The sequence below is a fragment of the Pogona vitticeps genome, chromosome 2 (assembly GCF_051106095.1).
Source record: "Pogona vitticeps strain Pit_001003342236 chromosome 2, PviZW2.1, whole genome shotgun sequence".
In the NCBI taxonomy this organism is placed as follows: Eukaryota; Metazoa; Chordata; class Lepidosauria; order Squamata; family Agamidae; genus Pogona; species Pogona vitticeps.
In genome coordinates this window covers 113977271-114049359 of record NC_135784.1, presented here as the reverse complement: position 1 = coordinate 114049359, position 72089 = coordinate 113977271, and the positions used below count along the sequence as shown (strand labels likewise).

The window sequence follows — 72089 nt, the reverse complement described above, 5'->3', positions numbered from 1 at the left end:
TGGACTTGAGGAATTTGATACACTCATTTCTGTAAAAATTACACTCAAAAAGGACATGCTTCAGTTTCAATGTCTCTATCCTTACAAGAACACAATCTTTTTTCACAAGGGGTGCCAGAATATCACCCATCTAAAATTGCAGATTGGAGACAGTTAAATTGGGCTCTTGAGAAGACGTGCCTGTATTTTGGGATAATCAGGTTTTCCAAATACCTAGCACTTTTGGAGAAATTATAGTTTAGGTCAAGGTGCAAGATGGAGCATGTTTTGCGAGCCTTTGAAATAGAATATTGAAAGTCAATATCCCTAATCCACTTTTCTAGGATAGAGTTGGTTGCCTTGGGTTCCTGGGCATAAAGAAAGTCTGTAGAGAGCCCTAATAGATGCAGTTTGGCTGGAAAAGCTTTAAGCCATGAACTATTATGGACATCTTTCTGTAATAAGGTTAAGATATTCCATGGAAGGATCAGCATGTATTACCTTATTCCAATATCTAAAAGCAAAGAGCCAAGCACTACATTCTAGTGATGTTAGACCAGTCTCTAATCATAAGGATGTCCCAGCGCTGCTCCTTGCCCAGTTATTCTCAATTCCTTTCAGCCTGTGACGCCAGATTTGGTGGACAAGGTGCTTGATCGCTGTCGGGCCTCCACCTCTTCTCTCGACCGTTGCCCGGCCTGGCTAATCAAAGCAGCCAGGTCTGTAACAACTGAATGGGCCACCGCAATAATTAATGGGTCTCTCCAGGACACACTCATTAGGCCCATTAGGAAGAAACCAAATTTGGCAACGGACGACATTGGAAATTATAGGCCCATCGCCAATGTTTCTTTCCTCAGCAAGGTGGTAGAGAGGGTGATGGCAGATCAGCTCCAGGCGCTCTTGGACGAAACCAATGCTCTGGACCCATTCCAGTCGGGCTTCAGGCCGTGCTATGGTACGGAAACGGCACTGGTCACACTGATGGATGACCTGTTGAGGGAGGCCGATGGGGGCAATATGTCCTTGTTGGTCCTCCTTGACATCTCAGCAGCCTTTGATAGTGGCTTAGCACTTGCTTGGCTCCGTTCCTTCTTGGAGGACCGGCCCCAGAGAGTACAGCTTGGAGAGAGGGTCTCGACCCTGTGGAGCCTCAATTGTGGGGTCCCACAGGGGTCGATCATCTCTCCAATGCTGTTTAACATCTACATGAGGCTGCTGGGAGGGGTCATCAGGGGGTGTGGAGCTTCGTGTCACCAGTACGCTGACGACACGCAGTTCTACATTTCCTTTTCATCTACCTCAGTGGATACTGTTCCGTCCCTTCAGCACTTCCAGGGGGCTGTAATGGAATGGATGCAGTCGAATGGGTTGAGGCTGAACCCGGACAAGACGAAGGTCTTGAGGGTGGGTGGTCCTCCCGTCAGCAGTATAGGCAACTCCCTTTCTTTTGGGGGGACGACCCTTACCACAAAGAATGAGGTCCGCAGCTTGGGGGTACATCTGGACCCAGCGCTTACCATGGAAACCCAGGTGGCGTCCGTGGTCCACTCTGCCTATTTCCATCTATGGCGGATTGCCCAGCTGCGTCCATATCTTGATCGGGATGCCCTCACTACTCTAGTACATACACTCGTAATCTCGAGATTAGACCATTGTAACGCACTCTACGTGGGGCTGCCTTTGATGCTGATGCGGAAACTTCAGGTGGTCCAGAATGCGGCAGCCAGGTTACTTAGTGGGGTGAGAAAACACCAACATATCTCCCCCACTCTGGCTGTACTACACTGGTTGCCCATCCATTTCCATGTCAACTTCAAAGTGCTAATGATCACTTATAAAGCCCTAAACCATCTGGGGCCTCAATATCTGGCAGACCGTCTTCTCCCACCCAGATCTACCCAAATCACCCGTCATTGCCAGCAGGGACAGCTGAGGGGTCTGATGCCGAGAGAGGCTCGGAAGGAAAAAGCTGGAAACCGGGCCTTCTCAGCGGTGGCCCCTCGGCTGTGGAACACCCTTCCAGCAGAAATTCAGCTGGCACCCTAGCTGGGTGTTTTTAAAAAACAGTTTAAAACTTGGCTATTTAAGCAGGCCTTCCCTCCAGTCAGCTAACTTTTTTTTATTTTCTTTCTCTCACTTCATTCCATTCTGCTAATTTTAATCTAATTGTATTAACTAATAAAGTATATTAATTGTATTTTATTATTAGTTATATTTTACATTGTCTTATTTTATGTTGTAAGCCGCCCCAAGTAGACATGGTTTAGAGGGCCGGGGTAAAAATTAAATAAATAAATAAATAAATAAATAAATAAATAAATAAATAAATAAATAAATAAATAAATAAATAAATAAATAAATAAGGCAGCTGCAGGATGCATCTTGGCATTCCCAGAATGGATCTTAGAAAAGTTGAAAGAACACTTGTGTGAAATCCTAGAATCCAAATTGGTATGCCATATAACAGTTGGGGCAGAATCTTGAGCTTAAAAACTTGGGTAGCAGCTGGTATAAATTGCCCTCCCCCTTAGTAAAGAAAAAATTGCAAGATAGCTTTCTGCATGTTCTGGGCTGCTTGGATTATGGACCATCTATGGGCAGCCCAGGAAAGTTTATGGTGGAATATAATACCTAGATTCTTTAGCTGTTTACTTGCTCAATGTATGGTAGAGGTGATTGCTGTTTGATGTGTATTTGTCAAAGCTTCACCAGTACCTAACTTTTCAGAGTTTCTTTTAAGTCTAGAAGATTTTTCCTCTTTATTTGAGTTCATCTCAAGATGTTTAAATAGGTTGTGGTAGTTCATTTTTGGAATAGTTTTCTTGATTTATTTGTGTTCTTAATATTCTTGGGCTTTTTAATTAATGATGATGTGATCTTATTTTTTACTAATTTTATTCTTTTTTTTTTTTACTTGTACGTCCATACAGAGACCCTTCTTGTGCCCTATTCCTGGTTTCCTGTTTGGAATTTTCCCCCTCTTTGGAAGAAACATCCTGTAGTAATGCAATATCTTGGTCAGTTTGTTTGCTGTTGTTCTTAGGTACCTTTTAAAACTCAGTTAGTTTGGTTAGAGTAGTTAAATAGCTCATAAGATTTGTAGAGGAATAATTCAATTAACTTCATCTCCTCTAGAATGATTTTTACCCATTGGAATAGTGTATTAGTGTCATACTCTCTTCTTGCCTTAACTGACTTTGGAAGGGGCTCTTTTTCTGTTTGGATGCATCCTTGTACCAATTCATCTATTTGTTTTAACATAAGATCATCTACCTCCTGTTTCCCCTTCTTTTCCACCCTGCTGGAGTCCAAAGCATTTTCTGCAACTGCAGTTGCTAACTCTGTCACCAGATCAGGAGAATAATCTTCCTTATTTGTTTCTATTGCTGAACAACGTAATAGAAATTGACCACTCAGTTGACCGGTCTAGGTTGGGAGCAGGTGATGGTATTGTTGTAATTTCATTGGTACAGTAGTGCCTCGTTTGACGATAACCTCATCAGATGAGGAAATCACTTGACAATTAGTTTTTGTGCTCACTATTGTGATCGCTAAAAGATGACTGAATGGGCTTTTTTCGCTTAATGTTGATCGGTTCCCTGCTTCGGGAACCGATTTTTCACTTAACAACGATCAAAAACAGCTGATTGTCGGGTTTCAAAATGGCTGCCCGCTGTGCAAAATGGCTCCCCACTGTGATTTAGGATGGGTTCCTCGCATTACAGGCCCTGGAAAATGGCCACCCTATGGAGGATCTTCGCTGGACACTGAGGTATTTCACCCATTGGAATGCATTGAACCTGTTTCAAACCAGAACAATTCAGGGCGGCAGGTCAGTAGTTCAGCTGTTTCTTCTCTCCCTTTCCTTGTCGTGATGGTAAAAACAGCAGGAGATTCCAGAGGTTGTTTTGGCTCCCTAAATGCTTGGCTTCAAAAGCTCCTTCGAAAACTATTTAGAGGGAGTTAAGCATAGTTTTAAAAGAAGACTATGTATATATAAAAATTAAAAGGGTGGAATAAAAGCAAAAGAACAGAAAAGCGAGGGAGAGAACGCTGCTGCCACACCCAGCCGGAACCGGAACTGTCTGATCTGTTTTTTTTTTTCTCTTTGTGAGACAGAGATCTATGTAGTTACATAGCTAGCAAGCTTGTGTGGTTTGTACTTAACTAGCATGCTCGACAAAAATTTCAAGGAAATGATTCTCTTCTCTTGCTTGGTGAGGAAAAGAGATTCACACTTGTCATGACTCATAAAGAGCGTCCAACTTACTTCCTGGTTTATTATGAAGCTTAAAGTTTTCAACAGCTGGGGAAAAAAATCTGGAGGAAGATTCCCTGTCCTTCCCCATCCCCTACACTTGGTGGAAATGTCTCCAGTTATGCTGTCTGGAGGAGGAGGAAGTTCCATACGACAGCCATACTTGCAGCAGAAAAAGAAAAGTTGAGCCCACAGCTCGATGACTCATATTTCTTTCTGCAGGCTTCATCTTCATTATCAGCTGTTGCCATAAATAGATAAAGTTGCACCACCACTTTGCATCTCTTGTCCTAAGGTGAGTAACTGTTGCTGCTGAATAAAGAAAGACAAGTAACATTTAACAAACCTGGTGCATTCCTCTCTATAAGTGTGAACTCGCAGGAAGGCCAAAAAAAATGGGGGGGGGAATACCCCCAGGGTGCTTCTTCTTCCTGGATAAGCAGCAGATATTTGTGATGTTTGAGACTAGTTTAGGAGAGGGAAGGTAACCTATAACATTCAACCACATACATAAACTGGCCAAAAGAATAGGTTTGAGGAAACAAAACGGAATTTAAGAGATCAACAAATCTCAGTTTATTTATTTATTTATTTATTTATTTATTTATTTATTTATTTATTTATTTATTTATTTATTTATTTATTTATTTATACCTCACCCATCTAGTCAAAAAATCTTGAAAGATGATGCTGTTAAGGTGCTACATTCAATATGCCAGCAAGTTTGGAAAACTCAACAGTGGCCAGAGGATTGGAAAAGATCAGTCTACATCCCAATCCCAAAGAAAGGCAGTGCCAAAGAATGCTCCAACTACCGTACAATTGCACTCATTTCGCACGCTAGCAAGGTTATGCTCAAAATCCTACAAGGTAGGCTTCAGCAGTATGTGGACCGAGAACTCCCAGAAGTACAAGCTGGATTCCGAAGAGGCAGAGGAACTCGAGACCAAATTGCTAACTTGCGCTGGATTATGGAGAAAGCCAGAGAGTTCCAGAAAAATATCTACTTCTGCTTCATTGACTATGCGAAAGCCTTTGACTGTGTGGACCACAGCAAACTATGGCAAGTTCTTAAAGAAATGGGAGTGCCTGACCACTTTATCTGTCTCCTGAGAAACCTATATGTGGGACAGGAAGCAACAGTTAGAACTGGTCATGGAACAACTGAGTGGTTCAAAATTGGGAAAGGAGTACGGCAAGGCTGTATATTGTCCCCCAGCTTATTTAACTTATATGCAGAATACATCATGCGGAAGGCTGGACTGGAAGAAACCCAAGCCGGAATTAAGATTGCCGGAAGAAATATCAACAACCTCCGATATGCAGATGATACCACTCTGATGGCAGAAAGTGAGGAGGAATTAAAGAACCTTGTAATGAGAGTGAAAGAGGAGAGTGCAAAAAACGGTCTGAAACTCAACATCAAAAAACTAAGATCATGGCCACTGGTCCCATCACCTCCTGGGAAATAGAAGGGGAAGATATGGAGGCAGTGTCAAATTTTATCTTCCTGGGCTCCATGATTACTTCAGATGGAGACAGCAGCCCTGAAATTAAAAGGCGCCTTCTTCTTGGGAGGAAAGCGATGACAAATCTGGACAGCATCTTGAAAAGCAGAGACATCACCTTGCCAACAAAAGTCCGAATAGTCAAAGCTATGGTTTTTCCTGTCGTGATGTATGGAAGTGAGAGCTGGACCATAAAGAAAGCAGACCGCCGAAGAATTGATGCCTTTGAATTGTGGTGCTGGAGGAGGCTCTTGAGAATCCCCTGGACTGCAAGGAGAACAAACCTATCAGTTCTAAAGGAAATCAACCCTGAGTGCTCACTGGAAGGACAGATCCTGAAGCTGAGGCTCCAGTACTTTGGCCATCTAATGAGAAGAAAAGACTCCCTGGAAAAGACCCTGATTTTGGGAAAGTGTGACGGCAAGAGGAGAAGGGGACGACCGAGGATGAGATGGCTGGACAGTGTCTGCGAAGCAACCAACATGAACCTGACACAACTCCGGGAGGCAGTAGAAGACAGGAGGGCCTGGCGTGCTCTGGTCCATGGGGTCACGAAGAGTCGGAGACGACTAAACGACTAAACACACACATCTAGTCAAACAACCACTCTAGGTGTGGTCGTTGAACATGTGTCGTGCTACAGAGAGAGAAGGAAGCCTTATCCACTACCTTTCTGAGAGGTCCCTTCCTGTAACTACTATTTTTATAAGGCTACTGGGGAAGGGGAGGTTGTAGATCTCATGAAGATACATTTCCCCTCAAAATTCAAGCACTGCACTGGAAGAAAAAAAGTGATTTATGTGGGTTTTCTGTCACTTCAAAATATCTCATAATGATAGATATCTGTGGGCATCAGGCTGAAATCCTGTTGCTATTTTACCCACATAGAAGAGAAACATAGCAATTAACAAGTCAGCACTGAAATTCTTGACATACTGCTGGTTTGGTGCACATTTGAGAGTCCCAGCAAGGATTCATAAATTGCCAGCTAGAAGGAAATAAATGTTACACCATTTTCCTTTTGCATGTGTGAAATAGCAACAAGATTTCACCCTATGAGAGCTAAATACAAAGGGGGGACAGGTAGTCTCCCACTCAGGCAAGGCTAAAGAGACTTGATTCTTATTTGTTTACTGCACTTAACATATCAAGACATCCAATTTTTAAAAAAACTGTCAACCTCCTCAAGATTGTTTGCACCTGCACAAAAGTGAGAAGACCAGGGTTTGTTGTCTTGTTGTTTTTGTTCTTTTGGTCAATAGCTGCATTAGGAAAACAAACAAAACATCATTTTGTCAAAAAAATCTTGTATTTTGCAGAAAAAGATTTTTTCCTGTAAAATATTGTTTTGCACAACATCACTTCTCTATTTTTTAAAAGAAATCCTGAAATATGGAAAAAATACACAAACATAGAGCATAATCACATGAATCATTTGAATAGTTTCTTTTTCTTCCTACTTAATATCAATATATGTGACTATACATACAAATATATTTGTATGTATAGTCACATAATATTTACACTGCTGGGCCTATTCACATGGCTATCAGTTGAGTTGGTACATTTCTTGCTATTTCTACCAGTTTTGTAGGCTACACATACCATCTCATATAAATTTATTCATTTTTGGTCCTGTTTCTGTCCTGTTTCTGAGTCCCTGCTGCCTTAAATTTTTTTCTTCTAGTTAAATTGTAAGTACATGTCACTAAAGCCACATATACAAGTTATATTCTTGTCATTTTCAAATGTTAGTCAATGTATCACCTGGTAGGATAGGTCACTAAATAAATGTAGGGCAGCATGAAAAAGAAATTGCTTTTGAAAAGCTGGAATGTGTGTGGGGGAATTGCACAAGTCACACAAAAGGAAGGATGATGATAACAATATGGAAGACATTGGCTAAGTGATACACCACTAAACTGTTGTTTAGAAAAAATATAAAAGAAAAATTAAGCAATTTATCCCTAAGTATTAAAAAAAACTTAAGGGTACAAGCACGGTGGCCATGTAATGGCTATGGTGCCCCCAAACACAATCTGTTTATGAAGTAAAAAAAATGATAGCAATGCTCACACATGCCAAATCAATCAGGATTGAAGTGTTACAGGGGATTGGATCATTTTTAAAAGGCCATGTCGGCAAGGTTGGGAAAAAGCCATTTGGTTGGTAAAAATGAATCAATGTAACCTGTGCGTTCTTTAAATTGATTTAAATAAGGATCAATATAACTGGGATCCTTTTGGCACATGTGAGTGCACTTTTATTTTCCTAGTGTGCAATAAGATATCCCAGCTTCATATTCTTAGCAACAATTTGCCACTGTGATTTAGGCTGTCTGGCTTAATACTGGTGGGCTCAAGTAATTGGACTCAGGCTACTCATTTTTGATTTTGACCTTGCAAACCATTCTGATGATTTCTCCCAGCTACACACTGCTCCCCTGCAAATCACATTGGAAAGCCTTGGCAGTATGTTTATTTATTTGTAGCTAACTATCTAACTATTCTTACATGACATCTCACCTTTCATCTGTTTCAAGGTGGCTTATTAAAAAGTGTTGAAGTTGTTTGGTATAAAACGAAAGAAACTACAAAATAAAATAAAAAGCATACGAAACAGTCTTATCTTTCAGGAAGGAAAAGTGCATCACTACTGCCACCACAAAACATTTTGCTGCCTGAAGAGGAGCCTGAAATAGTCCAGCCAATGCTTTACGACCAATACTTTAAACACGTTTTGCTATACCTTTCAAACAGCAACTCTTGCCAAGACTTCTTTCCCCTCATGGTACACCTAAGGTTCAATGTCAGCTTCCTGGCACGGTTGGTGTCGAGTATCATGCACTACAGTACTACAGAAGTGCACAGGAATGCAGGGGGAAAGTGAATAGCAATGAGTTGAAGGGGTCCCTTCATTGGCAAAAGGCAGCAGGGAAATGAACGAACGAACGAACGAACGAACGAACGAACGAACGAACGAACGAACGAACGAACGAATGAAAGCCATTTAATTTAAAAGGTTGGAAAACAGTATGGATTTCATCTGGCCGACACCTACAAGTTTGAACATCCCACAGTTTCTATTCTGTATTTGTCAGGATCTTGTACAGACACCTTAAGCTATCTGATGATGTCTTAAACACTTGTGTGCACTGTTTCTTTGTCAAACGAAACAGCACAATCCAGCTGGGATTTGTGCTGTTCCACAAATTGTGTCTGTTTCCTCTACAGACACAACACACACAAAAATGTCTGTAGAGGAACCAATCTCTGCTCCTCACCACAGTCCTTCTTGGTTCACCACAGAACACTCTCTTTCTCCGCACCTCACAGCTCTTTGTGTCACCTGAAACTCTCTTCTGGGCAGTTTCCCAGCCCTCCAGAACAGATTCTCAGATGGTGTGTTGGGGGTGGCACAGGAGGAGGAATCCCCTCTTTTTGGATACAGTGATAGTTTTTTTTCCCCATCAGCCTATTTATACAGAAATGAAATTGTGGCCTACCTTTACTTTTATTATTAATTTATTGGATTTACATACCACCTGTCTAGCCAGTTGCTACTCTGGGAGGTGTATGACAAAAAAGATATAAAATATAAATTATATGATTGCTACAAACCTATACTTCATATATACTACATACTTATATTACATACTACACAAAATAGGTAGTATAAGTACTACATTCTTTTGAAACATAGAGAGTGGGTATCCATGCAGCATTTTGTCAGAGTTTTGGTTACCTCAGGATTGCTGACCCTTACTACTCATTTTCTGTGTCACTCACAAGGTAACATGTTCTACTGCTATTTTTTTATTATGAGATCTATTTTGTAACATTTTGTTACATTTGAAGCTTGATTATGAGTTTTCACACACACCCAACATACACATACAAAACAACCCCCCCCCCAATTGCACTGGGTGGAGGATTTGTAGAGGTGTAGTCCAAAAAAGTAATGCTTCCAAATTCTGCTTTGAACAGATATATAAAAACAACTTTGTAAGACCACCAAACAGGTACCAAGTGTTGTGCCTTATGCAACAGCTTTTCTCATACAATAGATATTTAATTTTTAAAACAGTTTTGCATAGGTGTTTTTACATTATCCTTCCTTCTTAGCCAGAAAATTCCACTTGCAATCTTTTGAGTAAATTTATTAAGATACTTAACTCCAGGAAAGATAAGATAATTTCCCAGTGGGCACATGAATGATTATTTCCTAGTAGTAAAAGGACATAACCAACAAACATTCCTGATAGTGAGAGAGTGATGTAACAAACTTTGCCTGTTTTGCAAAACAATTCTTAGTGCTGCTGAAAGTCCTTTGACTCAATTTGCCAGTGTCATAGGGAAACAAGACTGAATAAATACTTAATCCACTATACTCTTAAATTTCCCCATACAATATGACATCACAATGGAAAACTGGGCTGTCATATGAAAGATTTAATAACAATTAGGCTTTCAAATGTACAAAAAAAATTCCATAGTAATGATCACAATACATTTTCTAAGAATTTGGGAAGCTCCATTCTCATACAAACATTTGTATTTCCTCATTGTAGCTGTGAATATTTGATTAAAAATTATTCTCAACACACAAGTATGAATATTATGTTTATATGTTCTAATGAGCATCACAATACATAATGAATATTTGGATATTTGAAGAGTTTGCCTAAGCCTTGTTTCTTGAGGGTTTATTCAAAATTCCACAGTCCTTCAGGGTAGGACAAGAGGAGAGAATTGCAAGCTAGGGAGAATTAGAAGCTAAAATTTATAACCATGGCAAACAGAATACTGACCATTACAAAAACTTGTTGAAACAAATTTGGAGCCACATTAGTTATGAAAGAGGTTATCCGGGAAATCTGTGAGCACTGTAACACATGAATATTAAGTTAAGATTTGAAGGATGATAAAATGGTAGATTTACACGTTTCAAAAATGGTAGACTTACAAGTTTACAAGTTTCACCAATTTTCAAAAGCATAGACATTTGGAACAAAACTAGGCAGTTTTTTAAAAAAAAAAAACACACAATATGATAGCTCGTAACTTGTTACTTTATAAACAACACATTATTAATGCTCAGGTTTTTAAGCTGGCTGGATAGCTTAGTGAGAAGTTGGGAGTCTGACACCACAATGTGCATCCCAGAAAGAGAGCCAGCCTATGTAACCATGGGCAAGCAGCACAGTCTGAGGGTGACCTCAGAAGAAGGGTAGGATAAACCACTTCTGAGTACTCTGAACCCAGAAAATCCTAGCTAGGGTTGATGTAAGTCAGAGCCAACTTGATGGCATGCAGTTGTAAAAATTATTTGTTCATTTTTAAAAAAAAATGTGAAAAGATAAAAAGATACCTCCTACAAAAACATTTTCCATAATAATGTTGAAATAATAAGTAACTATTCATTATATCAGAAAATTTACTATTTGTTTGCATTATATCCAATTACAGTATTACCAGTAATGCCTACTTATAATGCGGTGGCCAAAATCCTGTTGGTGTACATTTAAGCAGTGGAAGGTGGTATCACTGGCTTCTGCCTCTAACATTTAATTTTCATTAATTAAAAGGTCCCCATGCCCTGTTTTAGATCCTTAGGGTCCCTCGGTTTCTCCTTCATCTCGGGGAAGTCTTTGGCAGTCTCAGGAAGGGGGATCTTTTAATTGTCAAAAATAGCAAATGGGTTGCCACAGATGGGATTGGGACCAGAGTAACAATTCAGCGATGAATTTTGGCAATTAAAATCTCTCTTCTTCCCTTTCAAGACTCCCAAAGTCTTCCCCAGAAAGAAAGGAAGCCCTCAGGAGCCTTGGAACCTAAAACAGGGGCATGAGAACCTATTAATTAATTGAAGTTAAATTCCAGCTGCAGAATGTGACAATGTCATCATCGCCTGATCAAATTTTGGTCAATATGTCATTATATGTATTCATTTTCATGTTTTATGGCTAGTCACTGCTTCCAATCTGCATTTCTCTTTAGATTGTATATCTGCTCCTTCACAGAGGCAAACTTAGATTTAGTTAGGCATCCTTCAGTCTCAAGAGACTATGGCAATGTGCTCTGAATAGAGTACTTGTAACAGCATCTAGTGTGGCTGAGAAGGCCAATTCGAGAGTGACAATCCCTTCCACACTGAAGACAAATACAATCTGTCCCCTGTCCAGCTCCCTGATTTTGCTGCTTTTGCCTCAGCCTGCTGGATAAGGATCTCTTCAAATTGGGAGAGGCCATGAAGCACCGCCTGCCTCCAGGCTGAACACTCAGATGTCAAGTTTTCCATCTGTTGAGGTCCATTCCTAAGACCGTCAGATCCCACTTGTAGATATCCTTGTATTGCAGCTGTGGTCTCCCTCTGGGGCGATTTCCCTGCACTAGTTCGCCATACAGGATATCTTTTGGAATCTGACCATCAGCCATTCTCACAACATGCCCAAGCCAAAGTAGACGTCGTTATTTCAGTAATGTATACATGCTAAAAATTCCAGCTCATTCTAATACTACTCTATTTGGAACTTTGTCCTGTCAGGTAATACCAAAAATGCATCAGAGACAACGCATATGGAACAGGTTCAGCTTCCTCTCCTGCCATGCACAAAGGGTCCAGGACTCACTGCAATACAGGAATGTACTCAGGACACAGGCTCTATAGACCTAGATCTGCCATCAGCTTCTTATTAAGCCATACTCTCTTTGTGAGTCTAGAGTACATGGTAGCTACTTTGCCAATGTGTTTATCCAGCTCAACATCTGGGGAGAGAGTGTCAGAGACTGTTGAGCCAAGGTACACAAAGTCATGAACAACCTCCAATTCTTGTGTGGAGATGGTAATAGAGGGAGGTGAGTCCACGTTCTGGCCCATGACTTGTGTTTTCTTCAGGCTGATTGTTAATCCAAAGTCTTCACAGGCCTTGCTAAAGCGATTCATGAGTTGTCTAAGGTCTTCAGCAGAATGGGCAAAAACAGGTGCATCATCTGCAAAGAGGAAGTCCCGCATGGTTTTAAGGTGGACTTTGGTCTTTGCTCTCAATCTAGAGAGATTAAAGAGCGTTCCGTCTGATCTAGTCCGGAGATAGACACCTTCTGTTGCAGTTCCAAAGGCATGCTTCAGCATGACAGCAAAAAAGATCCCAAACAGGGTCAGTGTGAGGACACAGCCCTGTTTCACCCCGCTTCAGATGTCAAAGGGATCTGATGTTGAGCCATCAAAAACTATAGTGTCCTTCATTTCCTCATGAAAGGACTTGATAATGTTAAGTAGTCGAAGTGGACATCCAGTCTTGTGAAGTATTTTAAAATGGCCATTCCTGCTAACCAAATCAAAGGCCTTTGTAAGATCAGTGAAGGCCACAATGATACAGTGGACCCTTGACTTACAGATGGCTTGACTTACAGACTTTTTGAGTTACAGACTTCTCTGGCCGCAAAATTTAGGTTTGACTTGCAGACTGAGATTTGACTTACAGACCAGAAAAAACCCAAAATGGAACAAAAACGGCCTGTTACGGGATTAATCGGTTTTCAATGCACTGTAGGTCAATGGAGACTTGACTTACAGACTTTTTGACTTGAGAACCGCCTTCCAATACGGATTAAGTTCTCAAGTCAAGACCCCACTGTATTCATTGAGGAAAGGAGCACTATATGGTTTACAGTTGCTCTCAAAAGGTTTGCTAATAAGATGGCTTAATAAAAGCAAATCCTTTAAAGAAATCCTTCACGTTATAATTCTTTGCTGTCAAACTCTTTGTTATTAAAACTGTTTGGAAAAAAAAACACCTTTTCTGATTAGACTAGCCATAATGCCATTTTTAGATTTATGTAATGGAACAGAATTGGCTGGACAGGATGGTGACTTTAGTATCTGGCTGATGTGTCAGAGGTTGGGAGTCTGATTCCCCACTGAAACTACTGTGAGAAGAGCCAGCCAACATAGCTATGGGCAAGCTTCACAGTCCTAAGGTAGTCAAAGAAGAAGGGAATGGTGAACCACTTCTGTGCGTTCTCCACCTAGAAAATGATGAAAAGAGTCACCGTGATTCTGAATTGACTTGAGGGCAGGCAATCATTAATAATAATAATAATAAATAGAGTAGTTATAATTACTTTTTATGTCCTATGGCAGGGAGAATATTTTCATATGGTACTTTCATTTTTGGGTTGTTGTTTTTTTTGAAGACTTTAGGAGATTTATTTTATTTTGTTTTTATTTTTTATGTGGCTTTCCTTATTCAGTCAATCTATCTCATATTGGTTCCTCTCTTCTCTTCTCTTTACTTTAAAGGCTGAACCTCAGTAAAATACAGTACTGCAGCCAAGACTCCTCACAACCTGCGTTCTAACCCAATAGTCTCAAGTAGCTGGCTCAAGGTTATCTTAGCCATCCTTCTAAGGTCAGTAAACTGAGTACCCAACTTGCTGGTGGGGGGCAAGGTATAGCCTGAATAATTAAATTATAAACCACCCAGAGAGAGCTTTGAGCACTATATGGCAGTATATAAGCAGCACACTTTGCTTTCTCTTCTCTCCTCGCCTTCATTTTCCCCAGAACTTTTGCCTTTGACAGCAAGTCTTGCCTTCTCATGATATGTCCGAAACATGATAGTCACCACTTAGTAACTTTTGCTTCTAGTGAGACTTCATATTTTATCTGGTTTGGAATCTATTTAGTTATCTTTCCAGTGGTCCGTGATATCCATAAGGTCTCCTCCAACACCACTTGTAGCTGTAGTAGTAGTATTGATGATGGCACAAGACTACTTCCATTATCATTAAAAGAACTAGATGAGAAGGTATCAGAAACCCAGTGATGCCCCTTTCTCTATTAATTCATATTGCACCTGCAATCAGGAATTTGAAGTTTATCTCCCCTACAAAGCAGTGTTGCTCTGAGTGTTTAACGTATCATCAAACTAGCAATCCAGGATCAAAGGCAAAACCATGGCCCCCTGAAGTGGGAAGTCATTCTTGTTACTCTTTCAGAAATCAGGACACACACGCATGGGTGTGCGAGCACACGCACACACACAAACACACACGCACACGCACACAAACTAAATTTGTCACCACAGTGTCATAGATGCCATGTAATGTATCTCATGTTGCAGCAACATGTATTTTCAAAGTAATTACTATTGTTGATTTGTGCTATATTTCCTTTTAACTGCATCATGAATCAGAACAAAGCTTTCTACCTATTGTGAAGTAATAGCTCCTGTATTTTCCATTGGTCTTATTCATAATATATTCTGGATTCCCAGTGAGGTCACCTTTGCATTTTATGTGCTCATGTTGTTGTGTGCCTGCAAGAAAATGAAGCAGGAAAGGAAATTCCCACCACACAGCAAAAGTGGCTATCAAATAATCCAAATTCCTCTTTAGAGATTAGTTGGGACTCCCAAACTCTTGCCCAGTGGCATTTAAAACTTAATTGCTTGTAAAAAGGGGAAGTTACTCCTTGCATTGTAATTTTGTGGCTCTGTGGTTAGACCAAGTATCTCTTGAGTTTCAGAAATCAAGCATATATAAGATACACAATTGCTACTCTCAGCAGCATTTATAGATCCCATCTCATAGAAGAGACACCAACACAAGCAGCGGCCAACCGCCATTGAAAAGGTAAGACTGGCTTCCATTTTCATTCCATTCCATGGCTTTTCATTCAAAGGACACAGGAAGTTGCCTTGTACAGAGTCAGGCTGACAGTCCACTTAGTTTATTAGTTTGACACTGACTGGCCGCAACTCCCCATAGTTGTTGGCAAAAGTCTTTCTAGTCCTATCTAGAGAGACAGATTGAACCTGAGACTTTTGAATATAAAACATGTACCCTACCACTGATATAATATGATCACTCCTCTAGTTAGTAATAAGTAACGCCAGCAATATAAAATGCTGCAACATGAAGGGGGCAATATTATTACTACATTGATGAGACAAACATTGGTTGACAACAATGATCAATCAATTCAATATCTGAAATATCTGAAACAATGAACTGTTTTGAATGTTCTAAACAGAACAAAATAAAATTCTTCAATCCTTGAGGTGTATAGGGTATAAACAGTTGCCAGACGTATCTAGTGAAACACAGCTTTTATTTGGAGGCGAAATCTAAGTGGATTAACAAATTCCAGGGAAACGGGCATCTTATCTTTCTCTGGCAGCTAGAGTAAAATGAACAAAATTCAGGAGTACAGTATTTGCTTTAGCTGCAAAATGGTAATAGGTTTGAGTATTTCTGTGATGTATTAATGTCATTTAATCGCTGACCAGATATTTAGTACTATACTAATTTCTATTTTGTATCCATTTGTATTTAAGAAACATTTTCTTCCAGAAAGTGCAGTTAGGTCTCATGGCTCAAGATATCATGGCTTTCATGGGCATTATAGATGTCCCCAAGTGGTGAACAGCCTCACACATTCTTGAAATCAGCTCTTTGATCTGATGATTGACATTAACCATATTAATGATGGCCTGGTTTTAGGTAGTGCGGATATATTGCCTTCCCCATGAATAGATTAACACGTGATACAAACATAAATCTTAAGGTAAACTTATTAAAACAAAGCTTCATGTCTATTGGAAACCTTAAATTAGTTGGAGGTGGGGGGGGAAGCTTTTATTCTTTACCATCACTGTATTGGTAAAAGGCCAAAAATTTATGCGATCCGAAGAGAAACCAGAGTATCCACCACTGTATTGGTGAGCTGCAACCCAGTCTTGTCAATTTAGTTGGTGAATAGCTTGTTATATTCTTTGGTGACAAAATTTACTCACAGCCAAAGGAAGATCATTTGCTGCCTGTAGCATAAAATTGTTAGGGATGACTGATGTGTCTGCTTTGCAAGTACTTCAGGTAGCATCAGCTATAGCATCACATGTTTCTACCTGAGTGAATGCCTGCTGAGTGGTTTTTTAAAAAATAGATTGATGTATCTTAATGCATTGAATGAGTTCCGCTCTTGCTTATATTTTGAAGGGGGGATTATATTCATTGATCCTTTTAGTGCTGTATAATTGTTACTAACTAAAGTACTATCTTTTAATTGTAAGCCGCCTTGGGTCCTTTTTAAAGAAAAAGGCAGGTTAGAAATATTTTATAGAAATAAATAAATAATGCCCCAATATGATTATTGGCAAACCAGAGCTTGGAAAGTTATTTTTAAAAATAATTAAGAGGCTCCAACAGTAGTTTGTTAGCACGACGGTAACTATTTTTTAGAAGTAACTCTTTGTTTTGCCTCTTCTCAAAAATAGATGAAATAATTACTTTAATGTCTGACTGCTACGTATAAGCCACTGGTGCTGGCCCACTTTCTTCCTGTCTGTCTCATCACTGCCTCAAAACACATAAAGACTATGTGGCACAGCACAAACCAACTCCTAAACCATCTAATGTTACTCCTCCACTATTTAGTGAGGCCACATGCATGTAACTATAAAAGTACACGAGGACCCCTATATCCGGGGGATTGGTACCTATGGTCCCATTTATCTGCAGTCTGAAAAATATTTAAAATATTGAAGGAAAAATCCCAGGAATATGTATTTCCATGATGTTGTTACCGGAGCTGTATAGGGTTTATTATTATCCTGCCTGTTGTTATCTCAATGGGGAGAGTGGTTATCTAAAGAGGAAAGTTTCTGCTACTCATGGAGTTTCTTCTTGCACTTGGGGATCATAAAAAAAAATCAAGGGTCCTGATTACATGGAGAGACTCCAAGCGTAGCAGAAGCTTCCCTATACAGATGCTCTCTTTCTCTCTCTTTCTCTGTAGCAACAGGGAGGAGACACATCTGTATTTCTTGTATTACATTGGCCCAAATCTAGCAGTAAATCACAGCTAGATCAGCCCCACTGAATCATTCCATGTTAGGCAACAGAAAGGTAGCAATTTTAAGAAATAACAGTATAAAAATATTATATAGTGCTTCAGTGTACTTTTCCCAAAGCAAACTAAGAGTAGACAAAATGGCACCCTCTCAATAATTTGAATTATGTTTCCAATACATGTTGATTATTGGCCAGTTCTGCTCATTTCAGGCCTGTGGAATCGGTTAAAGTAATGAATTTTCAGGACACACTTAGGCATTTCACTGTGGGAGTGGAACTGGTAAAGGCGCTCCTTAAATATCTCACTTACCTTGAAAACGCTATAATGGTTGTCACAGTTAAAAGCTGGTTCCAACTTGATGGCACAGAACAAAAATGAGTGAGCATCTTAAACTGGTCTATGGACACATGCAGTCAGATCATCCATTACTCTTCTGCCTTTTGTTTGAAGAACCTTCAGTGTTTATTTCTTTCACAGATGGCATGCTTATTGCTCTTCCTACTTTCCTCACTGGCCTTGGGTATTCATTCAGAAATAAAACAGGAAGTAGCAGAGACTGGTAAGTCATCTATTTTTAGCAACATCCTGATGTAGCAAGTTGAAAATGCATGGCCATAATATGCCAGGATCTAAGCCACCACAGCTGCTGTTCTGCACAGGAACTGAGGACTTTTCACCTGCGATCTCCCAAAAGTGATGAGCCATTAAAAACATGACTGCTTGTGGAAAGATAAATCAGTTCATACAACTCTCTGCATGATGATCACGCATGGTTATTTTTTGAGTAACAGCATGCCTTATGTTTACAAAACTCTTAAATGAAAATGGTGGCAAGGCAGGTTTGACTCTGACTGAAGGGCTCACATTTATTTGCCGTATTACTGAATGTATACTGCATAGATTCACAGAGGTGAATAGCTACAAATTCCACAGAGTCCACCCCTTTCTCATTAATTGGCATTTTAATTTTCAATTATTCACTCTGAGACATTTGTAGGAGCAAAAAAATTAAAAAGGCTTCTTATTTACAGTTACTCAAAATTGCAGACTTGTGTATACTGTGTATCTTTTTACTAGCAGCCAGCCAAACAGAGTAACAGGAACAAACAATTCCCACCAACTGATGAAAAGAGTGGTTGAATGAAATAAATTGGGAGCTGGGTTGGGGTTTTTGAATTTGATTTAAAGTTATGTGGCAATCATGTCGAGTTTTTTGTGTTGTGTATGCATCCTCTTGGAAAACTTTAAATCTCTTTTAAAGCTGTTTTGTTTATCAGTTTAGGGAGCTACAAGGGCTTTTAGAATTGTATTTGAGGCTGCACTTGGGCTGGTTACCTCTCACAACCACTAGCAGCTGTCGCTATGGTATTATTTTTACTAATTTTAAAATACTTGTATTTGGTATAGTGACAGAACAGAATAAGAGACAGAAAAAAAATTAAAACAGATACAGTATTTCCTTGCAGCCCAACACACATTGATGGAAACAGACAAACACACACACATAGAGGGAAAGAAGGGGATGAAAAAGATGCACATCTGAGGGTGAAACTGACATTTTGATTAGAGGCTTGTGAACCAAGGAAACAGGGAGAGTTGTTTGCAGATGCAAGAATTTTTTTTAAAATGGACTTTGTCATGAGATTTCTCTAACTTAGTTGCCTTGTCTTCACTGATTTAGTATGGTGGATGTTTAAAAGTAATCATCCTATGCTACTTTTGTTTTAAGTTCCATTTGAAATATGTCACCCATTGTATTCATTTCAAGTTTTAAAATAAGTTAATTGCAGTTTTCATGTATATTCACATTTGTACTGGGCTGCAGGCTCAACCTTTTACCTGGGCAAGGCTCATGGCTAATTTTCATTCCTTATTCCTTTTTCTTTCTTTCACTTGTTGCAACATTTAGTCCACTTTGTGGAGTCAAACTGGTCTGCAGATGATACTGTGCCACCTGAGAAGTTGGTCCTCATCTGCAACATATCTCAGGAAGAGGCTGATTCTGTATATTGGACGAAAAACCAGAAATGGCAAGGAAATGGCAAACACCTGCAGATCACAGTCCAGGAGCCTCCAGATGCTGGCAACTATTTCTGTTGGAGCAATACCACACATGAGCTTTTAACAAACGCTACTGTATACCTCACGAAGATATATCCTAGTGGGGAAATAGCTAACCCAATTCTGAGACGTCTTCCAGGTAGGCTCATGAGCAATATAGTCTCATTACACAAATATTATCCATGCTGTTCATGCAAATGGCGAAAACACAATTTGCACAAAAATGTCACTTTTAAATAAAATTAAAAGGCGATTTTGCACAAGAATTTTGGTTTTGTTTCATCTGAGATGCTAACACATCAAAATCTTATCTAAGAAAGACTAAAATGCTATTACACACTTACTTTGCAGTAACTCTGACTGAATTCAGGATTTTGAATGTACAACATTGCATGTCTTGAGGCACTTCTTTCTTGTCATTTTGAAACCCTTTCCTGCTAAGAGATGCTGACTTTACTCAGAAACATTCATATCCCGTCTTCACAATTTTTCTTAAACATTTGCTCTTCAAGTTCTGTGTAACTTGAAAGCTCCTATACTGCATGGTAAAGTCTGGTTGGGCTGATTAACTTACAGCCAGATATGTCTTCTTTCCATGCCTAGTATTTTGCTCTCACTCCACTTAGTGTATGTTTTAGGATACGTCCTCAATCCACTTTTTATATTTACATGATACATCCATAGTATATTTATGCATCTTTATGCTTTAGTTCTACATGGAAATTTTCAATCTATATACAGTGGTGCCCCGCATAGCGATGATAATCCGTTCCAGAAAAATCGTCGCTATCCGGATTCGTTGCTATGCGAAATAAAAAAGCCCATAGGAATTCATTAAAACCCATTTAATGCGTTCCTATGGGCAAAAACTCACCTTTAAGCGAAAATCCTCCATACGGCCACCATTTTCACTGCCCGGTAAGCGAGGAATGGGCGCAAAAACACAGTGGGTGGCCATTTTTTTCTGGCTGCCATTTTGAAACCGCCGATCAGCTGTTTTTAAAACATCGCTATGCAAAAATCGGTAAGCGAAACAGCTTACCGATTATCACAAAGTGATTTTTTGCCATTAAAAAGATTGCAATGCAATCGTGATCGCAAAAAAGAAATTGCTATGAGGATTCGTCGTTAAACGGGGCGCTCGTTAAGCGAGGCACCACTTTATCATATTTTAACCTCCCTTGTGCTCTAAAACTTGGTTTTTTTGCTATGACTGTCAAACTGGATTAGTCTGTAAAAGTGTGTACCTTTTTGTTTTATAAAGAAAGCAAGATCTACTTCAAATGTACAGCAAACAATTACTCCGGGATATTCACATGCATTTGGATTTCAGCTATCAAGGAAACAGAGCTGATGTTTAAGATTGGAAGTCATATGAAGTGAGTCTTTTTTACATTTCCCCCCTCTTCAAATAGTTTTTAAGAATATTGTTAGAGAATAGTACCACATCATATAAACCAGTGTTATGAGGAGGCCAAGATAAATACAATATTTGTGGAATTCAGTATCGGGAATTTGGGCTGTTTAATTGCTTCAGGTAGAAAATAGATGAAAATAATAGCAAGAGTACATTTGTGGCATCAGGCAGTCATGGGAAGGTCATATGAAGTGACATGTGGGTCATGATTGGATCAAACATAGTCTGGCATTCTGGTTCCATAGACACCAAATGAATACCAAGGAAAACCAGACAACTGAGGCATTAGCGCTGACTACTCTTATTTAAATTACAAATTAAAAGGGATTATTTTCAGCAGCAAGGGAACTCATCTGAATGTACATCATTATATTGGGAGACAATAAATTTTGTGTTGGTGATAGAAAAGTGAGGACAAATTAAAAAAAGAAGGTATAGACTTAAAAAAATCAGGAGGATTAGGACTTCCTGATATAAAGTATTATTATATAGCCAATAAAATGAGATCTCATTATATCACAACTTGATATTATGGGCAAAGTTAGAATTTTGAGAAGTATCAGGCAGTTTTGAAAATATTATGTTTAAACAAAATATGACCCATAGAAATATACGCATATATATATTTATATTTATTTATTTATATTTTATGACCCAATTTTATATATAATAAAAAGAAAATTATTATAAGTTAGCTTAGAAATTATATTTAACACTGGTAAAATGGAGTTGTATGGATAGAAAATGTTTGAATTTATGCTGGATATGTGATTATTATTTTCCTTTGTGGTAGCAATGTAAGAATGAATTGAAATTTTGGAGGCTGTTTTTTTTAAAAAATAATAATGAAACATTACAGTTAAATGTAAAGTCATAGAATATCATTGTTATCTATATCCGATACAAAACAATGGAACTGGACAGTACAAGAAATGGTAACAAGTTTACTATAAGTAGCACAAATAATCATAGCACAGAAAAATTAAAGCATGAATTTCAATTACATGAGTGTTATAAAGAAGAATGGACTATAGCTATTAATAATAAGTTAACTTGTGATTGTTAAAAGGGGTCTGACAAATAAGAATATTTGTAGAGATATTTGGGGAATTTTCATTGAGGATGTATTAATTAAAGGGAAGAGGCATATGCCTTCAAAATAATTAATGAAGTTTTAAAAGGGAAATGGGGCATCATAATTGAAAGAGATTTCTTCAGATGTTTTCAGATGGTCTTGCTGGAAGGGGCCACAGATGTATACTTGAATAGTTTAAGACATTTTGTGTATTTATGCATTGTTTATTTATCTGTTAGTTTTGTATTTATTATATTTTTATATGAATTCAGAAATGATATAAAAGAAAAATACTGAGGATAGAAAATTCACATTAGCAAGCTATTATTAATTTATATACTGTCCTCTAGTGTTCCCCTCAGTAATTTCTAAAAGTTACCATTTCTAATGTCATACATGCATCCATTTATTCCTTTTGGTAGAGACCAGTTTCCATAGGGAACTGTTGCCATATGGAAGTTGTGTCCTTTTGGCTACAATAATATATGGCGATCTCTCAGAAAGTGTGGTCTTGAAAGCCTGGATTTAATCCTTCCATGTGTTCTTGCTTGCTTGCCAAGGCTGAAGGAAAAATAGGAAGACTGTACTGTATTTTCTGTCTCTCTCCCTCCCCCCAATTTTGTATTCAGGTCTCAAGGAAATGCTTCAGAAGAGATAGTTTGTGATGAACCTGTGAATGATTCCAGTGAAAGAAATCTAAAAAGGTACTCAGCTTCCTGCAGAAAACAAAATAGTACTTGTCCTTCCACTGAAGAGTACCAACCGATTGAGATGGTTCTACAGGTTTTTCATGGATTTGTATATGAAGACCACAGACACACCTTCTTCATCAAAGACATCTGTGAGTTATGGTTTTTTTTCTCAGTTTATTGAGATTAATATAAAAAAGGGAGGAATTGAAATGTTGCCGAACAAATTGTCTCGTCCTTTCATCTTCTTTATATGGTATAGGCACCAGGGGGCATCATCATTTCCCCATAAGCAGCTCCGCTCCTGGAAAGCAAAAGCAAAATGTGTGCTGCTTATATACTGCCCCATAATGCTTAAAACACTCTCGTGTTAGTATACAATTTTATCATGCAGGCTACACATTGTGCCCCCCCCCACCTGCAGTAAGCCAGGTACTCAATTTACTGACCTCAGTAAACCTCCACCTGGCTACCTGGATTTGTACCTAGGTAGTGAGCATAGTTTTGGCTGCAGGGCTTCAGTTTAAATACTGCACCCCAAGGATGATCATTTTCCAAAACAGATTTTCATAAAATCCGGATAATGGTGTTTGAAAATCAAAATAATGCAGTGTAAATAATGGAACAAGAAAAATGCTGAAGTTACTAAATTAGTGGTGCCTATCTTGTAAGAAGTTGGCTGGATAGCTCTGTGGTTTTAGTATCTGGCTGTGAAGACAAGAGGCTGGGAGTCTGAGTCCCCACTGAGCCTCCTGTGAGAAGAGCCAGCCTGTGTAGCCATGGGCCAGCTGCACAGCCCCAGGTTGTCCTGTGTATTCTGTATCTGGAAAACTCTGAAAAAGGATTGCCATAAGTCAAAATTGGCTTGATGGCACATAATTATTATATTATCTTGTCAGAAATGTCTTGGAACTTTATTTGAATAGTCTTTTGTGTCCCTGGAATGGCCCGTTTGGGGTGTTTTATAAAAGTGCTTTGTTATGTGCATACTAGAAGGTCCCTTATAGTGCGACACAGATATCAGCGTTTAAATCTTTTCTTCTAAATTTCCCTTTCAGTGGTGCTAGCTAAATAAGAGAGACCAGTTTGGGGGTCTACTTTCCAGCTTTGATTTTCTTCTGGATGTTATAAATGGAGAAGAACATAGTGAAGTCTGAGAACCCAGTGGGCCCTTTTTGAAACATACACAGCCAAGCGCTGGCCAGAATCTTATTAGGTTTGCACAACATAAACTCCAGATTGCACACCCAGAGTGCTTGATTGTTCTGTTTGGCTGTCATGCACGGAGACTTACTCAAATCACACCTCAGTTGTATACCTGGTTACACACCTCACAGTATTGTCATGTTCCAAAGGAGCATCCACATTCAGAGGGCTAGCCACCACTTCACCTGTCTAGCCTAGAAATAAATAGAAAAGCTTTTCTATTTGATAGAAAATTTGTTGGCTGAAGGGACAGAAATAGATAATAGCTCTCTTGGATAAAAAGTCTGTCTGCTAGATGTTGCAGGCGATCTTACAGTCAGCTACAGTGATCAGCGTCATTTTAGAACCTGTTTCACAATGTTATAAAGCGTTTCGCTTGTCTTTAAAGAGCTGTTAGCTAAAATCCTGTTGTGTAGTGTGGCAAGTTGCAAACGGAGTAAGTCCACTGAATCAATGAAATTCACATAGAAGTTGACTAACCAAATCCCCACTGATTCAAGGAGCCTACGCTAAGTCACAGGATTTCAGCCAATGAGTAAACGTGAACATGTGCAGATACACACACACACACACACACACACACACACACACACACACAGAGAGAGAGAGAGAGAGAGAGAGAGAGAGAGAGAGAGAGAGAGAGAGAGAGAGAGAGAGAGAGCTTCCTTTGAGGTAGAATAGACTGATTACACATGTATCTATGTCTGGATCACAAAAGCTTTTTAATAAATATCAGTAATTATTGATATCATTGTTGCTGTTTGTTCAATGTATAAAGCAGGCAGTTCATTGTGTATACAGTGTAAAATGAAGTTTATTTAATTTTCACTTGCAGTAAAGCCTGACATATCTGAATGCTACAATAACAAGGGCTTATTGACATGGACACCGCCCCAGACTTGGAGCACTCCAGTTTCTTATTATGGGCTGACGTACCAGATAAAAATGCATGGACAGGTAACCACTGAACAATGGTATTCCTTTCCAAGTGGAGGGGGCTTTGTGTGTTTCCCAAACCTCCACAATTCCTACTCTTCAAATAAATAAATAAATAAATTCACAAAGCGCAGATTGCACATCAGTCATCTTCTGGGGAATGCTATTTGCCCGGTACACATATCTTTGTATACCGTACAAAGACTGTTCTAGGCTTCAAGATGCATTTAAAAAAAAAAAAAGGAAACTGATTGATGGCCCTTTCTTGTTTCTTGAACTGGCTTTTTAAAGTCTAAGAGAGATCACAGATGGAGCAAAATTCAGAGCATAGAACAAATCACATACACCAAGAGACCTATGTGGTGTTGCACTTGGGGGGGGGGGAGCTCAAATCAATTCGGGAGTGCTGGAGGGAGTGCCTCCAAGGTCTGGCAAGCATTTTTTTCCTGACTGACTGGCTGCCTGAGTGGGTTTTTTTAATGGATTGTTGTACCTTACTGCTTTGAAAGTGGTTTTGGTGTTGCTTATGTTTTTGCACAGTATTTGTTTGATCTTTTTTAGTATTTGTATATTCACTGTTGTTAGCTTTAATATTGTCTTTTAATGATGTAAGCCACATTGAGTCCTTTTATGGAGAAAAGTGGGATAAAAATATTGTAAATAAATAAATAAAAATAAAATCTTCCTGAAGTGGAACAGACAACAATCTTGTTCTGTAAGTAAATTGGCCTCTCTTACTGTCTACCAACGATCTAATGAGCTCTGAGCCAAATTAAGAAATAGCCTTTTCCTACAGTATGGCAGTGTCTACTGAAAATATGAGAGGCAGGATCCTGATGGCAGGTCCCATCCACATTCAGTAAACTAGCCTCCAGTAGATCCTAAGTCGTACTACAGGCTGATCTAGAATGCTTTGTCATTCACTAAAATGGTTTCTGCTTTTATTTTTAGATCTGTGAGGTTTCTAGTGCTACGATACTTCAAAATGAAAATACATTAAGTTGCTACAATCGAAGATGTTCAAAAGGGGCATGTATTATTCGATCCAGGGATCGCTATAACATAAATTCTGCTTGGAGTAACTGGTCTTCGTGCAAGTACGATCAAATATATTCTTGATTGCAGTATTTCAGTATTTTGGTGCTTGAAGGGCCTTATCCTTGAAAACTTTAGTGTTCTGCCTGCTAGCAATGTCCATTGGATTCAGACAAATCTGTTATCCTAAAATGAATTGTGCTGATTCAGGCATATTCAGGAGATAGCTGAATGTGAAGTGAGATGCAGTCTCCTTTTCAAGAAATGGACAGGAAGTTTCGCAGTTTCTGAGAAGTAGAGAAATGCCATCCCCCTTTCATTAAAAGGGTTGAAATTTTGCCCATTCGCTGAACAATGGGGGTAACCGTACCAAGTAGATTTATGCCATGAAATTACCAGGTTTTTTCCCCACAGAATTGACAGTTCTGCTTAAATTATATTGGCACTAAATGACCTAATGATCTATTTTTTTATGTATTTTTTTGCTTAGATATTTTTCTATTGCAAGCTGCCTGGAGTTCTTTTCTGATGTACTCTAAAATAAATGTTAAAATAATATAATTAATAGAATTATTCTTTTAAAAAATTATTAATAATAATAATAAGCAGATATTAAATTATTAAATAACAACTTATGAGAAGATTTCTCTTTAGGAAATTATTTACATCCTCACCAGTAGTACTTCTATATAATTATTTTCAATAAAAGCCAAGAAGAAGTAAGGAGTTGTTCAAAAAGATAACATGATAGTAGAAAAAAAAAACTTGGTTCATGTTATTGGTGATAAGAGGGCTTGTGTTAGATCATCAAATATGTATCCAATGGTAATTCAACATTTTATGTTCCTCCTCCACCAACAATGTTTCTTTTTCTTTTTCAGTAATGGAATGAATGACATGCCATCTCATCACAGGCATGAAGACAAAGCTAAAATCGAGCCATGCAAATGTCAGAAGAATTAAAACTGACAAGAAAAATAGTAACAGTTACTGTTATTGGCCAGATTTGACTTGATGGCACACAGCATAGGCATTTGCTGTTGCATGATGAGTCAAACTAACATTTTATACTGAGATTATTATCTCATGATGATAGATATGAGTATTCATAATTTATTGTTGTTATTTGTAGCAATAGTAGGAATATTTTATATTGCACTTCTTTGTTCTCAGAGCTGCTAGTGTTTGGGATTATTATTATTATTATTATTATTATTATTATTATTATTATTATTATTATTATTATTATTATTATTATTATTATTATTATTATGGTGGTGGTGGTGGTGGTGGTGGAGGAGGAGGAGGAGGAGAAGGAGGAGCTGGTATTGGTGTCAGGGGAATTTTTATTATTGTCATTATTTTAATGTGTGTCATTTGGAAAAAGTTTTTATGATGCTTCACTTGGAGATGAGATCTAAAGTATTTATCTCCAAGATATTGGAGATAAGATCTAAACTATGAATTTTCTATCATTTTGTCCAGAATAACATTTTTCTTCTCTGTTTATATTTATAGCTTTTAATTATGGACCATTAATTTGTATGTTATATTTACATGTGCCCTTACAAATTTTTAAGAGATGTCTATCTTCTATTAAACAGAGAATTTGAATGTAAAAGATTGGTCTCTTGAAGTATTTCTTTTCAAGGCATATCCAAATCCAGCCTCCAAGTTGGAATGGGATAAAGGCATTCCTAACAGGGAATGCCTGCATCTCATAAATGAGCTTCCTTGGGTATTAAGACTTTCCGTGGAGATTTTTCTCTTGATCCCACTGCTGTCACAGGCGTGTTTGGTGAGGACATGGAAGTGGGCTTTTTCTGTGGTGGCTCTCAGTCTGTAGAATTCTCTTCTTCAGAAGGCTATAGTAAGTTGCTCCCATCTTTTTGTTCTTTTAAACATATATTTAAACATATATTACTATGTGTTGCATGTTAATATTAGAACTTAGTGCTTTTTAAATTTTATCTGCTTTTCAATCATTTTGACACTTCCTGGGGTCCCTGCATTGAGGGCAAGGTGTAATAAAAAGGAAATAAATGATATATAAATAAATAAGTACCTTCCTGTAATCAAATACATGCTTAACTATCATACTTAAAGGCTTAGTCCTCAGAGTGCTGATCCACATGTGCTTGCTAAAAAGCTTCAGCTCAATTCCTCTGCCCCACAACCACACAAAAATGACTTCACATTGATATAAATGTCTATTTGTATGCAAATCCATTGTTTATTATGTCTCGAAAATAGTGAGACTAAGCCCCTGTTCCCCTCCCCCCATGTGTTTACCAGGACCAGCGCCCCCCCCCCCCAAAAAAAGAAAATCCATGCTGTAGTCAGGGCCGGTGCCAGGCTTTTTCACACCCTAGGCAAGACTAACTATGTGCGCCTCCCAACCAATTTTCAAAAACAGACAAATTATAGGAAAAACAAAGTACAAAGGTTGAAATTCTGAAATTTTTATTTTAAAAAACTGAGAGAACAAGTAATAGAACAGTCTTCAATTTTTTTCTCAAATACTAAATAATTTTGAATAATCCTATGAACTGTAATGTCTCTTAAATGTTTCTATTTTTGCCACATCAAAATCTCATTTTGCATGCCTTTTCGTTTACAAATGTTGTCACTGATTTCTTCAGGTCAATGGCTGATGCTTCGGCATGTTCAATTGATACAGTTGCCAAACCAACTAGTCTATTTTGCAACATTGTTGAGTGTAAATATGTTTTTATAAGCCTGAGCTTTGAGAAACTGTGTTCACCACTAGCCACTGACACTTGAAGGGTGAGAAGGATCCTTAGAGCAACAGAAACATGACGCACGCTATCCAGGAGTTTTTGTTGTACTATGAAGAGAAGTACTCCTTGTGGTGGTATAGACTTTGGAAGTCTTCGAGCTATTGCTATAAGTTCACAGCGCAGATCGTCAGCATCAATTTCTTCATTTCCATTGTGCATCAATGCTTTTCCAAATTCTTGCATTTGTACATCTTCAGTACATTTTTTGTTGATCTTGTATATGTCATACATGAAGCCAAACAAGGAATCATATTGCTGTAGCTGTTGGAATCTCTCTTCAACAGATTGTACGACCATGTCTAAGATAGCATAATAGAAACTTATTTTGAATTTCTGCTTTGGATCTACTGGTGCCTCCTCTTGTGCTTCATACTCAAATTGCTTTTTTGTTCTCCTTTTTCTAACTTGTTCTGTCTCAAAGTTTGGTAGTATTTCTAGCTCCTTTGTAATCTCAGTAGCATCCATCAAAACTTGTTGAAAACCCGCATCACACCTACAGCCCACAAGGTAATTCTTAGTCACTTGTGACTGGCTTGTAGTTGAATTTAAAAAATTATCCTTATTTTATTACAGCTTGCTTGTAAGATTAATTTCAAAAAGAATGTTGTGTCATGTAACAAGGGATACCACAAATTTGAATTTATAAATTGCATCAGCAAGGGCCTTAGCTTCAATTTGAAAAGTATTTCCAGATAAAATTCTTGAGACTTGTGTCATTGAAGATCTCTATTAAGGCATCATACAGTATATATTACCAGGATGATATCTCAGGGGTTTTAAAGCATTGATCCGACTCTCCAAGAATTTGCCAACACTGAATCAATGTAGAAAAATAATTATAAATCTGTTGAATCAAACTGAAGGAACGTGTTGCTTCCAGACAACATTTAGCAGCATCATTGACTGCCAAGTTTAAAGAATGTGCATTGCAAGGCACAAAAAGGCACATGGATTTATGTCTAGGACTCTCTTTTGTACACCATTTTCATGTTACTCCCATTATCATAACCTTGACCACGCAGATCCTCAATTGGTAATCCCATTTGCTCAAGCTGTCCATGAAGGGTTTCTGTCATAAAAGCATCTGTAGTGTCCTTTAGTGGAACAAATCCCAAGAAATGTTCTTTTATCATAACCTCAGGTTTAGACATCTCAGTATCTGATGGTTTGATCATATTGACAAAACATACAATCGTTGTCATTTGTTCAGCATGATTAGCATCAGGTTAGTCAATTGAGGATCAGGTGTGCAATCCAGAAAAACTGAATAGCATTTGGCTGACTTTATATCTGCTAAAATTGTCGGCTTTATAGCACCTGCTAGAAGTTGTATAAGTTCATTTTGGATATCTTTTCCTAAGTACTGAATCATTGTTTCTTCATTTTTAACTCTGGGCAAATGTTCATTCATGATAGGATCAAAAAGGCCTAAATAGTCTACAAACTTCAAAGATTTTCCATTGTTAGCACTAGACAACCTTTCAGTAGTACCACGGAATGCCAAGTTTTGCATGCCAAGAAGTCTGACCAAAGCAATCAAGCATTCCAAGATTAGTTGCCAATATTGTTCTTCTTGCTGCGTTTCTGCTGGTTAATATCATCAACTATTTTTTCTTTATATAAGGGCAATTCAAGTTCTCTCCAGGTCTGATAGCTTTCTAAATGGAGAGGTTTTCTCTCTGAAGACAGAATTGCTCCAATTTTCTTCCAGTCTTTTGAACCTTGTCCTTGTAGCACTGATCCGCTATTTACTTTGCTGAAGAGCTTACAACAAAAACAAAAAAACACATCTTTTGAGGTAGAATATATCAACCCTTCAACCCAACCATTAGATGGCTCTCTTGAGCCCTCCTGTATCTGGACATTCATTATGAAATATACATAGCCTTGCATAATTAGTCAGCATTCCATAACAGAACAATGGGAAAGTTCTTCCTGTGAAGATTCTGGTGAACATCTGCAAGGCATTCTTAGTGCCAGATGTACAAGGGTACCTCTGATTCTGTTGTCTGAGAAATTCTCTGGTTATTATGTTTCTTTTAGGAGACTCCATACACTAGTTAACCCTGTAGTACGTTTTGCACATGAACACAGAGCGCAGCTCAGAATGAGAAACTGGCATCTCACATTGTGAAATCAACCAGAGAGGGTGGCAGCTTCAGTGCAAAACAAAATGTAAACAGCCTCATTGAACTCACGAATATTTCTGCAAGCCTAGGAGAAATATGAAAGGCATTCTGAAGGCTTGCACTGTGAATCTGACCCACAAGATTTGGATGGAAGGATTTTGTTACCCAAGCTCAGCATGGTGATATAATCTCAGAATTTGTATCTCTGCTGTATCTCTCTGTTCTTCTGCATGTGCGAGTGTGGCCACTAATCTCTTATTAACATTAACCAGAGGACTGTCAGAACAGTTCATAGGTGAAATTTTGTGGACAATACTAACAACCAAAGGTGTGACTAGCTAGGAGGAAACACAAAGACTGAAAGTTTAGGTAAATGCTGTGTTGATGCATTTAATGTGTGGCTCTTTGTACCTTTGTTATCTCAGCTTATTGTTCAGGCCAATTTTAAGAGACAACCTAACAATAAAATCACGTTAATGTTCAAATTCTGCCAACCTAGCAGTTTGAAAGCAAGTAAAAATGTGAGTGGATAAATAGATACCACTGTGGTAGGAAGGTAATGGCGTTCCATGTCTAGTCGCGCTGGCCACGTGACCATGGAAACTGTCTACGGACAAACACTGACTCTACGACTTGGAAACAGGGATGAGCACCACCCCCTAGAGTCAGACTAAATGTCAAGAGGGACCTTTACCTTTATGTTCAAAAGACATTATTGCAGGAGTCCTTTCTGTCTGAAATATCAGATTTACAGAGAAAGACCATGTTTATGTCGTGAACACCAATGACAAAACAAAGCAAGCTAATCTGAAACGTACCAAAAGTGGTACAAGTTCTTGCTTCAACCATCAAACGCAATAAGACCTTAAGGAATAATTTCTAATGCATAATTATTAGAATTAGTCCATGCCTCCCCAATTCAGACAAGGATCAGCACACGCAGCATTTAGAAATAATTTGTTAAACATTAATTCATCGTGTGTTTGCACTTTTTAAAGCAGTACTTTTGAATTGTTGTTTTAAGTGTTATGATGGTAGTGGTTTTTATTGGGCCGAGTAACAATTACCATATTTTTTCGTGTATATGACCCCCACAATGTATAAGACGACCCCCTAATTTTGACCCTTGCTGGAGGCAGAGGAGCAGTTAACAGGCAACTGCTCCTCCACCTACATCTCCTGCTGCTGCCTCCCCTGCCTGATCACCTCCTCCATTGCTACTGCCTCCATTGTGACTTTTGGGGTTCACCTCCAGCTCATATTGTCACCGCCACCTTGCGTACGCCCGAGCGTACGCAACTGCTCCATTGCCTCTGCCTCCTTCTGTGTATAAAACGACCCTCAATTTCCCCCTAATTATTTTAGGAAAAAGTGTCATTTTATACATGGAAAAAATACGGTAACTTTGTACCTTATTCAATTCATTTTGAATTGGAATTGGGATGTGGTTGTTGTTGTTGTTGTTGTTGTTGTTGTTGTTGTTGTTGTTGTTGTTGTTGTTGTTGTTGTTGTTGTTGTTGTTGTTGTTGTTGTTGTTAACAACAACAACAACAACAACAACAACAACAACAACAACAACAACAACAACAACAACAACAACAACAACAACAACAACAATAATAATGAGCAATAAATACACAGAACTTGGATTACCCTTAACAGCACACACATGCATCATTCAGGCTTACATAAGTGATCCACACCTGAGAACATCATATAGAAAAACAATTGTGTGGGGGGGGGAGAATTACAATGAAAACCTTTGAAAGTACATTTTTCATTCTGCAGGCATGCCTAGAGTTAGTAAGCTCTGAATACAACATTGATTCCCCCTCCCCCCCCGTCACCATTAGCCAGGAAGGTTTACAGAAAGAAATGCTGAGGAACACACGTATTATTTATATCTCCATACTTCAATAAAGATAACAACCTGACCCTCTCTATGGTTAATACAAATTGGGGGCAGATGTTGAAGAAACTGGACAATCTGGAAGACCCAGCATGTAAAGTGGAGTGATGAGGTCCTCACCTTCCCACTATAAAACTATTTTGCAGACTGGCCACAGTTTTTATAGCTGCTCTAATCATCTTCCATCATTGCAGCTTGCTGGGATAGAGTTGCAAGGTCATCAACCTCCTATTCTCTGAGAATTCAAAGCCCAAACCTGAGATCTGGGAACAAATACTTGTTATTTACAGAGGTAAGGTAGTGGGGCTGGAGGACATGCTCCCCCCCCCCCGAGATTTTGTACTGACGCAGGTGAGCAGCTCCAATTTATTTGTGGACAGTGAACCCACTTCAGGTTTTAGTTTGAACTTTACAAGACCCAAGGTACTGGATCATATCCGCCAAATAGGTTCAACACTGTGGATAGCTCTGGTGAAATTTAAACTAAAACCAAAAGCAGATTCATCACCACTGTGAAATTCATGTCACCTGCTTCCACTATTCTACACTGCCACTGTCTGGGTTTGTGCAGCAAGAATGCCCATGAGTCTCAGTTCTGGGCTCCACTCTCTCTGCTTTCCTCTGTATAGTATAAAAAGCCAGGAGTGAGGGGAGTGGATTGGGGAAACAGCTGGTCACATGCAGGTCAGCCCGTTGTGCCCTTTATAGCAACATAAGCAAATGCTGTCAAAGTGAGCCAGGGAGTCTTGATAGCCATTGGAAATGGGTGAGATGAGTGGCCAGGCTTTAAAGCAGCATCACACACAAAAATGAAACTGTCTCCTCTTCAAGGGCTGTCTTGCCAGAGATTTGTTGCCCTACCTCAAGATCTACCCAATTCCCTGAGACTTCACCTGGCACCCAGAGACACAGCAACTCGTTGCTGCTATGATTTCTATCATTATGAAGCATTCCTCTCTGGCCCCTTGCATTTCTGGGTGGACTGCTTCCCATGCAGAGTATTGGAATAGTACAAGTGCTAACAAGAAAGGGACACTGCTAACAGTGCCTCTTCCTGCCCAGATCCCCTTGCTTTGGGCATCTCTCAGGAAGATCTTTAGAAGGAACAGACTAGGCTATCTGATATCCATATCATGAATCGCATGTTGTCCCCACAATGCTGAGAGCCAGGTCAAAACTGTTAGGAAAATCTCTGAGAACACTAATAAATAACTAACTCTGACTCAAGCTGAGGGGCATTCACTCACTGTCAGTTACAGAACACTTATGCTCTAGGCAGAACAAGAAAAACCTATTTTTTTCAACAACAGCTCCCATAATCCTGCAAAGCACACATTTATATAGTATGCTCACAACCAAGGTGTAGCATGATAGTACAAGATGTGATTTTTTTATGACACACACACAGGGGATTAGAAAATATCTGCATGGGCATGGTGGGTGGAAGAGCTGGGCAGCCAGCCTAAGAGCCATCAGTTGACCACCACTGATCTAGAAAACATTGCCTCAATTAGTTCACCTACCCTATGTCAGCACAATCAGAATAAGGCCACCAAATAACAAGAGAAAATGCAACTATCATTTTCAAGATATAACTTACAAGACATGACATCTGATACTTCTGTATTTCAGTGGAACAAACTGAGAAAGAAACACTTATTTCTTAAGGGCTAGTTCTGGTTCTTAGTAAGCCATTTCTGGTTTATAAGTCAGTGATGAATGAGGAAGTGATCTCTCAAGCTGCCATGAGTGCTACTCCCATCCTCTGAAGACGCCGGCCACAGAGACTGGCGAAACGTTAGGAAGAACAACCTTCAGAACATGACCAAAGAGCCCGAAAAACCCAGAACAACCATGTCATGAAAATGATCTTTGTGTGGCTAAATGTGCTACAACCACGTACTGTACTCACTGAAATCACAGCAATTGAGAGAATACAATGGCCATACTAAACAAACTAACTTTTCACAGTAAATGACTGTGAGACATGTGTAAGCATTCTATATATAATGGCTAGGATCCTGTGCAGTGATGCAAGATCCTGTTTGAGCAAGAATTACTGGTATGTAAGTGGAAACTCCCACAGTGAACAACCGGCTTATTCTAGCTCAAGCGGGTAATGGATGCTTACGTGTTCAAGTGTAATAAAAGTAAAACTACGTACTTGTGCTATTTTCATTGCTCAGGCACTTTGAAGCTACAGGATACTATCCCATATCTCTTTGCATGGGAAGGAAGGAAGGAAGGAAGGAAGGAAGGAAGGAAGGAAGGAAGGAAGGAAGGAAGGAAGGAAGGAAGGAAGGAAGGAAGGAAGGAAGGAAGGAAGGAAGGAAGGAAGGAAGGCAGGCAGGCAGGCAGGCAGGCAGGCAGGCAGGCAGGCAGGCAGGCAGGCAGGCAGGCAGGCAGGCTTCAATGTAGGACAAGGTGGATAAAATAAATCTTTAGATGAAATTGTGTTGCTTAGTGTAATAGGTCACAACAAGAGTAGGCAATTGAATACATTGTGATATGGTACGATAACTGTTCAATATGTTCCATTGATTCAATGGACCTCGTCTAGTTGTCATTTACTACACTAATAGGATTTCAGGCAATGTATTATAAAGGACATTCAGAAGTTTTGCCTGGGTTTGATACCTCTTGTAACCTCTACCCCATGCTCATTCTCTTTACATCTGCTCTTTTACTTCTCTGTTCTCCCACACCACACTGTCTTTGTTTTTATTAATCTTCCTCTTCCTCAGCATTCATTCAGCCTTTCCCTTTCCTTATTCTCTCTGTTAAACGGCTATTCTCTCTCTCCCCCCTCCCCCCAAAAAAAACCTGTTTCGAAAGTCTGGGAGCCTTGCTGAAGAAAGTGTGACATGGAAGAGCCTCTAGAGAAATGAATGACCAAAATGACCAAAGCAGGCTGTATGTTTCTTTGGCTGTAATGACACCTCTGGAAAAACCTGTATAGAATGTGAAACAACTTTCATCACTTTACATGATGCAAGCTGTACTGTGGTTTAAAATGCCACTAATCCACATGATTCTAAACCACAGTGGGGCTTCCTCTGCAGTTGGCTAGAGGGAGAAAACCCTTCCTCCTTCACAGGGCTTGATTGTCTGGCTGGCAGAGGATGACAGTGGACGGTAGTGCTGGTGTCTTCAACTGCTGGAAAGACACCCCTTCCCATTGCCAGTACTGCTGCCAACATGCCCCCTGACTACTGCCATCCAACCACCCAAAAAATTTCCTCAGAGGAGAATGGGCAACCTTGATCCAGCCAATTGGAGAGGAAGCCCTACTGCTGTTAGCGGGGTGTGCATGTGCATTGTGCTTCCATTTCCTCTGTGTAAATACAGAATGGAGACCGATTTTGATTAAAACTAAAACTGATTAAGCTATTTTGTAAAATGAAATTGGCATGCATGCCCTGATGGTCCCTTACTAATCATGCCAAGAGTCACATATGAAAGTGTGCTGCTAAGCTCTTTCTGGGTGGTTTACAGTATAATTATGCAGGCTACAAATTGCCTCTCCACCAGCAAGTTGGGTGCTCAGTTTACTGACCTCAGAAGAATGGAAGGCTGAGGCTGTGGTCACACTGGAGAAATGCCCCCCTTCTTTCTCGCATCTTCTGTTTACTGTATGTATAGTCATGTGTTGTGGCCACACGGCATATATCCTGTGATAGTGGTTCATATGCTTCTTTTGGGTGGATTAAATGCAGTACGTTCATCTATAGCCCTCAAGCGGGACATATCTCCTTCCTTTTCTTGTCCCTTTCTCTGCCCCCTTCCCTTTTCTTAGAGAAAAAAATTGTGGGGGTACCTCACTGTGGCGGCAAAACATCCTTGCTGATCACATCCTTATCTGGGCCATTTCTTCCTGTTTCTGTGCTTTGTCACCCTATATGAAGGAGAACCCACAACACACTGCAGTGAAGGTCAAAAAAACAAGAGGGGGGCTGGTGCTCTGTATTTGACGGAAGTATACTAATGTGTTGACATTCCCCATTTGAAAATGATTTTTTTTAAAATTAAGGGAGTTGAAGGACAGCACAGGATGGAGGTGGGCCTTCACACCAGATATCGGACAGAGTAATCACATATAATTAGAAAAAGTTTTCAGGTTTCAGGGGGCTCAGAAAGCTGCTGATGACAAGAAGGGGGCTTTACATGCTTCTTTTGTGTAAATATGAATAGATCAGATTGCTCTGATGACTTTAACACCTTCAAATGCCTGCCATTAGTCTTTTTTTTGTTACTTTAGTCCATTTATTATTATTTTTGGAATAATTTTTATTTGAACATATAAATCTACAAACTACAACAAAATACAGTATAAATATATATACCCCCCTCCCCCTTTTGAGGACAGAGATTCCAACCTCATTTAAGTCCCGAATTTCCCAAGTTTCCAGAGAGCATTGAAAAAACACATCAATCATTTTGCCCTGAGCTTTGATCTTAAAAAAATGCCTGCCATTAGTCTAGTAATGCAAAAGATGGCAGCCTCTTCAGGTTCCTGAGCTAAGAGATGCTTTAAAATGGTGCTTTATAATTATTGTGCTTTTATTTTCTTTTATATTTTAATTGTTTCAGAAACTGTTGTACGCTGCGTGGAAAGAGGCAGGATATCAACTGAATAATGAACAAGCATACATAAATATATTCTTGAGGGAATAAACAATTCAGGAAGGCAAACCAATAGACCACAAGCTCATACAATGGTAGCTTATGAAATGCATTGCTAACGTCAGAGAAAGTAGACAAGCAAGTCTATTAAGTAGAAAGGTCACTGTGGCTCTCTACTTATTAATGCCCTTGAGCAGAACTGTCTGTCCTTCCTCTACCCCCTGCACGCACATGATGGTTAATCAGGTATTTAATGGCAAGCAAAATGGCAGACGATCTGTTGTTTAATGGAAAGCAAGATATTGAATGTTCAAAAGGCAGACATTTTCACCATCAAAAGTAGACCTTCTGATTTTAGTTGGTCTACTTTTGCCCAGCTCCTCACTTTACCTCAGCCAGTGTTATATTTAAGTGCACTTTTCCTCTAGTCTCACAAATGCCCCTGCCAGCGTCAGCTGCTACCCTCTTTTGATTAATTGGAGGTCACCTCAATCAATAACTTCAAGAAAAGGGCTACAGCTTGCAGATAAAATAAGTACCTGTGAAGGAGTGCTGGCAGAGAGTGTGCCGTCCCCTGGCAAAGAGAGCGTTACCGTGGAGGAGGGTGTAGCACGAAGCAGAGAAAAGCAAGGGGGAAAACAAAGCGCGGCAACAAATGCAAGAGCGCGGGAAGGCGGGAAGTTCGAAGTAAGTTTGGTAGAGGAGGGAAAGGACATGATAGATGGAGGGCAAGAACTGTCTGTTTGGCAGGAGGAAATAAATGACAGCAGCGAACGCCACTTTGGGGTAGAAATAGAGTTATGGAAGAGAAAGAGAGAGCTGGAGAAGTTACACGAGTATGAGAGGGTAAAAACACAAGAATTACTGAGAGATTTTCCCCACCTGCAAGTGGGAGGTCTGCTTTCTGATCCCATTCCTAAGAGGAAGGATGAGTTACACATAGAACCACTGGAGTGGTCGGTAGTAGTGTTCCCCAGGAACCAAGGTAGGGGACGGGGTGTGATCCGACCCGGTGGGCGGCATATAAGACCCCTCCTTTGGAAGGAGACTGGGCAAGGCACCCATGCTGTGGAACCATCTGCGGAGTGCCCCTCTACGGAGTCTGACCGACACGGAGAGGTTTGGTCCTGCACCCCTATGAGTTCCGCTGGGGAGAAGACCAGTTCGGAGATGGACAGTTTTGGCTTGTTGCCTGAGTTGAGTTTCTTGGATCCTTTTTCTAATAATGTCGAGCCGTTAATTGTTAATAAACCTGAAGTTGTTAAAGTGAAGAAAACAACTCCTCTCCTTCTTCCCGACCTGGATGAGGAACCGCCACCCCCAAAAAGTGAACCCATTTACAGTACCTTTCCATTTTTTTCAGGGATTTAGCTATTTTTGTGAAAAGAATTTTTTTTAAATGAAGACTCACTATGAACTATAGTACTTCTTTAAAAAATGGAATAGAATGGGAAGAGGGGGAACCCTTCCTCCACTGAATATTTATTCAGGGAATTTCAATAGAACATTACAAGCTTTCAGCTTAGGTGGGATCTCAGTTTCCTAACCCATTCTCAAAAATTTCATGACCATGAAGTTAGGACACATCACTGCTCACAATTGCTCAAGGAGAAACATAATCTGTTTGCAAGTGTGGCTGACATGAAAAATGTCATCCAGTTGCAAGTATGATGGATGTGCAAAGAGCTAAAAGGCCAAAAATTACTCTAAAAACAAACACACTCTAGTCACCATTCCAGTTTCCACTGGGACAAGACTCGGTTATCTATTCTCAGCATCTGACCGGAAGGTTGGCCTTTACTTACGAGATAACCTTATCGTGATGGACCTGTCTCCTGGAATGGATAAAAACCAGAACTTTGAGAAGTGTCAGATGTAGTCCTCGTGTACTTCTCCACCTGGAAGACAATGCAGATCTTCACATTTCTCAGTTTTTTGGCCCTTTCCTGCTTCGGTAAGTAGCCTTTGCTTGCATACTGAGGGTTAGATTCCATTCAAATATTTTCTCGTACAGGTGAAATCGGGGGCATAGACAGCAGTCCTTTGAGGTTTTGTTGGAAGGTGTGTAACAGCAGAGTCTAAAGACTTTTAAAACTTCCAGTGCAAGTGCCCAATTTACCTTTTTATGGGGAAGACTTCTTCAATAAGAAATGAGAGGAGAGCAAAGCCTCCCTGTTGGTACACTTCCTTGTAGCAATGGCCGTAACTACCATTTCTATACAAAAAAAAGTAATATAAACTATATTTTTTATTCCAGGTGTTGCCATTGGAAAATCACATGAGGTTAGTGCAAAATATTGTTTATTGTTTTGCTTCACAACTCAAACAGGAAGGTATTAACCCAATTTAGGCAGGTACTTCAATGTGCATACTATTCCTAACCAAAAATGGACAAGTTCAGTAGGTTGGAGTGTGTGTGGTAAATTTGTGTCCCCTGACCTCACCATAATCTGCCCCGGGTCCAGGTGATGGCTGGCTGCTAATTTACAATTCCTAAACTGATAAACCAACTAGAACACAATAATCCATTTATTTGCACATGCTTCCACATTTTGCAGTGCACTGCTTCAGTCAAAAATGACATGTAGAGACATGTGGGACAGAGATAACTGCATGGAAAAAAATTGTACAATAGAAAAAAATTGAACAGAAGATACACATGGATGCTCAGATATGCATTAAACAAAATGTGTGAATTTTCATTTGGGCAGAAGGAATTTGCAAACTGATGCAGAAGTGGGACAGAAAGTGGACCAAAGAAAGTGCCAAAAAGACATCATTCCATTCATATGTGTGGTTCCTGATCCCATACTGCTACATGTAATACTGACCAAATCATTGGTGTTAGCATCTATAATCTCTTGAGAAAGCAGGAAAGAGAAGCAGGGAGCTGGATTCAGCCCCTATCCCTACTATCAGGCAAATGATACATGCTTTTGCCTGGTGAGGAATCCCTCCTCATCCTGGCATTGCTCTGGGATGCAACCAGTTTTCTGTTTATTTCCCCCTGCTTTGCCAGAACCTGATCTGAAGGCCTTAGTCCTGATCTAATTGGCCACCCTAGACATGGAGTACAGCATCACTTCTGATGTGTGGGAAGGTAGGGATGGTGTTTAGAAGCCACTGACACTACCTGTTTGGTCCTCTGTTCCCTCTCTCTGGGCAGTGATTGAATGTGGCCTCAACCTGAGAAAGAGGATAAGTGAGGAAGCAGCAGCCATAATGCTTGCTTCTTGGCATATTTCTCATGGATGTCTGGGCAGTGCCTGCAGCTCTTTGTAACTGTTCCTTCTTTGCTTCTTCGTCTGCTATGTTGGTAAAGAAGTGAGCAGTTCATGAGGAGGAACTGGAGCCACCAACAGTGCCTAGGAAGGGAATTGCCTTCACTGGGTTCACTTTGAAATGAACATATGTCATGTCTTCTGGAATTCATCAAAATGATGCTTGGGGACTGTTGTGATTCTTGTCACTAGGATTTCTATGAGTAGGTTTTCTATTACTGATGGTTGTTAGACAACTACGCACCTGGAGCCTTGGACAGACTAAAATACCTGGCAAACTGTCCAGAATTTTCTTTTCATTCTGTGGACCTAGTCACTCTCTGTCCTCTTGTGAGCCTCCACTTGAGTGCAGCCTATTTACATATAAGTAAAAAAAAGTTATAAAGCATAATCATTTCATTACAATACTCCAGGTAACTGTTGCTGGATATGTCACTGATCAGAAGTGCAAGACACTCTGACTGTCCAAAGGCACAGGGATAGATTTTTCTTCATCATAAAGAGCAGCATGAGGAAAATGGGCCTGGCAAATTTTCATTCTGGGGACATTCGGTATTTGAAATGTTGTATCTTAAGTCTAAAATGCTTAAAGGAAAAAAAGCAGCATGTACTAGTTTTTGGGGCTGACCACTCACTGACCAGGTGAGCACTTCATGGCAAAGGAAGGAGGGAAGGTTAGGCAACACAAAATTTTCCATAATTAAGTCAATCAAGATTTTCATGGTGTTTTTTTCAGCAGGAACAGTCATAGTAAAATACATTTTAGAAACAAATCAACAGTCCTCTATTTATCAGTGAAAAATCTTATCTAATTTTCTGGGCAGGATGAATGTGGTCAGTTTCCTGTTCAAGAAAAAGGCAAACCTTCTGCATGCACAGCTGAATACAAGCCTGTCTGTGGCACCAATGGTGTGACGTATGCCAATCTGTGTGAGCTCTGTGCCGCGAGGAGGTAAGAAAAGCATCACAGCAGTGTTTCTGTCATTACCATAGTCAGTCAAGGCTATTGTTGCTACAAATAGCAATATGTCCAAAATGTGTTTCAACTAAATATGTCATTGTAATTAGTTCCTTTTCACTTGGTCTGAAATTGTCTCTTTTCAGGGAAACAGGCAAGGACATCCATGTAAAACATGAAGGAAAATGCAAAAAACCGGTACCTATCTTACTTTTCATAATCCTGACCTTAAAATATTAACAAATAATCTCAGCTTAAAATTTTATCATGCCATTCTCACAAATTGAATCTGTTTAATTAGCCAAGTATGTGCTGGGATTGCTGAGTTGGGCCTTCATATATTCACAATTAGTTCTGTGTGTTCTGTAGCAAATTGAGGCATGTCTTGCTATGATAATTAATTTGGGCTGATCTGAAATCCAATTTGAGGTTGTGGAATGTGAACAAATTCAGTCCAGAGTGATTTGTGTCCCAGAGGCTGAATCAATTCATAAGCCTCTCATTGACTTGAATGAGAAAACCAAAATGGCTTTAACTTATTTGGTATTATACCGATGTCCAAGAAATTTGGAGACATAATAAATCATGGAAAGAAGAAAGTAAACCTGCCAAATCTCAGATGGCTAATTTTTATATTTAATGAAGTCAAGTAGGCCTTTCCATTTAAGTTAATAGCATACAAGACTCTACAAGGCTATCAAACAACTCACAATTCATATATAAGGAAGGGCCACTGCAAAATTAACGTAGCAGTTCCTGTATACTTTGGAACACAAGATGCTGTCTTATCATGAGTCTGATGATAGGTCTGTGGAGGCCAGTTGTCAACTTGGACTGGCAGTAATGGGTCTCTAAAGTTGAGGCAGGATTCTCTCCCAGTTCTTCCAAGAGATCCCTAGTATTTCCTGCTGGGTTCCTACCCGAGTAGCAGTAAGGTCCAGTCCTGCTTAGCTTGTGAAACCAAACAAGACTGGTATGTTAGGATGGCTCATGTGGCAGCTTGGGAGATTTTCTAGGAATATAGATTCAAAGAGTTCCTGAAACATCTCCATCATCCATTTTGACATTTGTTAGTGTCCAGCACCTACAAAAGGGTATAGAGATGTTATAAATTTCTGGGGAAAAAACTCATGCAATTGTCTTGGGAGGAAATAGCTATTTTTCTTTTTCCCTTTGCTTTCTTGGAATTTGAATTGGGAGGTACTCACATAACACAATGAATACCTCTTGAATTTAGTTTAATATGTAGGTTTTTGAAATGCATTTTTTTCACTCTCAACATGACTTTTTTTCCCCAGGTTGATGGGTGGTCATTTTAGGAACCATTCTATACTTTTCTTTTCAGGATGAATGCAGTAAATACCCAGAGCCATCTGATGGAAAGCCTACCCCTTGCACATATGAGCTTGCTCCACTCTGTGGCAGCGATGGAGTGACATACCCAAATGAGTGTGCATTTTGTGTTGCCAAAAGGTGGGCATATGACCTAACAGTGCCTTTAAAAGAGAGAGAGAGAAAGAAAATCTCAAGCAAATTGTGGCCTATCAGATTCCATTTCCCCCCTGGCAGATAGCAACAAGTATCTTTTCTGTACCGCCAAAAACTGGGTATATCACCAAAAGGATTTATTGGTTTATCTTTTACTGCTCATAAATAAATTTATCTTTTACTGCTCATAAATCCAACCTTATTTTAAAGATTTAAAACAATGCAGCAGAAGCTGGATGTTCAGTCTGTCCAACAAATGATAAGGTGAAAACCCCCATTGCAAACCTATTTTATACTTTTAAAATGCATTCATTTATCACATTTCTCCCCCAGGGAAAGTGGAAAGAACATCAAAATAAAACACCCAGGTGAATGTAAGAAAAAGGTAAATCCACTACTTATATCATTCTTTGTTAGAGACATAATTGTTCTTAGCTGAGGCCCTGGCTTCTCATGCAAAGATTGGATAAAATATAAATATATTGTTTATCTTGTACTTTCAGCTGAGATTGAATAGAGCAGAAGAGAATTGTCTCCCCAAATGATGTTGGTTAGAACCATTAAAACAAGGAACTTGCACTCAGAACTATGTCACAAATGTTTTGGATATTGGCTCTTACCTAATGAGTTGATCAACGTGGGTCTGGGGCATAAATTAAGAGTCCATAGGTCTAATCAGGTGTTAGAAATTCATGTTCACTTACTTGCCATGGGTAAAGGGCAATGCTGTGACCCTGACCCTTTTCTTTTTGGTATTGTTGCCTTCCAACATGACAAAAGGTGACAATTGTGAAGGAGAGCACCCACTGAGTGTGAGTGCTCTCGGTGTGAGTCAGGACCCTGGAAAGTCACAGTCTCAAGTCATGTGGAGAGTGTTCGGGGATAGCAGGAGATCTTAACTTCGATTCCGAAAAACCACAAATGAATCGGGTAGGGCAAGAGCTTCTGTCTACTTTTAGTATACATGGATTCCTAACACTGGAACAGACCTCATACTTGTAGCTCTGGGTGTGGTTAGGTGTAAGTTACATTGTGTGAGGTTACATTAGTTGTAGTACATAAACCAACAACTGGTTAATACGAGCTATTTGGTTTTCTATCTGGTACAATACCTTTGTGAAAAATTATACCAGTGCAAGTTTTTGGAAGATGTAATTTGCTACTCATTATACCTGACAATATTATTCCAATGGTTTCCTTAATCATCTGCAGTGAATTTCTAGAACCAGAAAAGGACAAACTATTTGGGTAGTCTAGAGGTATATAATAATTTTCCAGTGTGTGATGATGTTGATGGTGGTGGTGGTGGTGGTGGTAGTGCTGGTGATGATGATGATCTTTATTACGGTCACTGACCAGTGATATCCAAATGTAGCTATAATACATAAATACAATGAAAAGTAGCATAAGGTAGCAATAATAATATCACATGTACACAATCTGTTACAATATAACTAAATTAGATGGAGCCTCCTTATTTCACTGGACTGAGGAGTTCAGTAAATAAATTAAGTAAACTCTGTACCACCTCCTGTCTCATCGTCTTAAGTAGTGTAGCATATAGAATATAGGGTGTGCAATAAGATACATCTTAATTTGCGGTTTTCCGTAAATTAAATGTTCTGGTTCTGTGAGCCCAGAACTAAGCAGAAATGTACTTTTTAAAAATCTCTGAAAACAACTGGTATTCCTAAACTTAGCAGTATTTCTTTATACGAGTGCAAACATACCATCATGATTTAATTAAGGATTAATTGGCAATTGTCTTTGACTTCATTTCTTTATCATTACAACTATCAGGCAATACAAAGAAAACAATGAAAAAAATTCACTAAGCACAACAAAAGTGTAGAGTAACACAATACATTCCTTTTCATACAAGTGGAATGAGGATCCATCTTATATATATTGTGTCATGTATTGTGGAAAGTCTTGTGCCATCTGGCCTTCACTTTTAGACAGCTGTTAAGGATTGTTGACTACTTAACAGCAACAGAAGTTGTTAAACAGGCATAATTCAAAATTACACCCTCAGTAGCTCTGATCCTGCTGAGGTGGAATGGCTATCCACAAAGCACATCCACCCTCACAATGCACAATCGATCAAAAGAGAACATGTCCAAGTGACTGTGCAGTTGACATAAGCAATCCTTTTTGCCGCAGTGGAATGCTCAACACATTTGTGATGCCATAATATTACAGTACACTGGGATGGACAGGGTTCCAAACAATATATTGGCTAATTAATGAAGTACAAGTCATTCTGTGGCAAGCATTTACAAAATGGAGGTGATGATAGTGGGGAACCCCATAACTGCAGGGGAGGGGTGGTGTTTATATAAAATTTCAGGGGAGGGGTGGTGTGTGTGTGTGTGTGTGTGTGTGTGTGTGTGTGTGTGTGTGTGTACACATACATACATACATACATACATACACACACACACACACACACACACACACACACCACCACCCCTCCCCTGCATTTATACGATACAGGTAGTTAGATATAGATATAGATATAGATATCCCTGCTTGTCATTCTGGCTTTTATATATCTTTTCATTTTCTTAAATTTTCCCCATTAGCAACTATATTGAACTAAAACTATATCATGGAACATCTTGTGATAAAGCATCACACTTGCCAAAGTAATTAATATAACCATGGAAGGAATGAAGCACAATGCTTATTCTTCACTCAATTGTTTTTTCTTCCAACCTCAATTTAATTTCAGGATGAATGCAGCAATTTCCCCAAACCTATAGCAGGCTGCACAAAGGAATACAGACCAGTCTGTGGTACTAATGGTGTGACATACGACAATATATGCCTGCTTTGTTTAGCAAGACAGTAAGTGGACTATTCACAGTACTTGTTGGCAACAATACAGTCACTAAGAATGTTTCGGAAAATTTGCACTTCATGTACTGTCAATTAATTTACATGGGAAGAATATCGATGTGAGAATACCAAGGAGGCCTGCATGAAATAATTTGACAAATACAGGGGTTTGGCCAAATTTTCCTCAAAGCTGATTCCTCTCCTCTTATGAAACATTATACTGGAAGGTCCCTGACCTTGGAGGTACATTGTGGGGGGGGGGCACTTAACACCATTTCAGCCTTTGCAATGGGAACCACTGTATACACCAATGCAGTCCCATTTGTGTGTATTGAGAGCAGAACATTTGTGTTTCTATCATGATGCTGTAAAATGTGCTGATTCGAAAGTTATCATAATTTTATCTTCTCCTCATCTTTCAAGGGAGACAGGGAAAAACATTCGTATAGCTCATGAAGGCAAATGCAAGGAAAAGGTAATTGTGCAACCGTCTGTCCCATTCACAAAGATGATGTGCACTCAGAGGCACACATTCTTTGAAACAGTGAAAAGAGATGCAGTTTGTGTTTTGAGTGATGCCTTTCTTTGATTCAACAGGATGAGTGTAGTCAATACACTGACCCACAGGCATGCACAAAGGAGTATAAACCAGTCTGTGGCAGCGATGGAGTAACATACAACAACAAATGTCTTTTCTGTTGTGCCAAAAAGTGAGTGAGCATATGACTTACATATGGAAATGATGGTACTCAAGCACCATTGCCGACAGCTGTTGGCTAAAGTAAAGCACACAATTCATTTATTTCAAATAATTTATCACTTGTACATCCTGCCTCCTCTTAAGAAGGCACCCTGCAGTAATGAGTTGATATATCTTTATGTGCTGTAATTAAAATGTCCATAAGAGTTGAAGACTGAGTGTTAAGTTCATATTCCTTAGTCTCTTGAAATGAAACTCTTTTTATTTTCGTTTTTTTCAGGGAAAAGGGTGGCAAGTTGACCATCAAACATAAAGGGGAATGTAAGCCAAAGGTAAAACCCCCATTTCTGATATAATTCCCTGCATGTAGATGCAACCTTTCTTACTACAGGCCTAAAGACTTGTTTAGTCGTGGAATTTGTGCTTTGTAGCAAAAGAAAAGCCCATGAAAGAGGCTTATTTTTGCACTTTCATAGTATTTCATTGATTCCCCCCCCCAAAAAAAACTTCTTAAAAACTAATGATTGGTTTTAACAAAGTTTGTGTCTTTTTTTTGTTTTCCCTCTTTCCTTTTTCCTAGCATCTGTAAAAATGCCAGAGAAATATTTCATCCAATAACAATGTGTGGGCTGCTATCAGAAGCCAATCAGAATGTCCAGGACTTAGGACTGGGAAGTTTGAAGCTATAAAAGGGCCCAGATTGGTTAGAACTGAGTGGGGCTGGCCTTTGTCTGTTTCACTCCCATTAACTGTGGATGTGTGAGCGCCTGTCTCTTTTCATCTTGTGCTGCTTCCCTTTGCCTCTATGGGTGCTTTCTTTTTCCTTCGTTTCACTATGGTATGAGGGATATCTCCTATGGGATTATTTTTGCTGTCTCTCTGCTGTTTTGATTTACCCCAAAAGGAGAAGAGAAGGAAGACATCAGGTGGTGGATGAGGATAATTTTTCCCATATTCTAGTCACCTTGGGTTGGCGGGGGTTTTGATTGTTGTTTTTCTTTATTTTCTTGCCTATGGATGGTGTTTTCCTTTTTTCATACATTTTTAAAACAATTGTTATTAGGTTAATATACTATGTATTCATTAAGAGTGTATATTTTGGTAGATTTGGGAGTGGGGGTCTGTTTCATTTATTTATTTCCTTCTGCTGAAGTTTGTGGATTTAAGAGGTAGACTTCATGCAGCTGTGTCATTAGGCTGTGTGGGTGCCTGCTTGCATAGGCCTGAGATTCTGAGGAAGTTTATTCTTTTTCATGTACCTGCTTTGGGGGTAGATTGATTCTCTTTTACCTTCTTCCTGCTCTTTTGGATTATTTTTCAGAGAACTCTTGCCTGCTTTTTCATGGAATGGTCTCTATTGTCTTGTTCCCGTTTCTTTCAAATAGTTTTAAAGGGTTTTTTTTTTAAAGGCTCTTGGTCTACTAGAACCAGAAAAAATAAATGGGAAAAAGCAAGCAAACAAAAAAACCCTAAAGAGGTGCTCACATGTTTAACAGAAGGACTGGTGGGTGAAACAGACAAAAAGGATAGAGACATTCTGCAAAAGAAAGAAAAACAAAATGAAACTTTTTACCATGCAAATCCCTGGTCTTCATGCAGAAAGGTGCATTACTATAAGTAAGTCTGGTCTCACAACAATTCCATCTACCTTTAAAAGGAAAGCAGGAATCAGAATTTGTAGAAATTGCACCAGTACACTTGAATTTTCATGGCATCAAAATGCTTTACAGCCCTAGGCTCTTTCCACCCTGGGGGCAGCATATTTTAACTTGTGTAGTGGAAGAGGTCTGTTGCTCTTCCTGAAGCTGCAATAGGATTTTGGGCAGATTCCAAAATGGGCTAGAAAAAAAAATCACAAGAACAGCATAAAATATAGGAGGCTCCATGGAGATGAGGTGGGACAGAGTGAAGCAGCGACCATACACCTGGGAGATTAGGGAACTGTGTATGGCGTTTCAGCGAAGGCTCCATTTGGGTGAAAGCATCTCCTGTGAACAGCACTTCTAGAGAAATCATGACCAAATCATACACTAAGAGTAAACCTGCCAAATTTCAGAGAGCTCATTACTGGGGCTGGCATGTATTGTTGTTATTTAGTTGTTAACTTCATGACCCCTTGGACCTGAGCACGCCAGGCCCTCCTGTCTTCCACTGCCTCCCAGAGTTTGGTCAAATTCATGTTGGTAGCTTCAATGACACTGTCTATCCATCTCGTCCTCTGTCGTCCGCTTCTCCTCTTGCCTTCACACTTTCCCAACATCAGGGTCTTTTCCAGGGAGTCTTCTCTTCTCATGAGATGGCCAAAGTATTGGAGCCTCAGCTTCAGGATCTGTCCTTCCAGTGAGCACTCAGGGTTGATTTCCTTCAGAATGGAAAGCCGAGAGGAAATTGTTTCCCATCTGATTCAAGCTGTCCTCTTGAAATTCATTTCTAAATGTTTTTCATTTCATACTGGAACCGAATCTGCCCATCATGCTTTGATCTAAACCTTTTATAAATCAGTTGGAACCAGGCCAATCCACTTCAGATCTGGGATTTGTCTCAATCCACTGCACAGACCTATTATGAACATCATATACTGTATTTTAAGAATATACAAGCACACAAACATTTTTCACAAGGGTCTAATAATGTGAACTAAGTTCAAGTTCAAGTTTATTGTATTGGCTAAAAGCCATCACAATTGTTTAAAATACAAATATGATCAAGTAAAATCATGATAAAATCACATAATAAGAGACCCTTCGTATCTGGGAGTCTCCCACATAATTGATCATAATGGTTCTCAGGAAATTAGCACAAATGTTTTTGGCCACTTTTGCAAACAGTACCGTTTTTGTATGTAACATATGGGTCACAGTGCAAAATAACCTGACCACCTTTATTTGAGGGTTTTCCTCCTGTAGGGCAGCCAAAATGTTACCCAGGAACTTTTCTCTGGGGTTTTGATGGAGCTAACAGTTGAATAAATGGTGGACACCATCCTCTATCTCACCTGCTCCGCTAATACATAGCCTTAGATGCTTAGGGACATTCATGTACCTGCCGTCTAAGACAGCAGGTCTAATACAGTAATGTGTGACAGAAAATTGAGGTATAATGAATTCAGGCAGTACCTTCTGTTTCGGTTAATAGCACACAAGACTCTATGACAGTTACCAACTGACATCTCACAATTCTGATATAAAGAAGGGCCACTGCAAAACTTATGTAACAGTTCCTACATATGTAGGAAAGGGACGTGGTGGCGCTGTGGGCTAAACCACAGAAGCCTGTGCTGCAGGGTCAGAAGACCAAGCAGTCGTAAGATCGAATCCACGCAACGGAGTGAGCTCCCATTGCTTTGTCCCAGCTCCCGCCAACCTAGCGGTTCAAAAGCATGCAAATGCAAGTAGATAAATAGGGACCACCTCAGTGGGAAGGTAACAACGTTCTGTGTCTAAGTCGCACTGGCCATGTGACCACGGAAAGATTGTCTTCGGACAAACGGTGGCTCTATGGCTTGGAAACGGGGATGAGCACCGCCTCCTAGAGTCGAACACGACTGGACAAAAATTGTCAAGGGGAACCTTTACCTTTACCTTCACATATGTAGGAACACACAATGCAGTCTTCTCCTGAGTCTGATGATAGGTCCATGAAGACCAATTGTCAATTTGGACTGGCGATAATGGGTCTTTAAGGTTGAGGCTGGATTCTCTCCCAGTTCTTCCAAGAGCTCCCTAGTATTTCCTGCTTGTTTCCTCCCTGAGTAGCAGTAAGATCCAGTACTGCTTAGCTTGTGAAACCAAATGAGACTGGTATGTTAGGATGGCTCATGTGGCAGCTTGGTAGATTTTCTAGGTATATTCTAGAAAATCCAAACAGACCCTCAAAGAGTTCCTGAAACACCTCCATCATCAATGTTGACATTTGTTAGTGTCCAGCACCTACAAAAGAGTATAGAGATGTTTTAAATTTTGGAAGGAAAAAAACCCTCATGAAATTGTCTTGGGAGGAAATAGCTATTTTTCTTTATCCTTTGGCTTTCTAGGAATTGGAATTGGGAGGTACTTGCATAACACAATGGATGCCTCTTGAATTTAGTTTAAAATGTAGGTTTTTTAAATGTATTTTTCTCACTCTCAATATGACTTTTCCCCCCAGGTTGATGGGTGGCCATTTTAGGAACCATTCTATACTTTTCTTTTCAGGATGAATGCAGTAAATACCCAGAGCCATCTGATGGAAAGCCTACCCCTTGCACATATGAGCTTGCTCCAGTCTGTGGCAGCGATGGAGTGACATACCCAAATGAGTGTGCATTTTGTGTTGCTAAAAGGTGGGCATATGACCTAACAGTGTGTTTAAAGAGAGAGAGAGAAAGAAAGAAAATCTCAAGCAAATTGTGACCTATCATATTCCATTTCCCCCCTGGCAGATAGCAACAAGTATATTTTCTGTACTGTCAAAAACTGGGCATATCACCAAAAAGATTTATTGGGGTATCTTTTACTGCTCATAAATCCAACCTTATTTTAAAGATTTAAAACAATGCATCAGATGCTGGATGTTCAGTCTGCCCAACAAATGATAAGGTGAAAACATGCATTGCAAACCTATTGTACACTTTTAAAATGCATTAATTTATCACATTTCTCCCCCAGGGAAAGTGGAAAGAACATCAAAATAAAACACCGAGGTGAATGCAAGAAAAAGGTAAATCCACTACTTATATCATTCTTTGTTAGAGACATAATTGTTCTTAGCCGAGGCCCTGGATCCTCATGCAAAGATTGGATAAAATATAGGAGAACCCCATGGGTGCGAGGTGGTGTGGAGTGAAGCAGCTTTAAGCTAATGGGGGGCATGTATATCTGTACCCAGCTTTACAGGGAGCAGCAGTTGGGTGTAAGCTTCTCATGTAAACAACACTTTTAGGTAAATCAAGACCAAATTACACATTCAGGGTAATGGGTCTTTCCAGCTATTTTTCCTAGACACACCAAACCTTCAAAGCTCCCTGCCAAAGCAAATAAGTCTGCAAATAAAGACTGTTTTTACATCCCAGCAGCCAATCACAAAATAAAGGAAAGTTAATTTGCAACATGACGGATGACTTTTTTCCCCAAGTTGGTGGGTGGACATTTTAGGAACCAGTCTATACTTTTCTTTTCAGGATGAATGCAGTAAATACCCAGAGCCATCTGATGGAAAGCTTGTCGCTTGCACACTTGAGCATGCTCCAGTCTGTGGCAGTGATGGAGTGACGTACCCAAATGAGTGTGCTTTTTGTGCTGCCAAAAGGTGGGCATATGACCTAACAGTGCCTTTAAAGAGAGAGAAAAATGAAAATCTTGAGCAAATTGTGGCTTATCAGATTCCATTTCCCCCCTGGCATATAGCAACATGTGTGTTTTCTGTGCTGCTAAAAGGTGAGTACGCTTGTGTAGACCTACATGGAGAAATGAAGCATTATCTACAACTGGTGGCAAAAGTACAGCACATTATTCATCTATTTCACATAATATATCATATTTACATCTTGCATCTTCTTATATGAAGGTAAAGATAAAGGTTCCCCTTGACATTTAGTCCAGTCGTGTCTAACTCTAGGGGGTGGTGCTGATCCCCATTTCCAAGCCAGTGTTTTTGTCTGTAAACAGTTTCCGTGGTCACGTGGCCAGCGTGACTGGACATGGAACACCGTTGCCTTTCCACCACGGTGGTACCTATTTATCTGCTCACATTTTTACATGCTTTCGAACTGCTAGGTTGGCTGGAGCTGAGACAAGCAACAGGAGCTCAGTCCATCATGTGGATTCGATCTTATGACTGCTGGTCTTCTGACCTTGCAGCACAGAGGCTTCTGCAGTTTAACCCACGTCCCTTCTTATATGAAAGAGACTTGTAAAAAGGCAGTCTGAAGTAAGATGTTGATACACCTTAAGATGCTACAGTGGAAATAACATCACATGTGAGGAGTGAATGCTGTGTTCATATCTCTGGACTCTTTAAATTAAACCTTCCTTTCTTTATTTTTCCCCCCAGGGAAAAGGGAGGCAAATTAACCATCATTCATAAAGGGGAATGTGATCAAAAGGTAAATCCAGTTCTCATATAATTGCATGTTTTATGCACAACCTTTCTTATTACAGGTCTCAGGTCTTTGTGCAGAAAGCTACATTACAGACTTTGGTCTCCTTAAGGTTCCCCTTTTGCTCTAGGGAAGCATTTGGAAGCCTTGTATGCGGAGAACCTTCATTTGGTAAAAATCACCACTAGAACACTGTAGAGATTGGCCAGCTATTTTTGTGGGTAAAAGTTTCCAACCCTTATCCAAGGTTTTCTCAGGGCAAAAGGGGCCTCAGGATCTAAAATAAGGAGACTGCAAGCTTTTAATTTAATAATATCATGCATTATTCAGTTGATGTTACAGTATTTATCAACCATGTCTAAGCCAGAGCCAAAAATAGCTATACCTCTGTGGCAGTTAGACATTAATATAACCCAGAATTCCTCAGAAGTACCAAGTTGGGGAGGGGGGAGAGAGACCATAAAGACTTCTTAGTTCCTGAAGCAAGCAATTTCTCCCACCCTTGATTCTCCCATTCCAGGGCAATTCTTAAGGTTCCAATAAAGGAAGTGGCAGGGTGATGTTCAGCCTCTTCGCCACCTTTGGACTGATCCTGCAACTCCAAGAGGGGTTGTGTCTTGGTCCCCTTGAATTCATATTACTTTAATTACTTGACTTTAATTACTTTAATGGGTTCTCCAGAATGGTTGTCCAACCAAGTGGAGTCAGTCTTTACATAAAGCATGCTGGGGTATATGTGCCCAAAGTGAAATAGCTACAGTGAACGCAACAAAAGATTTTGAGGCACTTGAAAAACAATTATCATTTATTATGAAACAAGCTTCCTTGGAATCTGTTCCCTTCAACAGACATGATAGGGAAACTAACAGTGTATATCTGTTTACTCTACCCGAATCACCTGACATAGCCAGCAGGGATGGCTGAGGGGCCTAACGCTGAGAGAGGCCCGGAAAGAAAGAACAAGAAGCCGGGCCTTCTCGGCAGTGGCCTCTTGGCTCTGGAACAGCCTCCTGACAGACATTCGTTTGGCACCCTCGCTGGGTGTTTTTAAAATCCATTTAAAAACATGGCTTTTCAGGCAGGCCTTCGCTCCAGTCAATGAAACTGACCTTTACTTTTTCTTTTAATCACTCCATCTTGGCAAGGATTTATATAATAGTTAAAAATTTTGATGTTTTAAATGTTTTTAGGATGTTGTTTTGCTATGTTTTATGTATGTAAGCCGCCCTGAGTAGACTTTGTCTAGGGGGGAGGGTAAAAATCCAATAAAAGTATTAAAAAAGTATAAAAGTATTCACTACTTAATTTATCTATTCAGACTAAAAAGCAGGGAGAAGCTGACTAAGGAAAGAATATTTTGATAATGAAGAAACCTGGAAGAGAGGTATGTGCATACCATATAGTTCTCATTGCAAAGTCATACCTAATAAACTGTCTCTCAGCTCTAAATTTATAAAGGTAATGTGACAGCGGTAGGAAAATATTTTTGCTGAATACTGCATGCCCTCAGGGGATCATGCTTGGGCCAATCAGGATAGGTTCAGTCCAGAATCAACAGTGGGTAAGGGCCCCATTTCTCTCTCCCTCTCTCTCTTCTTCCTTCCCTCACCCAAAGAGCTAGAAGCGCAACTGACTCTTTGCAGGTAGCTTTTCGAAATGAGGCCAAAGGCCTCTCTCCACTCAATGCATTCCCACATCTTTGTTTCAGCCTTTTCTCTTGCCTTATCAGTCACTTAGTTTGCTATGAGAGAAACAAACAATTTTAAAATTCTCCACAACTTATTGAACTGTAGGTTTTTGTAGGGTGCATGTATCTGTAGCCCTTCAATGTTTGATAAAGCGGCCTCTGACAAAGAGGAAGTATATTACCAAAAGGGAGAACAACAACAAAACACCAGTGATTTGCATAAAAAATGTGTGCTAATGTATAGATATAAATACAAAATTAGAAATGATTGGCTAGAATTGTATTAATTTTATCATAAGTCCGACAGCAGAATTCTGGGCAGTGAATATTGTATTTCTCATGATACACCAACTCACACAACTGATGTGTGACAAGAAAGATAAGTACCAACCAGTTAACAAGTGCCAATTTGCTGTTGAGATACATGCCACTGAATTTAGGTATAAGAAATAAGATTCTTGCCTTTATGTGTCATTTAGTCACAATTAGTAATCATCTCATGGGAGCTGAGAATCCCATCACCAGGTGATCTGTTTGTTTGCTGAGTCTTCTATCTATCCTGGTGATAACTATACATGCACAAACAAAGCCCTGGTCTACTTTCTTATGGTATTTGCCTTTAAACCAGACTTGATCTGGACATGCCTTCCAACAGAGGATATCTTCAAAAGCAGAGTTGTCTTTTGATGGTGTTTCAAATGGAAGACTGTCATTTGTAAAAGAAGATATGTGGCCACCATAATGTTAGAGCATTCAAACTAGATGTGGAAATTAGATATCATACCCTCATCAGCAGCAAAGGCTGCATTTTTAGTTCAACACATTTAAAGGAACAAAAAAGGAGGAACATCAACTCCATTGTAACCTACATTTTGTCTAAGTGAAAATTATATCATGCACAATATTTGCTTTAAAGCATATGAATTGAGTAGGTTTCCCTGCTTTCTCCACTGTATAATTGCTGCCTTTCATTTCAACTTCTTTAGTACTGTGCTTGGTTTACAAGTACTGTTTCTTTTCCTCCAAATTTTGATTTTGACAAGTGAGAACAGACCTCTCTCTCCTGCATTCCCTTATATCCTTCCCTCACAACGTGACAAAGGTCAACTTGTGAATTTTTGATTTCTGACAAACCATAGTTTCCTGCTCTACATCCAAACTCTGGCTTGCACTATCCCATAGAAATCATGATTTGCAGTTAGCTTGGATGGCTAGTGTGGATCCTACAGAGTAGAAATGTGGCTTACATTTTTACTTCAGATGTAATAGAATGGCAGGATTTTCTACAAAGCGGGATGCCTTAAGCAAATATGGAGAGTCAGCATTGGAAAGTGGAGGCTCTTCTAATACAAAGTATAGGTTGGAGGATCAGACTGCTTTCCTGTGGCCTATTCTCAGAGACAGGATAATGCTATCTTTCTTTTCTTTTCAGTTTCCAAGGACAAATGAAGAAAGATTTAGTCCCAAGCAGAAAGAAATGATGTTAATCAGAAGACCAATATTATTATGATGTTCTGAAGATGTCTGTATCTTCATTTTCAAGTATAATGCAGATGTCTTGATTTGCTGAGAGAATAAAGCAAATTGAATTAATTTTTGTTTGTTTGTTTTGTTTTTGTCTTATCATTACAAACTTCATATGGTACTTTGACAATGAATCATTTCAGGAAAGGACTATTTTTATCCTTGCTTGTGTATGAAGCTCAATTCATCTGACATTAGGATAGGCTTAAATTCCTTGGATCACTATGCTTGAAAAATGCCATCTGGTTCTAAGAACCAGGCAATTAGTTAGTAATAGGACTACTGGCAAAATGCTAGCTTCAAAATGAAGGAGTGAGTGTGCACAATATCATGTTGCTAAGATCTGCTCCGATAGAGATAGAGTGTAAAAAAGGAAGAGTATTTCAACAAGTGAGCATATTCTGCATATTTATCCCAATTTTTTTCCTTAGATCTAACACATTAAAAACTGAGATTCCCCAAACTTACTTATATTTATATATATGAAAATTAAATGCATAGTATAAACAAAAATCCTGAGATCTTACTTTATAATTTGACTTGCCATGTATTTTATGCAGAAAAAAACAAAAACAAAACAAGGTTTAGGAAGGAAATTGAGAATGGAGTTAAAACAAATTCTGCATACTTTTAGTACAGAAGAATTTCTCTTGGAACAGTAAAACAGAATAAATCACCTCCCACTATATCTTGAACTGTCTTCTCCTAGAATCAATTAGTACTTCTACTATATAAATGTATGTTCACATTAGAGAGAGTAATCATGCTCTAAAATTAAGAAAACAAAGAACATCTGAGCAAGTGATAGTCATCACTATCTTCCACTACTACTCAATGCCATCCGCTAGTCCTCAAGATATATTCCTTGTCGAATCACATCTCATGCCAATGTGCCACCTAAGGAATGGTTTGGAGGACTTTTACCCCCTGTTTTGTTTAATGGTACAAGGCAGTGGTTCCCAACTTTGGGTCCTCAGATGTTTTTGGACTAAAACTTTGAGAAACTGCAGTACAAGAACATCTGGGAACCACTGGTGTAAGATATACTGCACCACTGAGGTCAGAACAAGGTGGAAGTATCCACTTTTCACTGTATCAGGAAGGTCTCAGACATAGCCAAGAGGTCTCACTGGACATCCTTCTACTTGTCCTTTTGCTTCACTGCTATTTCCAGTCAAACTCCTTGGCCAGCTCCTTCTTTGACATTAAATGTGGCTTCACAAAATGTACACATGCCACACGCTTTCCTCTCCTTCTAACACAATGCCAATATTTTCTGCCACTGCATTGCTGGAACAATATAGTGCTCTAAAATGTCACCGTCATCATGGCTCCACTGGGGTATTTGCTCATTTCAGTTTCAGCAGGTCATGTTCTAAGACCAAGGCTTAAGACCATGCTATAGAGCATGATTGTTCCATAACAGCAGCAAGCTTCCAAGTGGCTGAGAGTTCATCTTGTTGACTCTCATTGAAAATAATAGTGGCACTAATTCATCAGAGATCTTCATCAGGTACCATACAGTACGTACTGTGATCTTTTCCACTTATTCCTCGTTGCTATTTTAGTTTACTCAGATACTTGTAACCAATGATTCACTTCATCTGGTTAATTGATTCTGAATTATTAATGGGTTAACAAAGCAGTCCTCTAAACTTTCTTATCACTATTTGTGTGAAAGAAAATGAACTTTTACTTGTAATTAGCTTTCTTGCCACACTTCCAAATCCAGGTTTACATAATTAAGTCACATTGCAGGACCACGCCACCAAGAACACAATGACAGCAAAGAGTTTGATAAAAAGGTTTCCCATCCCATTGTTTGAACCCATTGTTGACAGCCACTGATGTAAGCAATAGACAGGTGTGGCTCAACACACAGAAGGCCACCCCATCAATATAATATGACTTTGATGCTTCACAAGGCAATACTGGAGAAGGACAAGGTGAGGCTTAATTGCTGATCCCAGCTATTCCATCCTCCCATCTGGATCTAGACCTGAAAGACTAAGGCAAAGTATGGGTGCATTGAGGGTAACTTGTAAGCAAGGACAAATTGTGACATTCCTGGTGACTGGATATGTATCTTATAGCATCTAGTTTTCTTTTAGCTTCTAGTTTTAGCATCTTTTAGCTTCTAGTTTTCTGGCTTAAAGACATGTGAGCCAACATAAGATAGCCTTAACTTTGGTTTTAAAGCAGCAGATTTATATATATATATATATAACTTTGGTTTTAAAGCAGCAGATTTATATATATAATTATATATAATATATATAATTGAATATACACAAATTCTTTATAAGAAAAGAGTCTTATGTAACTAAAACAGCACTGCCCACATGGACAAGGACAGAGAAGACATACAGAAATGGGAAAACCATAAGGTTTGCAGAATTTTTTTAAAAAAACTTTTAAAGCAGAGAAATACTATGTAAAGCATAGGCTTTACATGATATACAATGGTTGTTAATAATATAATTGTAGTTCTACGTGTACTTTAAAAAAAACCCTATTGTTAAATTATTCGCTTTGAAACATATTAGCATTTGGGCTCCCTTACGTCTGCCCCGGACAAAACAACGTAAGCCATTGTTCAAGCTCACTGATTGATATTACATCATGTGATTGATACTATAGATATGAAGTGCTATAAGTGATTGCTCTCAGTATGTTCTTGGGCAGAACGGTCACTGGCTGGATCCTTGGAGAACAAAGAAACTGCCCCCCGTTAACCATGAAGATAACAATCCTCTTTGAGATACTTTGTCTGGCAAACTGTTACTCCTTATTAGGTAAGCACTGTGGTTTGATTTTCAAATCTTCTTAAGCAAGGACCCCTTAGAATAGTTTTTGCTCTATCCAACAAAATGAAAACCACTTTTTCACAGCAGATTAAATAATGGCCAAAATCCTGTTGCCTAGTGTAGTCAATCACATTGAGTCAGTGGGGATTTTGCACATCACCTCCTCCATAAATTCCATAGATTCAAATGGGCCTACTCTAGATGTCACTTACTTTAGCAGAGAAAGTCAGTTAGAACTAATGGAAATGCTCACTAAACTGCCATTGATTCAATTGCCCTACTCAAGTGTGACTTACTAAATAACAGGATTTTGCCCAATGTGTTTTTCGACCACATTGAGACATACACACCAGGCAGTTGATACACCACTGTCTTCCTTGACACATGAATCTGTAAGTTGGAGAATGGAAATGCAAGGGACCTAATTATATATCAGCGTTCAGACATGAGGCTAAATCCAAACTGAGTCACAGTTACAGTAGGCCTATGGAAATCAGGGAGATTTCACTTTAAAATGGCAATTCTTCCTTATTGTTTTTTCTTCTTCTTCTGACACAATGTTTCTGTCATGCCTCTGGGAATTGCAAATTATCTTATTTTTGTTTTGTAACTGGTCATCAGTAAATGAGCACAGAATCTATTTGATTTTGTGATAACAAAAGCTTTGAAGTACTATGTACTTGGAAGAATTGTTTTATCCCCTTGAAATTGTGAACTGGGTGTCTCATCTATTTCTGCCTTAACTCTGGATCCAAATAATTGACTCCAGTATCTTTTGCTTTGGTGGGAGTATTTCCTGAACACAGTGAAACTTTAAAGGCTTCCAGAGGCCGCAGAAAGAAAGTTAATCTTTGCCAGTGCCCCTCCCTCTCCACATGGAGCTCGTGTCTGGAGTACATTTGCCAGGGGTGCAAAGGCGGGAGGCAGGAAACCATGAAAATGGATTCCAGCCTCATTTAACCCATGGAAATGTGACAAATAATATGAGAATGCCTTTGCATGTATAGTCCTGCCCACCAACTGTACAAAACAGGTAGCCACTGAAAAGACTCACCAGAACAAACCTGGTGAGCTGAAGTTAACTTTTCCAAGATCTTGTTACTAATATCAGGTTTCAATACTGTGCAAATATTGTTGGGGATATTTAGTTTTGCTTTACAACTTTCTAGTAGCAGCTGTGGTGGAAAAGTAATAGTTCCACAGTACCATCAGAGTACATTATACTTTATAAAGCAACTAGTGGGAAAAGCATATGCCTGCCACGAGTATCTTAGATTCTGAATTAAAAGTTGTGTGCCATCAAACCAATTCTGCTTTATGGCAACTCTTTTCAGGGTTTCCTAGATAGAGAATGCAGAAATGATTCACCATTCCTTTCTTCTGAGGCATTCTGGGACTGTAGCTGGCTCTTCTCCCATGAGGCACAGTGGGTAATCGAACTGCCAACTTGTGGCTCCACTGAGCCATCCATCTAGTTTAGAAACTTCATCACCACTTCAGAATTCTTAGCAGAACCATCTTGTCTCATCAGAAATTATCTTGGAAAATGTGAAAGAATGCTAATATTCTATTTAGCCAGTTAAATTACCTCATGTACATACCATCTTTTCCAGAGGATTGGTGTGTGTTGTGGGGGGATACTTTTCAGGGCTCAGCTACAGTGGCCAGGGAAAACTGGAAGCTGTATTCCAAAAAAGGATTTATATTTCAAATGTTGATCCTTTTTGCCACCAGAGCAGTCACGGTGATTTATGTTTCCTAATAACAGCTGAGATATGGGGCAAAAGAAAAGAAGGAAATGAAAAAGAAGACAATAGCAAGCACATTTAGGTACCAGCTTTTTCACAGGGTACGAATTATTTACATAAGTAGCAGGTGGTGTAGTTCTGGGAGAGAAACAACCAAACTATAGCTGGTCCTAGATGAGCAGATGGAGAGGCATTAACTGTCTCATCTCTCCTTTTGTTGAAACTGAGTCAACTGAGTCCTCAAGGAGATCATTCCTAGGGAAGGAGACACACCAAATGCCAGTTGGTGCTAGGTGGGTCTCACCTCTCTCTCAGATACAGCCAAGAGAAGGACACCACACACAAAACATGAATCATAAGAACGTAAGAAATGTCCTGTTGGATCAGGCCAAGGGCCTATCTAGTCCAGCTTCCTGTATCTTACAGTAGCCCTACCAGATGCATTTTTAGAACAATTAATGTTTGTTTGTAATGGCCAGAAAAAGACCAATGGCAAAAAGCTACCGTATTTTTCGCACCATAAGACCCACTTTTTTCCCACAAAACAGGGGGGTGGAAAGTCTGTGCATCTTATGGAGCGAAGAAAACAGATTATATTTTCCTGTTTTCTTCTCCTAAAAAATTGGTGCGTCTTATGGAAAGGTGCGTCTTATGGAGCAAAAAATAGGTAACTGTAAAGTTGTTTCCAATTTTTGTTAAAATGTTTTTAGCTTTAGTTATTGTTCAGAACTCAAGAATCAATACAATTTAATATATGTTTGCTTGAACACATCTAGTTACTGGAAAATAATGGTTTCTCAAATTGTTTTTCAGATGCTAAATCTTCAATCAAGGTCAGTTAATGAGTTTGTTAATAACATATTTTTCATGTTAGATTGTATCCACATGCTGTATATCAGAAATGAAAGTAATTATGTTACAGGGAAACTGAAACTGAATTATTTTGAATTATGGAAACTATTTCAACTACTGTGAGTTTCCCCCTGCTTTAAACTTCAGATGCTGCTAAAACAAATACCAATGCATAGCAGGGGAACAGAAACTCTCCCCTTGTAATTTCAGACTATCAAATGTTGTCACATTAGGTCGCTGAGCACAACATTAAACATTTCATTTTTTTCTGTGTGTGTTTGTAACAAATGTAAAATGGGACAATGTGATCAACCTGATCAAATACATACCCAGATGACTGTGGAAGGAAGGCAGACAATTTTGAAGAAATTGGCTGGTTTTTGAAGAATGCAAAAAACTACAAGATTGAAAGAAGAGCAGGAAAGTTCCGCTAGCAGAGCACTGGATTTAGCCTAAAGTGCAATCCTATACATTCTATCTTTACCTAGAAGTAAATGTACTGGCAACTTTGTGGATAGCATTTCCACATCAGCGCTATCATAGCTGTTGTGGGTGCAAAATCAATTGTGGCCACATAGTTACACAATAGGATTTTGACTATTCTACATAATAAATAAATGATAAAAATCAAAGTTAGCTGGTGGGTGTACATTTGGAATGTCTAGTCTTTCTATTCTTACTTCAGATTCTCTTCTCTCCTCAGGCTAAGTTTGGCATTTCGTCTCATTGGTCACATTATACCCCGATTATGGCCATGCCACATCATGGCCATTTCATCCATTATCCAGTCTGGAATCCTATCATCCGTTTATCACAAAAGTAAGTCACTAGCCATTACAGAATAAGTCAAGAGGCAAAATGGAGTATTTTAGTCAGCAGCATAGTGACAGCCAAGATCCCCTCCTTCTGCAAGTCTAGGAAGTCACAATCATTTAAGAGTAATCTATGGAGGAAGTAGCACAACATCCTTAAAGGTAAGGAAACACCGTACACTTAAAAATATAGATATCCATTTTCTCAAGACACTTAGTTCTCTGAGACACAGAAGCAAATTTGACCCATCCTATTTGATCCATCCTTTCCCAAGTTACAAATAAATAAATAAATAAATAAATAAATCCCTGCCCCCCTCCCCACCAAGGCAAAAAGAAAAGATAAAGAAAATAAAAGCCCCTCCCTGATTCACTAAGAGCCCAGAGTGAGGTCCAGTGACCAGTGGTCATGAAGCCAATCTATCCATGGCTTCAGTGGTGGCCTGGCAGCTTCCTAGCAGTCACTATGGTGGTATTGCCATATTTTCTGCTAATGCCAAAATTGGAAAACTGGTTGGCCAGTAGGTGGTGTTTCCTGGAGATGGACAGTAATGAGGAAGTTTTCACTTTGGTCTAGTTGGGGAATATATCTGCTACTCACTCTGATTTCAGATTGCACTCATTCTTCCATTCCTTTCTTTGATGAATTGGGGATAAACAGTTTCTTGAAAGGTAACAGGGATATATGCACTTTGTTAGTAACATCAAGCCATTGTCTACACCTTGGTTTTAACTGTCAACAAATAATCTTCATTGCAGCGTTCTTGGGGAATGTATTTATTATTATTAGGATGGTTGGTTGCATGGGACTGAATCCTGTCACGGGGATAGAGGCAGGTGGACCTTCCCCTTTTCCAAGTTGTGGATCACAGTTAGGAGTCTTGGAGTGGAGGCTAGCAGGCACATGCCCAGCTTAAGTGGGATGTCTTGGTCCTCCCAAGATGGCAGTGGGTGTCTTCAGTGGTCTTGAACATGGGAGGGAGGTCTCATCGGCTGACAAGTGCATCACCCGAGGCCTGTATCTGGTGCCCTATACTGTGGCACCTTACTTTGCTGCTGTAATCAATACATTTATGTATGTATTTATTTATTTAAAATATTTTTATCCCACATTTCTCCTAAAAAAGGACTCATGGTGGCTTACATCATTAAAAACACAATATTAAAAGTGAGAACAATAAATGGGCATGCATTGTGTTTTTTGTCAGTGTATGTGTGTGTTGAGCCACAATTAATAGTTAATGCAAGAAGTTGCAGTGTTTCGAAACCAGAAGTGGCTTTCGTGTCACTTTCACATATTTGGAGGTCTGGGAGGCCCCCTAGAGGATAATAGGGACAGAAAACTGGCCCTTGGATGTGCCAACACTATCCACTGCTGTTACAGAATCTTGGCACCACCTTCTGCTCCCTGATGTAAATACAACAATGACTTATCTAGAACAGTGGTCAGGAACAGGGGTAAATTACCCCAAATGGAATAAAATTAAAATCCTCGGGGTAATGACCAGCGTGCTACCTCCACCCCACTCCCCTGCAGCCGAACCTCAAACTGTAAGCCACCTCTCCCTCCTACCTTCTTTGCTTACGGCACTTGTAAATCCGTTCTTTTAGAGATTGGACATAAGGTTGTTTTATTGTTTACTGCTGTAGAACAGCCCAGGGCAGTCAATCTGGCTTGTGAATGACTACTTCTGCCCAGAGGTGACTGCTGGCAGGACGAGGGAAAGCCTCTATTAAGGTGGGAAGGTGCGAAAGAGGGACGGGTGGATTCATCATCTTGTTTAAATGTATGTAGAAAACCGAGAGAGGGAGGGAGGGAGTGTGTATGAGAGAGAGAGAGACTGATTCAAAACTGAAAAAAGGAACAGAGGCAAGCAGGACGGAAGGCTTGAATTAAGACGGAAAAGAAGGGAGGATTCATCAGCTTGTTTAAATGTAATGAGAAGAAATGGACATACTGAACTGAAGAACTATTTGTTGAACATTGAGGGAGGAAGGGTTGTGTGTGTGTGTGTGTGTGTGTGTGTGTGTGTGTGTGTGTGTGTGTGTGTGTGTGTGTGTGTGTGTGAGAGAGAGAGAGAGAGAGAGAGAGACGCACAAAGAGAGAACTGACTCTTTCATTAAACCATGAAAAAAGGAAGCTTCTGGAGTTAATCTCCAGTTTCTGCTGAGAACAGCAGAAGTCTGAAGTGCGTAGCAATCACATTTCTCTATTTCTAACCCCAAAGCAAGCAAGAGTATCATACTTTATTCCCAAATCTGAATCCCTGTCTTTCTGCTCCTGGTCTTGCCTTGACTGCAACACCAAACAAAATGTCTTACAAACAAAGACTGTGGCTTTCTTTATTGAGTCAATTCATCTCATATGCATTCTTTCTCTTTTCCTACTGCATTGCACTTTTTCCTGCATTGCTGCCTTTTCCAGTGAGCTTATCTTCTCATGATGCCACCATAGTACAAAACCCTTTGTTTGGTTATTTTAGCTTCTAGTGGGAGTCCACACTTAATTTGCTTTACTTATCTCTCTGACAAATCATGCTATCAGCAAATAAGTGAAATGTGTGTATACACTTTATGAAGTTTATAAAATGTGTAAAGTCTGCACTCCTATATATAGCTGCTTTTCTGAGGGTGGTTTACTTTCGAGGAAACAAATCCAGGATTTCAATGTACTTAATAAGCTTTATAAATGTTGTTTAGTCATGTCTGACTCTTCGTGACCCCATGGACCAGAGCACACCAGGCCCTCCTGTCTTCCACTGCCTCCCAGAGTTGGGTCACATTCATGTTGGTAGCTTCAATGACACTGTCCAACCATCATCCTCTGTCATCCCCTTCTCCTCTTGCCTTCAAATTTTCCCAACATCAGGGTCTTTTCAAGGGAGTGTTTTCTTCTCATGAAATGCCCAAAGTCTTGGAGCCTCAGCTTCAGGATCTGTCCTTCCAGTGAGCAATCAGGGTTGATTTCCTTCAGAATGGATAGGTTTGTTCTCTTTGCAGTGCAGGGGACTCTCAAGAGCCTCCTCCAGCACCACATTTCAAAAGCATCAATTCTTCGGTGGTCAGCCTTCTTTATGGTCCAGCTCTCACTTCCATACATCGCTACTGGAAAAACCATAGCTTGGATTATGCGGACCTTTGTCAGCAAGGTGATGTCTCTGCTTTTTAAGATGCTGTCTAGGTTTGTCATCACTTTCCTTTCAAGAAGCAGGTGTCTTTTAATTTTGTGGTTGCTGTCACCATCTCCAGTGATCACGAAGCCCAAGAAGGTAAAGTCTGTCAGTGTCTCCATATCTTTGCCTTCTATTTGCCAGGATGCGATGTTGAGCTTCAGTCCATTTTTTGCGCTCTCTTCTTTCACTCTCATTAATAGGTTCTTTAATTCCTCCTCACTTTCTGCCACCAGAGTAGTATCATCTGAATATTGGAGGTTGCTGATATTTCTTCCAGCAGTCTTAATTCTGGTTTGGGATTCCTCCAATCCAGTCTTTTGCATGATGTATTCTGCATATAAGTTAAATAAGCCAGAGGTCAATATACAGCCTTGTCGTACTCCTTTCCCAGTTTTGAACCAATCAGTTGTTCCATATCCAGTTCTAACTGTTGCTTCCTGTCCCACATATAGATTTCTCAGGAGATAGATAAGGTGGTCAGGCACTCCCATTTCCTTGAGAACTTGCCATAATTTGGTGTGGTCCACACAGCCAAAGGCTGTGTACTCTTTGGCACTTCCCTTCTTTGGGATTGGAATGTAGACTGATCTTCAATCCTCTGGCCACTGCTGAGTTTTCCATTGATGATGATAAAAAAAAAATAGCACACTGGGCCTTTGATATTGGGTTGTGGTACCAGGGTGGGTGACATGACCTTTAGCCTGGTTTGTTCCTTTTTGCACACCACACACAGAATGATTGAAGTGGTAGGAAAACCCCCCCCCCCCCCGCATTGGCTGTCTCTATCAAGCATGTCATTGCTAGGACCACTCTGGCAGCCACTGATGATGATTAAATCCTCTGCGAGTTAGCAAAACTTTAATGCAACTTGCTAGACACGTTGGACAGCTTATTACTCCCTATACCACCTCATGGCTGGAGTGCAATGTGTTCCAGCAAAAATAGTGCACATCTTTATTAAATTTGGTGCATCCTGCCAGTTCGGTACACAGCCTGTGTAGATTCAATAAGATTTTGAATTCAAATAAGGTAAGGTTTCCTTCCTTTCAAATCAAGGGGGCAATGTCAGCATATATAATTTTTTGGGGGGGGGAGGGAGGTAAAAGGTTAAAAAATTCCCTGACGCCTGATCTAGAATAGTAACTTGTTGCAGCAGCAGTTGGATAATTTGTGCTGGGAACGTGAACAGGAAAAAGTATGGAATTTTTCCCCAAACCAAAACCAAATTCATTTAGCTTTATCTTTGTTTATTATGTTCATTTTCATGCTACCTCCCTTTTCATTCCATTTTAGTGGAAAATCTATTGTTTTTCTCCTTTGTAATTTTGGCATTTTGCATTTCAATAACATGACATTTCCAGGCATTCTGTTATTCTAAAAGATTACAAGTCTGCCAACTTTCAAAGAGACTGGAGTAAACAGAGGTTTTGAATGGTGTTATTTAAAATAAACTTTCATGAGTGTTGGCAATGCTACCTGGGGAATTCTGGGAGCTGTAACTTCAAAAAGTAACTTTTCATATCTATCAGAGAAATAAGAAATTCATTTTAAAGGGAATTAAATGAAAATATGCCCTATATTACAAGGAAAGTTAGGGGTTTTTAAGTTGTTTTAAAAACAAATGTGTCTTTCTTGTTTGTGCTAACTTGTATTGTCTGAATTTTTTATTTTGTAAACACAGACTTTTTAAAACAGTTCATTTTAAGACCTGCAATTTATATCCATTCATAAGATTTCTGAGGTAAACCTTGCTGCTTTCCCCAGAAAGCTCCTCCATGAGTCAGAGCTGTTTTTCTTTTAAGTTTCACCTCCTAACTACCAAGTCTCTGGTAGCTAAATCTGTGAGTGGAGAATAGGCACATCTTTTCACATCTATGTCAAATTGTCCATACATGGCACTTGAAGGCTACTTGGCACCATGCCATGCACGGCCTATTCAGTTCACCCACTGCAGCCATTGGCATGAATTCTTAGTCACTGAACAGGTTTTGTTCATAAGAAGGAACATTCCACTAGTAGTTATTTAATCTGGGGATGACCAAAGTGTAGACTGCAGGCTTCATGCAGCCCCTGGGGGTAGTTATGAGCCCTCTAGAGCAACTCCAGAACCCTCCATTTCCAAATAATTCTTTTGGTCCAAAATGACTTTTCATTAAGTCAAAAAGAACTCTGGTACCTTTGGGGCTTTCCAGGAATTTTTCATCTCCCACACTTTAGCAAAACCAAAGAGCAGGCTTATTACAAAGTGTTACTGAAAGCAACAACAACAAAATAATAGTACAGGTTTTGAGAGGCATTTGATTTTTTTTTAATGGCTGTCACGCGCAATTTTGCTGCCTGATGTGGCCTGCAATGGGGGCTGTGGGCTTGAATTTACCTCTAAGCCCTAAGGTCTTGCCCACTTCTGCTTTAATCGCAAGAAAAATTCTCCTCTTTGCCTTTAGAAACATGGAAGAGAGATGGATGTACAGGATCATGTTGTGGCTTCAACTCCCATGAGTCCTGCATAGCATTACAATGAAAGCTGTACTCCAATAGTATCTGGAGCGGCATAGGTTTTGTATACCTGCTTTATGTGAACATAGACTGCCAGTCATCAAAGAGCCTCAACAATATATAAGTACAGAGAGAGGGGCTTGCAAAGTTATTTGTGGCATATGAGAACCTTGGTCAAACACACATGCTCCTCTTTTGATCTCTAAAATGCTTAAGGCAGGAGTAGATAGCTGCCTCAGGGATAGAGGCCACCACATACTCCCCACATATATTGAAGGCCTACACCGTGGAATATTTAAAAATTGGATGTGATCCAGTTTTGAAAGAAAGCTAGTTTGTTCTCAAAACAAGCCAAGACATGCTGAAATTACCTTTAAAAGGCTATTGTTTCCATCAGATCTTTTCCCAAATGACAGACTATAACCCTCTGAAGTACAAATGGAGGGGACAAGATTGCATCTTGCAATAGGTAAACAAATAATCTCCAGGGCCCAAAGAGCAACATCCAATAATATTAAGGAAATGGCTGAAGAACTCTTTGAACCGCTGTTTATTATTTTCTTAAAATTGTGGAGGATGGGCAAAGTACTAGATGATTGGAAGAGGGCTAACATTGTCCCTTTCTTTAAAAACAGCAAAAAGGAGAAACCTGGGAACTAAAGACCAGTCAGCTTGTCATCAATTCCAGAGAAAATTCTGGAGCAAATTATAAAGCAATCATGCTGCAAGTACTGTACCTTGAAAGCAGTCCAGTAATAATCATTTGTCAAGGACAAATTCTCCCAAACTAATCTTATCTCATTTTTTTATTGCGTAACCTCCCTGGCAGACAATGGGAATGCTATAAACAAAATATATACAGTGGTGTCTCACAAGACGATGTTAATTCGTTTTGCAAAAAACTAATCTTGTGAAAACATCATCTTGTGAAATGCATTGAAATCTACTTAATGCGTTCCAATGGGGAAAAATCGTCGTCTTGCGAAAATCGTCCGTAGAAAACATCGTCTTGCGAAGCGCAACAGCAATCACAAAAAACAATCGTCTTGCAGATTAATTGTCCCACGAGGCAATTGTCTTGTGAGGCACCACTGTATCCTGACTTAAGCAAAGCTTTTGACAAGGTGACCTATGATATTCTGATTAGCAATCTTACTAGGTGCGGACTGGATTGTGTCTGATAGATACACAGTTGGTTACAGAATTATACTCAGAGAATGATTATCATTTGGAAGGAGGCAACATGTAGGGTGCCACAAGACTCAGCCCCAGGACCCATGATCTTCAATATTTCCATTAATGACTTAGCTGAGAGGGTCCAAGGAATGCTTATTGAATTTGTGGACAACGCAACATTTGGTGGAATAACTAATACACTGGAAGACAGAAACAAAATTGAAAATGATCTTTATAGGCTTGAGCACTGGGCTGAAAAGAACAGAATGAAATTTAATAGGTATAAGTGCAAAATTCTACACCTATGGCAAAAAAAAAAAACAACAACCAAAAAATGCACAGTTACAAGATTAGAGATAGTTGGCTCAGTAATACTATGAGACTGCAGTCTTCCCCGAGACTGAAGGATGCCTACTGTGAATACGATGAGTGAGAAGGATCTTGGAATTGTTGTAGATCACAGGCTGAATACGACCTAACAGTGTGATATGGCTTCAAAAATGGCAAATGCTATTTTAGTCGCACTAACAGAAGCATAATGTCCAAATCCCGTGAAGTACTAGTTCCTCTTTGTTTAGCACTGGTTAGGCCTTGATTTGAGTACAGTGTACTGTCTCTAATTCTGGACATTGCAGTTTAAGAAGGACGTTGACAACCTGGAACAAGTTCAGAGGAGGGCAACAAGGATGATAAGGGGACTGAAAACCAAGCTCAGTGAGGAAACACTGAAAGAACTGGGCATGTTTAGTCTTGAGAAAAGAAGATTGAAGAGAGATATGGTAGCACTCTTCAAATACTTGAAAGATTGTCATAGAGTGGAGGAGTGGGATCTGTTCTCAATAATACCAGAGTGCAGGACATGTAATAATGGGCTCAAGTTAGAGGAAGCCACAATCCTGTTAAATATCAGGAAGAACTTATTATTAGAGCTGTATAACAATGGAACCAATTACAGTACCTTGGGAGTTAGTGATTGGTTCAACACTAAAGGCACTCAAGAGAAAAAGAGACCACCATCTGTCAGATTTCTTTTGATCTGGATTTCTGCATTGAGCAGGAGGTTGGAACTGATGGCCTTATAGACCCCTTCCAAGTCCAGGATTCTGTGATTCCATGAGATGGAAGGCTGGTTGTTAATAGTGATGGACTGGGGGCTACATCTCTATATCTGTGTCCCACCAGTCCTTGAAGTCCACTTGTTTCTGAATACTTGCCAATATATCTATGATGTCTTCTTTCTATCCTGAGATAAAGTACTGCTCACAGTCCATCTGCTTAGCACCATGTCATTCTAGTGTCTATTACAGCACCATGATGGCAGAACCATTGATACAAGCCAGCCTAGGAACAGATGGACTAACAGATTATAACTGCTATGTAGCTGTAGATAGCAGTTGTTCCTAGACAGTGGACGGCTGGTCAATACATTCATTCATAATAGATTATAAAAAGGCTTAAACTATTAACCAGTTGGATCATGATACCAACCACTTTTTGGTTTTCATTATTTGCTGGATCATGTGCCAGCTACCACTTTATTTTTCAATTTTAATTGTGAGCAATAATAGCCTAAAAGCACCCAAAATCATTCAACCCTTTCAGAAAGGATATCCAAAATAGTGTATCACATTTCCTCATTCATTACTCTTGTAAGTATTACTGTTACCATCAGTTTTAAAAAAAAGTATTCACAAATTAAGTTAGGAAGAACTTTCAGATATTCTTAGGATGCCAGTAGAGGGAACAACAGTTTGATTCTGAGTATCTACATTCATAAGCAATAACACAGAAGTAGAAAATAAAAATTGAATATGTTATTGTGGCTCATAAATACAGAAAAACATTATCTGCTAATTCCAGACTCTCTCTTTTTCCAGTTGTGGAACTTTTTTAGGTCTGCCTTATAAAAGACGATGTGTAAGTATCATTGCTACTCAGTTTGGGAGGAACCTAATATTTCATCTCACACTCTTTCACATATTCACATATGGTGACTTTTGCATTCTAGCAGCAGCTGACTATGTGATAAATATATAGATCACAAGTTCCCAACCTGTGGGTTGCAACCCCCATTGGGGGGGTCATAAAATGTTTTCTGGGGGGTTGTCACAGTTTTTGGAGAAGGGGGACATGTTGTCCTCCCTGGTTCCCTTCTGTCTGGTCCACCCCCTCTCTTTCTCATACCTCAAGCTCTGTTCGCTCCCCACTGTGGGGCTCCTGGGCACCTGAAGCCCCTGTCTGCACACTCTCCTTCTCCCGTGGAAGCAGCTTCTTCTCTCTGGTGGGTGGCTGGGATGGGAGATTGGGACAGGGAGGAGTGGAGGTGGGACCTAGCTGCAGCTCATGTAAGCCAGGCCAGCCACCATGACGGGTGTTGAGAGGCAAGGAGGCAATGGCAGGCTTGAGTGGGAGTGGAGAAATGGAGGGAGAGGAGGAAAAGGCTGCCAGTGCGGTGATTTCACTCCCTCCTTGCCTCAGCTGCATGCTGCTGCCAACATCTTAGGGAGAACAGTTTGAGGCAGTGGAGCCACCTCTTGAAAGGAGGAGGAAAAGGGCAACATTTCACTTCCTGAAGGAAAATTCACCCTACCCCAGTAAAACTCAATTTTAACATATTCTTATAACCTCTACCTTCCAGAGCCCATTAAGAGACTGTTGGGGTGGGGGGGAGTAGCTTTAACAAACATTCAGCCACAAATTTTGAAGCTGGTTGCCCAGATGCAAGTACAACTACCACATCAAATATTAGGGTAGAATTATATTCTGAAAAATCAATTTTAATGTTTTTTCTTTACCCCACTAAGAATGCCTTTTTCTGCAAATATTATGGTGGTGGTGGGTTGTCGTAGGTTACAGAGCTATTACAAAAGGGGGGGGTCACAAAACAGTTGTGAAACACTGATACAGAGATACTGAAACATATGGGAATGGACACACATATGTAGATATACAGGTAGATACACACACACACACACACACACACAC

At 39.5% G+C, this 72089-nt stretch overlaps 2 protein-coding genes across 3 annotated transcripts; both read left to right on the top strand.

Annotated features, from left to right (window-relative positions):
- The first annotated feature begins 18081 nt into the window (after positions 1-18081).
- On the top strand, positions 18082-27001 carry IL12B (interleukin 12B). Its single transcript, XM_078384060.1, has 6 exons — positions 18082-18163; positions 19514-19804; positions 20930-21044; positions 22787-22998; positions 24888-25009; positions 25940-27001. Exons 1-6 carry the CDS (start codon positions 18082-18084, stop codon positions 26105-26107), a joined length of 990 nt encoding a protein of 329 aa, XP_078240186.1. The 3' UTR covers positions 26108-27001.
- An 11030-nt stretch (positions 27002-38031) lies between these two features.
- Positions 38032-62566, top strand: LOC110072309 (ovomucoid). Of its 2 annotated transcripts, XM_078385812.1 has the most exons (16): positions 38032-39439; positions 39743-39768; positions 41591-41718; positions 41871-41922; positions 43070-43197; positions 43546-43597; positions 45947-46062; positions 46477-46528; positions 46651-46763; positions 47034-47085; positions 50947-51074; positions 51400-51451; positions 51912-52039; positions 52784-52835; positions 54148-54213; positions 55949-62566. In XM_078385812.1, exons 1-15 carry the CDS (start codon positions 39394-39396, stop codon positions 54172-54174), a joined length of 1152 nt encoding a protein of 383 aa, XP_078241938.1. In that variant the 5' UTR covers positions 38032-39393; the 3' UTR covers positions 54175-54213; positions 55949-62566. The 2 variants fall into 2 exon arrangements, with proteins under 2 accessions (XP_078241938.1, XP_072844992.2); XM_072988891.2 differs by lacking the exons at positions 50947-51074; positions 51400-51451.
- Positions 62567-72089: the final 9523 nt, after the last annotated feature.

What these genes read in the sequence shown, in the direction of transcription:
- IL12B (XM_078384060.1), top strand. Translation starts at nt 18,082, where the DNA reads ATGGCATGCTTATTGCTCTTCCTACTTTCCTCACTGGCCTTGGGTATT. An exon ending in ACAGGAAGTAGCAGAGACTG is followed by an intron (nt 18,164 to 19,513) that starts GTAAGTCATCTA and finishes TGCAACATTTAG; the next exon opens with TCCACTTTGTGGAGTCAAAC. An exon ending in AATTCTGAGACGTCTTCCAG is followed by an intron (nt 19,805 to 20,929) that starts GTAGGCTCATGA and finishes TGTTTTATAAAG; the next exon opens with AAAGCAAGATCTACTTCAAA.
- LOC110072309 (XM_078385812.1), top strand. Translation starts at nt 39,394, where the DNA reads ATGCAGATCTTCACATTTCTCAGTTTTTTGGCCCTTTCCTGCTTCG. An exon ending in AAGGCAAATGCAAGGAAAAG is followed by an intron (nt 46,529 to 46,650) that starts GTAATTGTGCAA and finishes TTGATTCAACAG; the next exon opens with GATGAGTGTAGTCAATACAC. An exon ending in GCATTTTGTGTTGCTAAAAG is followed by an intron (nt 51,075 to 51,399) that starts GTGGGCATATGA and finishes TTTCTCCCCCAG; the next exon opens with GGAAAGTGGAAAGAACATCA.